The sequence below is a fragment of the Ictidomys tridecemlineatus genome, chromosome 9, assembly GCF_052094955.1.
Source record: "Ictidomys tridecemlineatus isolate mIctTri1 chromosome 9, mIctTri1.hap1, whole genome shotgun sequence".
NCBI lineage: Eukaryota > Metazoa > Chordata > Mammalia > Rodentia > Sciuridae > Ictidomys > Ictidomys tridecemlineatus.
The window spans coordinates 31,784,596-31,856,684 of record NC_135485.1 but is presented as its reverse complement, the minus strand read 5'-3'; the positions used below and the strand labels follow the sequence as shown (position 1 = coordinate 31,856,684).

General features: G+C 36.7%; 1 protein-coding gene and 1 long non-coding RNA gene across 4 annotated transcripts; one reads left to right on the top strand and one right to left on the bottom strand.

Annotated features, from left to right (window-relative positions):
- Positions 1-14,869: 14,869 nt before the first annotated feature.
- On the bottom strand, positions 14,870-39,083 carry Tmem33 (transmembrane protein 33). Of its 3 annotated transcripts, XM_013356251.4 has the most exons (9): positions 38,938-39,082; positions 38,677-38,746; positions 35,573-35,667; positions 34,912-35,099; positions 30,264-30,331; positions 28,465-28,598; positions 20,522-20,605; positions 16,481-16,601; positions 14,870-15,629 (listed from the first exon to the last, which is right to left on the bottom strand). In XM_013356251.4, the coding sequence occupies exons 2-9, from the start codon at positions 38,719-38,721 to the stop codon at positions 15,624-15,626; spliced, it is 741 nt and encodes a 246-aa protein (XP_013211705.1). In that variant the 5' UTR covers positions 38,722-38,746; positions 38,938-39,082; the 3' UTR covers positions 14,870-15,623. The 3 variants fall into 3 exon arrangements, with proteins under 3 accessions (XP_013211705.1, XP_005320003.1, XP_040148429.1); XM_005319946.5 differs by having other exon boundaries at positions 14,870-16,601; XM_040292495.2 differs by lacking the exons at positions 14,870-15,629; positions 16,481-16,601 and adding an exon at positions 16,660-16,843 and having other exon boundaries at positions 38,938-39,083.
- Positions 39,084-39,198: 115 nt separating this feature from the next.
- LOC120892371 (uncharacterized) lies at positions 39,199-43,516 on the top strand. Its single transcript, XR_005737019.2, has 2 exons — positions 39,199-42,049; positions 42,178-43,516. It is a non-coding gene; the product is annotated as an uncharacterized LOC120892371 (long non-coding RNA).
- Positions 43,517-72,089: the final 28,573 nt, after the last annotated feature.

Below are 72,089 nucleotides of genomic sequence, written 5' to 3'. Positions count from 1 at the left end.
CTTTTCAAAAAAGTTGAATTGAATATAGCTCGCTTGGTAGAGTGCTTGCCTTGAATGCACAAGGCCCTGGGTTCAATTCCCAGCACGACAAAAAAAAAAAAAATGAATTGAGTCAATTCTAGTATTAATTTTAGCTATGTTATGTCTACCTTTGGATACAAGCAACTATATAGAAATTTGAATGGGAAGAAAATCTTGGCCCTTCCTTGTTTTCTGATTAGGAAGAAGACAAGCTTGGAAAAGGGAAGTCAAAGCATGGTTTGTAACAGGCAGAAAATATGCCCTTAAAAGTTGAGGCCTCAACTGTGCCAGTAAAATGGAAAACAAGCTTTGGCTTGGTTACAATAAGGAAAGAATTATTGGAAGTATTCACATTCTTCTGCACAGCAGAAGTGAACTAAAAAGTCCTGAGGCTTTATAAAGAGTTAAGATAAATGTAAGAACTTAAGAAGTAGAAAATAAAAAATAAAAGCAAATAATAGAAGCAAAATGCCTTTTAAAAAGCCAAATTTCTATAAAGTGTCAAAAGAATAATTACTAAACCCACATCTGTGACAAAGGAATTGCAATCAGAGGCTAGAGTGCAAAAAAGAACCATTTATTAACTTGCACTGTAGCATCTGCTACATGTTATTTCAGCAACTGAATTGTATAATAATGACATTGGATTCTAAACTTGAATATCTAATAATTTAAGAGTAACTCCCGATCCCTACTTGAAAAAGAAAAACAAAAGAAGGTGGTTACAGAAAAAAAAATGATAAACTAGTATCAATTCTATTCATAGATTTCAGTCTAGCATTTGACCTCATCAAAGCATGGTTTGTAACAAGCAGAAAATATGCCCTTAAAAGTTGAGCAATCTGATATTTCACATGCTTTAACACATTTTCTGATAATGGGCTCACACCTGATTCCCTTTCATAAATAAAAGATGCAGATTTTTGTTCAACCCACCCTAGCCAAGGCCTACCAGTCACAATGGAAACTATACTCTAGGCAGTAGGCTTAGTCTTATTACTAAGAGGTCAAATGAATATATGAAACTACTTGTAGAGAATAAAAGCAAGGTCAAGAATAAAGAAAATAAAAGGGGCTAGGTATATAGCTCCAATGATTGAGTGCTTGCCTAGCATATGTGAGGCCCTGCCTGAGTTCAATCCCCAGTACCGCCAAAACTGCCAAATAAAAAAAATGAAAAAACAAAACTGAAAGAAGGAATTGGGCACAGTAAGTTATAGCTGCTTAGTAGGATCAGGGAGGCTGAGACAGGAAGATCACTTGAGCCCAGAAGTTGGAGGCCACCCTGGCAACATCAGGAGACACTGTCTTTTTTTCTTTTTTTTTAAAGATATTTTTTAACTGTTGTTGCTGTTGGAAACAAAATCTGAATTATGTTTTTAGTCCTTGAGCTGCAAGTTTTATTTTTAATGATAGAACTTGGTGCTATGGAGGGCATTTATCTTATTTCATGCCTGCTGGTATATTTTGAACATAACTTTCAATATCTGGGAAATTTCCTATCTTCCTCCTCAAGATAGAATGCTGGATCTTGCTTTCTGGACTCCTTTGCAGCTAGGGCCCATGCATTGTGACAGAGGCTCCAACCAACTAACAGAACATCTTTTGAGAGGTTTCAATTTGAAAGTAATGAAAAAAAGCAAGGCATCTCGTGGAGTATACTCTGGTGAAGGGTTATGAAATAAATTATATCCAGGTCTCAGGGATGGTAAGGATAGAAGTCTAGGAGAGTGCCCCCGCAATAGCAATGACTGTTCCCAATGGAAACTGTATCATTCTCAGTTATACAGTTTCCAATCCTGATTCTACACTCTTTCCAACTTTTAACCACCAATATCTTTCTAAGAATTCCTCTTATTTAACTGACAGGGAAGGTTTCAAATACTGAGCTTGTATTTAGTGCCTACTGTGTTCTAGCAAGTGGTTTTTACAATGAGGAAAACAAAATGATTCTTATTCTAATGAAGCTTAAATGCCAAATGCCAATGTCTCGGCTTGGCACAAGATCACGAGCCACCACACAGCTTTATAGGTTCAAACAGCAATTCTTTATTCCCGCTCTCACACCAGCCTCCACACATGCTCAGGGGAAATTCCCAATCTCCCGCACAATTCACGTCCTAAATACTTTCTCTCCATGAGAACTCAGCGGGAACTCAGGCAGCAGGCATGCCCTACTGCCAGCAGCAATAATCTTCAACCTCCAACTTCCCTAAAACTCCTATTGTCTTAAACCGGGAACGCCCTAAACTCAAGGACCGGGATACTTCCTCAAACCTGCAGGATACACCCTAATCCTGGATCCACCCTAGTCATTGAGCAGGGTCACCTTTCTCAAACACACATGCAAGGTCATAGCAAATTTCCAAGGCAAGTCCATTTAACATGGGGTACGCTGGCAAGGATTTCGATGCGTCATTCCTACTTGGCAATGGCCCTCAGCATCTCCCCCCTTCTGATTAATTAAACAACAAGCAATGTGGCTTAGGACCCTGCCTGGTAGGTTGTCCAATTCAACATGTGGTTCTTACCCGTCATGGGAGAACTGACCTTTAGGCGTCAGTTTCCTGTCTTAGGTTGAATCCACTGCAATCAGATCAACCCGTCACTGACTACCGGTCCAGCATTCAGCCATGCTTGTGGATAGGCCTATGCACCAGTGGGGGGGGTGAGGTTCTTGCCTCACCTCTGTTGGCCCCCAAATTTAGCCTTGGTGCCAGTGGGGGGGGGTGAGGTTCTTTGCCTCACCTCTGTTGGCCCCCAAATTTTAGACCATCACTAGTAGAAGGGAGGAGGATACAGAAATGCCACGACACCAAGCCAATTGACGGCTCCTTTGGAAAAATTGCGTCACTGGTGACAACATCAGCAAAGATGCCAGCATTACCACAATTAACATGGGGTGCGCTGGCAAGGAAATTGCATCACTGGTGACACCATCAGCAAAGATATGCCAGCAGTACCACAATTCGCTGCACCAGACGATAGTCACAATGCATGCAACTGATATATAGTCCAGGCAAGTTCTGCAAGCAGTTCAAATCGGAGGAGTCTATCAATATGTCCATTTCCTCCCAAAGTAAATCAAGTCCTTGATTTGAGCATTACTTGTTGAGTTATATTCATTGATGCATCAGTTTATACAGTTTACTGTGATAGCTAGAAGAAGCTGTAGTTTGGTTTTCTTAGTCTTCACCGGCACTGGGATGGAGATGGGAATTCTGGCAATGATGCTAAAGAGACATTATCCTGAACAGAATTATTAAATATAATGAAAAGGAAAGGTGAAAGTAAACAAACAGATCTGTTAATCACCTTTAAAAACAATCCTTAACAGCTGTTTACCTAAAACTCTGGTGAGGAAGACATGATTAAAAAAAAGTGTATGATAGTTGTTATCTGTAAGTGCTGTAAGACTATGACAAGTACTAGAGAAAAAAATAAAACAAGTAGAAAGACTACTGTAGAGGTAAGAACAATATATTTAGATAGATCAGTCCAGAAAAGTCTCACCAGGTGACATTTGAATAAAGATCTGAAGCAAGTAAAGGAATGAGTGAAATGGATATCAACTACAACATTCTAGACTGGAGCAATTGTGTGCTCAAAGCAGGAATCTACTTGGCTTATTCAGAGCAGAGCAAGAAACCAGTGTGGCTAGAATGCTCCGAATGAGGGGGAAAATAGGAGATGATCAAGAAGTGCTTGGAGATCTGGAGATGGAATTCAGTGTTAAAGTGTTTTCCTAGCATGTGTTGAATCCTGGGGGCACATATGCACTGTAAGGACTCTGAGAGTAGAAGCCACTTGAAGTTGTTGTTTTCCTTCAGGAGACAGATTCTGATTTGTGATTTCACAGAATGATTGTGGTTGCTACAACAAAAATAAAAACTAGGAAGAAGGGAGACAAAAGCAGAAGAAAGGGTAAAATAAGGAAGTTGTTGCAATAATCTAGGTGAGAACTGAAGCAGGCAAAAACTGTCTAATACTGAATATATTTTGAAGGTATAACTGACACAATTTGTAAACAGATTGATTTTGAGACATTCTGATGACTTAATGCTTCTGACAACTGGATTAGCATACATGTTCTCCCTCAGTAATGACAGAAACCCTCTTAAAAGCTCACATTATCTGATGCATGTAATAAAATATATTATCACTGTGTTGAAATCATTTTAAAAATATTTTCAGTGCCTACTATGTGCAAGTCACAGTAATGTGGCAACACCAAAAATTTTAAATAGCAAGTTTAAAAAGCACTTTAATATTCATTATTTAACCCACAACAACCCTGAGGTTAAGTATAGCTTTTTATAGAAAAGGAGACTGAGAGCCACAGAAGTAGGTAACTTGCCTCAATTCACCTACTAGTATTAGTGAGTACAAGAGCCAGGTTTGAACACCACTGGATCCTTTAACTCACAGATCAAAGGACCATTTATTACAGATACACTCAGAAGTGGCATTCCATTATCTCCTAAATTTCTCTTTTTTTCTAGTTATATTTTCTACACATGTCTACATATGAACACTAAAGCTCACACTATAAACTGAATTATGGACACACCCCAAAAGTATATGTTGAAACCCTAACGAATATGACTGTATACAAGAGTCTTTAGGAGGTAATTAAGGTTAAGTCAGATTATAATGGTATCTTAACAGGACTGGTGGCCTTAGAAGAAAACAATCTCTCTCTCCATGCATAGTCATTAAAAAAAAAAAAAAAGCCACATGAGCGTATAATGAGATGGTAGCTGCCTGCAAACTAAGAGGCCTCAAAATGAAACGTCTCTCACCACCACCCTGATCTTGTACTTCCCAGGTTCCAGACTGAGGGAGAATGAATTTCTGTTGTTCAAGTCACCCAGGCTGTTGGACTTTGTTATGGCACCACAAAATGGAAGAGAAAGGTAGTTTAATCTGTAGCAAAACAGTCTCAATTTGGCCAATTAAATACACACACAAAATCCCAAAAATGTTTAAAAATTTCATTTTCAGGTCATATCATTCAAACCACACAGTGTCCACCAACCAGTGAGACTAAATCACTTTTTAATCTATTCAACTTGTTCTAAGTGTTATTTAGAGCAATGAATGGAACTTAGCTCTAGGCTCTGTGGAACAACAAGTGGTGGTTATACCATGCTCACCAGAGAATCACTGATGGTTTCTTTCATATGAGATGTGCCACAAAAATAAAATCCATGCCAGATTTCAAACACTGTACTAAAAAAAATTAATTCATTAATAACTTATATACTGTTGAAATAATATTTTGGATATGTTGAATTAAATACCTCACAAAAATAATTTCATCTGTTTCTTTGTACTATGTTTTGGCTTCTTGTTTTGTCAAAAGGAATTGAACTCAGGTCCTTATGCATGCTAGGCACATGCTTTATTACTGATTTACATCTTGAGTCCCTTTTTTACTGTTTTTAATCTGGCTACTAGAATATTTTAAATCTCATAGGTGGTTGTCATTTGTGCCTTGCATTTTATTCCCACTGGACAGTGCTGCTATACAGTCTCTTGGTCCTTTTAATATACTCTTTCCTTAAAATGTCAGTCCAACTCCCCTTGGATCTTGCCTCCAAAGGATGTTTTCTACCTTTTTGTGCTCTATCTGGTTGACAGTGGGGAGGTTTCAAAACTTGCCAAATGTGCCATGAGGCAGAGGGGGAAAGTCCTCATGGGATCTGACTACTTGGTAAAATATCTAATGCAGGGCTGGGGTTGTGGCTCAGTGGTAGAGTGCTTGCCTCACATTGTGATGCACTGGGTTTGATTCTCAGCACCACATACAGATAAATGAATAAAATAAAGGTCTATCAACAACTGAAAAAAAAAATTTTAAATATTTAATGCAGTTAGATTTCTCATTACACTGATGCCTTACATAACATTTTAAAACCATCCTTCTATTAAGGTAGTCTTCAGAGATTCAACATTTTAGAAAATAGGAGTGGCAAGGAAGAAAACACCATCCCATCATCCATGCAGTTAATGATTTGGGTCCTGTATCTCCCTATTTTCCAAGTGAAAGCAAATGTTCATAGTGGTTAAAAAATGTTACCCAAGGTCACAGACCCTACATAGTTACTACTTAAGTCAGAGTGCTAATCCCTATTTAAAGCTCTTACCATTAAATCACAATATCTTGTATGTAATCTCTAAAATTTTAAATTTTCTCTGACAATTCAAAAATTTAAAACTCCTGTATAGGGTAAAATGATGGGCAGTCATCATTAAAAGTATCAGTTATTACTATACTATACGTCATTTGGAGAATCATTATAGTTGTTTTCTCTTTGGTATATAAGGACATGGAAAATTATATTACTCAATTTAGTCAATGAAGCAATCCACAGAACTGTTTTAAATTATTAATGATGATGATGACTGCCAGAATATACTGAGTCTTTATATGCAAAGCACTATGATAATATATACCTTAGGTCATTTTACATAGGGTGCTGATATTTTGTCGTTTTACAGAAGAGAAACAGGCCACACAACTAAAAAACTAAAGCCAGGCCTGTCAGACTTCAGAGCCCTAGAGACAGGCCAGGTTTTACTGCTTTAAGATGATAAGGTTTTATCTGTGCTTCCTAGAAGCTTCATTTAGGATAAGAATCAGGGAACTCTCAATTTCTGGCATATTCTCTAATGAAGACAGAATTGTAATTCTGGGCCATATTCTCTACACATTACAGATAAATTGAGCTTTGAGTATTTCATAGACTATTTTTTGCCTCCTTATTTATTAATTTGGGATAGTTTTAAAAGAATATATTTTGGAGAGGACTTCTAAATCATTTGCTGATCTTGAAGATGTACTTCTGGAAAAAACTTCTAAAATTATAGAGGTGGATCTGATTTTGATAAGTTATAGCACTTTTACTTGTCTCCTGCATAAGCTCTGGAACTTTGATGACAAAGAAAATCCAAATGTTGACATAAGGCTTTTGTCTTTTTTGGTCTTGACAGGTCCAAAGTTTCATTTCTTTGTTTCTGTACCAGGGATTAAACCTAGGGGTGCTTAACCACTAGGACCCATCCCCAGCCCTTTTATCTTTTAGACAGGGTCTTGCTAAATTACTTAGGGCCTAAATTGCTGAGGATAGCTTTAAACTTGGTGATCCGCCTGCCTGAGCCTCCCTAGCCTCTGAGATTACAGGCAAGTACCACCAGGCCAGGCTAATTTTTTTTTTCTTTCTTTGGTGTTGAGGACTGAAACCAGGGCCTCCTACACACTAAATATACACTTTACCACTAAGCTACATTCCCAGGCTTCAATGTTTTCATTCTTTCTCAGAAAGGTAGTGACTTACAACATAGTGTCACAAAATTTAACTGACACTGACTCATTAAGTATGACTTTGGGGGCAGTTCTTTAAATTTCAAGAGTCTCAGAATTTTCTAAGGTAAAAATGAGACCATAAAAGAATGTAAATTGGGAGTGGGGATGTGGCTCAGTGGTAGAGTGCTTGTGTGTGAGGCACTGGGTTCAATTCTCAACACCACATATAACTAAATGAAAGTTCATCAACAATTAATAAAATCTTTAAAAAAATTTAAATTTAGCTGTTTGTATAAATCTTTAGTGTACAAACACTTTCACATACACTACCTCAAACAAACCTCTAATATAATTTCTACTGGCTACATTCTACAAATAAAGAAACTGAGGCCCATGGAAGGATGTCCAAATACTAGAACAACTATTTCTGGTGTTACTCTTGATGCTATCTACATTTTTAACTCCTTGATAATATTAACATTTGGGTCATTAATTAGGTCCACAGTGTGTAATTGGCAGAGTTTAAAAAACAAAACTGGGGAGGAGGGGTTGATGGGGATTTAACCCAGGACCTTGTGCATGCTAAGCACTCTCTCTATCCTCAGCTCCTAAATTTTTTAAATTGAAATGCCTTTAAACAAGTACTTTCCAGTTCAGTCTTTCCAATATTTTTAAGTGCTTTCACTGGCTAATTTACTTATTTTTGTTAGGCCCCCCCTAAATTCATCTGTGTGACATAATCCTTTAGGTTTACTTTCCCTGTGTAATAGTAAGTATGTAGTTGAAAACTTGGTCAACTGTTCAAGAGCCTACATCAACAGTCAATAGCAATTTTTAAAAATCTTCAAAAGATTCTGTGACTTTATACCTTGACTTACAAGATTTATTAAGTAGTTGATTATGGTAACCCAAACTTGTTTTACACCCCTTAAATGGATTTTCTTTGGGGGGGGTGTTGAGAGCCACAGGCGAAGGAGCCCCAGCAAACTTCCAGCTGCCAGCTGATGATTGGCTCACAGCAGCCCCAGCAAACTTCTAGCTGCCAACTGATTGGCTCCTCTGCGGTGCTGAGGAGCTGTGTGGTGTGGTGTGTGTATTCTAAAAATAAAGTTCGTTTCTTTTGACAGGTGGCTCCTGAATTATGCCCAGCCAGACTGGGGGGTGGGGGTGGGAGGGGGATGGATAAATAGATATTGAACTCAGCCACATCACCAGCCCTATTTTATTTTGAAACAGGGTTTTGTTAAGTTGCTGGGGCTTGCCTTGAACTTGCAATCCTCCTGCCTCAGATTCATGTGTTGCTGGGATTACAGGTGTGTGCGTTGCACCTGGCCTTTGTTTATGCATGTGTGTGTGTGTATGTACATACATACATATACACATGTATACATATATATTTTGGGGGGGGTACCAGGGATTGAACCCAGGGGTGCTTAATCGCTGAGCCACATTCCCAGCCTTTTTTGATACAACGTCTTGCTAGTTGCCTAGGGCCTTGCTAAGTTACCAGGGCTGGCTTTTTGAACTTGTGATCCTTCTGCCTTAGCCTCCTGAGAAAGAAACCCCCCACCTTTTTCATATTTTGTTGTAGATGAACTGAGCTATCTACCTATCTATCCATCTATTACATAGTGCTGAGAATTGAACCCAGTGCCTCACATGTGCTAGTCAACCACTCTACCACTGAGTCACAACCCCAAGCCCAAGAAGCCCTTCTTAATACTGATTAGGTGATTTAGTGTAAAAAAATAAAAACCTGGAAATACTATGAAGTTGAGCTATGTCTTCCTGCTGTTCCTGTTTTTTATTACATACAAAATGAGTTACTAGAATTGCTTTTCAGAAAACTTACCACCAGAATGAAGTTTGCTTACAATTAAAATAAGATTATACTTTAAGTTTGAGAATGAGATAACTATTAGTATACAGAAAAATAATGATTTTATAAACCTGCTTGGAGCTCATTTCTGCATTTTAATATAAAGGGTGAAGAGATTTTGTTACTGAAATCATATCAGTTGTATATAAATATATAAGTGTAGCTGCCACAAAACAATTTTAAAGTACGTATAATAAACAAACAAAAACTCAAGAGTAATAAGTTTCCTAAGAGAAACTGACTTTGATGCAATATTAATAAGCAAAGGAAAAAAAACCCTCTGGCAAATTATAGGAGAAATGTCTAATTGCTTTGAAGAAAATATTTTTATTTCTAGCCATATATCTAAAAAATATAAGAGCCAAATTAAAATGTTTTCTAAAAATTGTTTCAAATTTTAAGAATTTTTTTTTTTGCTTTTATTTTGAAATTGAGGACTACCATCAGGAAATGAACATACAATGTTCATACAAAAACCATTAATTCAAAATGAGTAAAATAGCTTGAAAAAGTTTAGTCTTCTAGGTATAAAGTAGTAAAACAGTAATTTTTAAATATTTCAGGAGATGAATGACAGTAAAAAATGTTTATTACTATACTTAACTGCTAAATATGAACCTGATACTTCAAAATATCAAGAACCATTATTTCAGGGCTGGGGATGTGGCTCAAGCGGTAGCGCGCTCGCCTGGAATGCGTGCGGCCCGGGTTCGATCCTCAGCACCACATACCAACAAAGATGTGTCCGCCGAGAATTAGAAAAAATAAATATTAAAAATATATATATAAAAAATTTTAAAAAAAAGAACCATTATTTCAGATCACAGAATCCCTATTACATGATTGTGTCTTTCACCAGTTAATGATAAAAGACAGACCTATTTTATTCTAGATCACTGCCAGTTTTATTTGTCTGAGACACCTTGGTATCACTTCTAGAATAGTAACAATTATAGAGCTTCAAAGAAAAATTAAAATTCTACAAATTAGTTTTTTTAAAAAGGAAATACATTTAAAAAGTAAAATTGGTAATAAATTTCCCTAAATTCTACAATCGAATAATTTGAAAATATTTGTTTTAAAGGCAATTTAATTTAGTAAGAATAATGCTTCTAATACTAAATTCTTAATTCAGTGGCAGAGTCCCAAATTACCCCCTTGTTTGGTTAGCGGCACTTCCTTTTGCAGAACTGACCTGCTCCTTATTCTATTTTTAGTGAGACTGCCAATCAAAGTTCCACATTCACGTTTTCAAAGAAAAATAACTGGATATCCTATCTCCTTTAGAATCAAAATGGGCCTGGCACAGTGGTGCACGCCTACAATCACAGCAACTCAGGAGACTGAGGCAGGAGTATCCCAAGTTCAAAGCTAGACTCAGCAATTTAACAAGGCTCTAAGCAACTTGGCAGGACCCTGTCTCAAAATAAAAAGGGCTAGGGATATAGCTCAGTGTAAAGTACCCACAGGTTCAATCTCTGGTATCAAAATAAAAGGTATTAAAATGGAAAAACAGAATTTCCCCAAGAGGGTACAACTATTGGTCTGTGTCCTCCTCTGAGGCTAGCAATATAGGTGAAGAAGTTCTCCTAATTATTATTTTTTCTTTCCATCCTAATATACTTATTGTTATAAAGTCACATAAGCCTTCTATAAGGATATTACTCTCACTCACTTCTAGTCATTAACCTAAAATCTAAAAGGCATGTTGTTTGTTAATTTTTTATATTGATCTTAAAAAGGATCCTTCTCTTTTAGAGACACAGAAGGGAATTTTACTGATAAGCAATGTAAAATGTGAAATGCTTTAAACCAGGAGAAGTGAAAGTGAATGGGGATGAGAATGAAATTTTTTCCCTCCAGTTTTGTTTCACACCTTATTTTTCCAGTTTCTTGTTAGAACTCAAAATCAGCGTTTCTATTATTTGTAATGGACTGAGGATAAAAGTGCTCTAACAATAAGGCAATTAGGCTCAAAGGAAAGCTGAATTCTAACTGTAAGTGTATTTTTGCAACATAACATTTTAAAATCTGCTTAAATCCAGAGAGATTTTTATTATACAATTTGATTTTTACATCAATAAAATCTTAGATATAACAATATAGGTGAAGAAACAATTTAATTTGTACTGAAATAAATATTGGACATACAAAGCACACATAGTGAAAAAGGGTCACAATATATTACAAGTGGAGACATTACTTTGCTCAATCACCAAAGAAAGCCCTTGATACTTCCAATTTCACACCATCAAATTTATCATTCTTGCTGATTTAAGCAGAACACAAAACAAATATGGATCCCAGGGCTTACTTTCACAGGTACCAGCATGGATAATTTACTACAGTGATCCAATTTGGAAATCAGTAGGGACCAGTAAATCGATGCATAAAAGAAAGAGTGAATGAGGTCCTTTTTCCTTAGTGTCAGCAGGCTATGATTATTATGTTTATTAGATTTTCTTGAAAGAACTTCACATTTTCTCAAATATGCAGGAGACCTATATTTCCCCTCTGAGCCCTACATTAGCATTATGTGTTTTGGTCCTGAATACAGAGGAATGATGAATTTTTCAATTTATTTTATAAATTTCTACAGTGTGGATAGTATTGCCCTGAAGAGCTTAACTCCCCAACCTGTACAATATTAGATATTAAAAATAGATTCAAGAATTTACTAAGAAATGCTGACATACTATATATACAAAATTTTAATTCAATATATCCCATTATATAGAGCACCAAAAGTAATGCATTTATAAATCAAGCAGTTTTTTATGACTCTGTTTCTAACTTTCGTGACCTTTTCACATTTGTTTCAATATAAACACATCATAAATGTTACCTGTCCAAGACTTTGCTCATTTGGTCTCCAACTTATAAACACATGTAGGTAAAAATTAATGTCAAAAGGAATTGTTCTATCTTAAAGTTACAACGGAAAAATAGTAACAATTTAGAATTAAGCTATCATAAACAAAAAAAAAGAAAAAAAAAGGTTAGTTCCAAAGTGATGAACATATCAAAAAGTGGCTGTAAATGGCTATAGAATAAGTAAAATGATTCACGGGCCCTTCTTTTTCCTAAGATATGAGATAATTCCAGCAAAAACGTCAATCCATAACTTTCTTATTGTTTTCAAAGAAAAACAATCAGCTTTATATTAAAAAATACTGTACTTTTCTTTCTCTTGTCATATCAACTCAAACTCAGTGCAGATCAATTTCTTATATGAACTTCACAAGAGGGAAAAGACTATAGATAAAATACCTCACATGGGAACATGTTCCTCCTATTATAAAAATTTCGTAGATTAATTTCTACCAAAAAGCCTCCCAAACTAAGCAGCTCCTTTTTTATCTTTAATACCAGATCTAATAACTTCCCACTAGAATATAAAAGAGGAGTGCTCACTAAAACAATCTCTAGTAATAACTCCTGGATTTTTAAAGGAATGCCTTTGGTTGCTATCTGTTGAATTATACTATCATATAGTCTCACTAGAATTCTCTAGGATCAGAATTTCAGTGAAGTGCTACAAAAAACTAGTAGTGTCTACAACTCTACAACTCACACTTAATTTTCAAATATAGGTACCACTCCTGATATAACATCCCAGAAGTTCAATATGTTTTTATTTTACAATGAAAAGTCTAAATTTTAAGAGGTTAAATTAGCTGTATGTAAGTGTACCTACAAAATGGCGATGAAAAATTTTAAGTTGCATATTTCTACACATCTGAAAATGAAGAACAATTTTATAACTGATTTAACTGATTTAGGCACTTTGAATGGAAAAGAAAAAAAAGAGACAATGATTTGTATTCGACTTCCAATTGTGGCCTATTTTCCTAAAAAGTACAGTTTGACAGGGTACTTCTGACATTTAGGGATATTTAAAATGTTCACATAGGCTCAATGATAGAATATGAGGCTCTGGGGTTAAGAACCAGCACTTAAAGTACTCATGGTAAATGCACACTAAGTATTTGTTCAATATTGAATTAATACACATTAAAAAGGGTCATGGAATTCAGATTCTTAGTTTTATGGCTGACTCAGCACTGTTCCAGTGGCATTTAACCTTCCAACATAACGTGAAAATGGGAGGCAACTTTAGGAAAGAGTGACACCTACTGTTATAAACATAACTGTCTGTGGCTACTTTCTCCCTTGAGGTTTTCATTCTATCAAAACTAAGTGACAGCTCTGAGGCTTTAGAATAGCTATATTAATAGCTGTTGAGGGTATTTATCACAATCCCTTAAAATAAATTTACTCACTGTCATCTGAATGCTTTAAAAATGGAATCTTTCAGTTCCATTTGTCTCATTACATATTCATTTTCCTTTCCAGAATAAATAATATCCATGCCTTAAATTTACAAACCCTAATCTGAATTTTTGATCCTGATTCTTACAAAGTAAAGTACTAATAGTTTTTCAATTCCTACTTAGATGATAGAATGTATTAATCTTTCATAACTTCTGGTTTATTATGAGCTTGGCCTCATGTTCTCTGTAAGGGACATTCTTAAATACGCAAACTTAATAATAATGATGATGATGATGATGATGATGATGATGTTAGCTTCTTCCTTGCTTCCTCCCAGAAGCACTAATCTTGGTGAATTTTATTCCAAGAAAATTTAAATATAAACTATACCTGAGACTTTTTAAATTAATGAGAAACCAAGTATACAAAACAAATGTAATATAGAATGCTTGCTAGAATAATGTATTTTGTATGAGGTGTCCACCTGTCCAAGAGGTTCTAATAAATAATGGCACTATACAATTTCCTAAACAATGAGATATTCTGGATGTTAAATCAACTTCTTTTACACCTGTAAGAAAAAATTAGTTCAGTTACGCAGTAAGATTGAATTTTCCTACTGCATTCATTTTACATACTGTTCTTAGATTTTCTTAATTTTAGAGGTGTACACGTAACACTATAATTTCAGATACCAAATAAGCTATACTTGTACACATTCATTATGCAGAATTTCTAGCAAATCAAATATCTGGTAATGCTCAAACTGTAAAATTAAGTTTCTCATAAATTTGACTATTATTTATATATTAAGTCTTCCTTTAAGAAATAAATCTATTCTTTCCATTCAAACATGAGCATATCAGAAATATTATAATCCTATGTTATTTAAAAGCCTTGATTTAAAGCACAAGTATCTGAAATTACAGAAGTTTTAAGTTTAAAAATTTTTTAAAACCACTGTGGATTACTTCCTTTAGGGACATCTTTTTGACCACTGTTAATTTTTAAAATAAAGAAGAAAAATTCAAAATTAATACTTATAGACATTTAAAAGTAAAAGGCAATCAAGGTAAAAACAGAATGCAAGCACACAACAAATGGAAAAACTGGTGCCATCCAAATAAGTTTTAAACTTTAGTTAACAATGGTCCAGGATTAATTTCTTACTCTGGATAAACAGTCTACTAGTTACATAAGATGCTGACATAAGAGGAAGCTAAGTAATAGGTATAAATGAACTCTCACAGCACTACTTCTCAAATTCTTCTAACAATTAAAAAAAAAAGACAAGGAAAAGTTTTTTCAAATAAATTATGCCTTCAGCTGCCAAAATTTCTTGATATAATTAGATAATATTTTAAAACACATTAGAAATCAGTGTGTTTACTTAACATTATAGTCACTTTATTGCTCTAGAAAGTTAGTTTTCAAAACCATCAGATTACACATACAGTGATGAGGCTAGTTGCACACACACAAAATCAACTGTATATTATGAGGTTGCTTCTCCAACATAGTGGATAAATATTACAAAATTACAAAAATAGCTGGTTACAGTTAAGCTATCAAAGTAGAATTTTTCTGGCAATCTAGCCTAAGAATTTCATCTTTCTATAGATTAGAAAGTTGAACAAAAGGAAAACTGATATTACTGATAAATCACTAATGAATGTATTTGAGAAATCCACATTACATGCAGACAGAAGAAAACAGGATACAAAAACATTTATATTATTCTATACTAAAATTGTGCTACCTTTTTGAACATTCCCAATCATGCAACAATAATAAGGATCAGAATGAATTTTATAAAGTAGTTGATGGGAGTTCAATGAACAGGATTTAACACATTATACAACTCAAATCACAGTTGCATAATACAGCCAATTTCTTCAAATATATCTATGCATTACAAGACTGAAATGCATACTATTCCCGATTGCTCTCCCAGGCCCATTACATATTACCTTACCTAAAAAACTTTCCACTTAACCTTTCAAATCAGATTTGATGGATAAATATGTAATCTACAGGATATTCTTCATTATTATTTCAGACATGAGTATAGCCATATGCTCAATCTTCAGTTACATTCCTTTCAAAAGGCATCTGACTGCTGCAATTTTCTAGGAAAATTCAAGCCTAAGAAACCAAGAAAACTGAAGTCAAGAACCTGAACTAGGTAATTTTACAAACTATAATACTAATAAACCTATCTGTCCACATTTGTAAAAGGATTTCCTATTTAAGAAATATTTCTCAATGGGTCTTTGAAAGCAAAATTGTGTCATTACTACTTTCTGATATAAAGTGGTTATGTGACCCCAAATATTTATCCAATTGACTAACAGGCTTACAGTTGAGTTAAAAAAAAAAAAAAAAAAAACCAAAGCCACAGAATTCTTATGGAAATAAAAATTCAGAAGCTCCTAGCATAAGACATAAACTGCCTCGTATAATGATACATCCAAAATAAATCTGTCCTAGCAAAGTAGCACAAAATCAATAACAATGTGAAATAGAATTACAGTGCTTCTGTTAAAATCATCAACCAAAATTACTGAATGGCAAAAGAATACTGTCTTAAAATATACTAAATTCACATGTTATTACCATAATGAATTCATGCCAGATTAGGTTACAAATTAGGTAGAAACAAATTTCAGAACTATTTTTTCAAAAAATAAATGTATTTCATGATACAGGCACAGCAGCATCTAAAAAAATTGATACATTTATCACTAGATACAAACTTCCTTAACCATTAGCAACAGAGCACAGTAAAATTTTTCTCATCAACTTTTGAAAAGGCTTGATTTAACATGCCAGGAAAATGACTATTTTTCCATTGAGATGCATTTACTATGTAAATTATGTAAGTTGAATTGAGGTCAGTGTTAACACCTGGAATTTAGGATACCCTAGTAGAAGTACCAGCTGCTAATAATGCTTATATTATATACATAGCTTAACTAGAAGTTAAACTACGCAACTGTTGGTGCCAGTCTGCTTATAAAGGCAATGCTTTGGAGACAAAGTCTTCTCACGAACAGTGGACAAGCAGGCTTCATTATTATGTGTTCAACAACAATTCTCAGTTCGTTAAACAAGTTCCTGCAAGATAAAATAGTTTTTTTCAAAAACACAAGAAAAAAGCAAAATAGTGTTACAAAATGCTGATGAAGATGTTACCCAGTCAACAAAGAATTTGAGGAATGATTAACATAGAATGAATCATAGGGAACACATAAATATATACATCACCAGGGTGGCATGTAACTGTTGTCCCAGCACTCAAGGAGGACTGCTTGAACCAAGGAATTCAAGACCAGTGGTGGTAACACAGTGAGACCCATCTCAAAAAAACAAACACATCCACAAAAAAACAAAAACTACATATATGTCCACAATGAAATTCTCAAAATCTACACTCATATCTTTTTTTCAGTGAAAAAGTTCAAATAACAAACGCATTCTAAAAAATAGCTATCTTGGGCTGGGGATATAGCTCAGTTGATAGAGTGCTTCCCTTGCACGCACAAGGCGACACCAAAATAAAAACTATCTCTGAGGACTGAGATTAGGAAAGACTTTCATTCTTTTCTTTGGTAGAGTCAGGTAATATTCACATTTAACTTCGGCAAATTCAACTTGTTCTTAAAAAGAGCAAAAAAAAAAAAAATTATGGGTAATTCACACACTACTAAAGAACATATTCTCTCAGAGTTTTCCTCTTCTGTAAATTAAAAGCATGTATTTAACAGAGTTGTAGTGAAGTTTAAATAAGACAACAAAGATGGTCAATAGAATTTACTTCCCAGAGCTTCTTTCTATTGATAGAACTGGCTCTTTATATTCAGACTAAAGCCCATAAAATACACTATATGATCTTATCTCAATCTAACTATCGGCTCATCTCTCGCCACAACTTCTAATTGAGTTATGTTGCATAGATATGCCTCAAACACAGTGTGGACTTTGCCTTTGCCCCAACTGTGCTCACTGCCTCCAAAGTACCCTTTATTACACATGGTACATGTTACATGTATACTATTTGGCAGGTATATACAAAATCACATATATTGTATTGTAAAATTTGTAAGTGATTTGAAAGAGCAAGAATATTTTACTATTTGTGAGTTTGACCTTATATGTTGACTCATCCTGCATGAAGATGCAACTCTTGTTTTACTTTTCTGTATCGTTTTGTGACATCTATGGTTTGAACTTTTTTTTTTTTTTAAAGTATTTAATATGCTCTCACACAAAGACAGGAATACAATTTGAAAAGATGCACATACAACCAAAGGCCAGTATTTTCCTTGTTACAGCACCATTATTCACGGTCTCTTTAGCTACCAGACCCAAAACCTGGAGATGGAGGCATTCTATCTCATTCTTCTTCCCACACTCTAAGATGCTACATCCTAAGTATCTGCCTCAAAACCCTTAACAAAAAATAGTGTAGTTCAGAAAATGTAGCTTTATTGCATTTTTATTGATATTTTCCATTACCTTTTCACTGTTATGATTAAAATGTATACTTATAAGCAATCTTTGAAGACATTTATTAGCACATATTTGTGGTAGCTTGACCCACTGTGATCTTTTCATTTTTATTTATGAAACATTCTAAATTTCTAGATGTACTAATGTGACTTAAGGGTATATGAAAAAAACAGGGTATAATTTGCTAATGAAAAATGAAGGTCAGGTCAGGGAACTAGAAAATAATACCTGAAATGAATGCATGGACCAGAAAGAAAAGGAAAAGACTCATGGAATCAAGAAAAATGAAGACTTATTTTATTAAGGAACTCATTAGGATTGTATGTCTAAAACAAATAAGCTCTACTTCAGAAAATATCATAAAAAGACACTGTCTAAAAAAGCATAAAAAGCCCCAAGAAAGGAAAATCAGCTCATAGAATAAGGAAGATATTTATTTAGAACCTAAAAGATAATGAGAGTCTAAGCACTTACTTTTTAAAGAAAAAGTCTCAATAGTTTACCCATGCTGGCCTGAATTCTTGGAATCATGGAATCCTATTACCTCACCAGCCTACATAATAGCAGAGACTAGAGGCACATGTCTGAATAGTCTAAGTACTTTCAAAATATGATTCATTTCACCCTCAGGAGGAGGTTTCCCCCTCTACCAATGAAGAAATTTAAATTTAAATAACTTGCCTACAGTCACACACCTAGTAAATGATGGGTCAGCATTCAAATTCAGCTCTTTTAAGTGTACTTGTGATGGTATATAGAGTTAATCATAACACACTGATTGAATTTCCTGCTGAATTCTACTACGTTATTTCAAACATGAAAATAAAAGGTGTTAACATTACCGAATTACATTTTAAAATCTACTAAATGCAGTTATTATTTTATTTCTACTTCACTTTGAGAACAAAATATATATATTCAGTGTATACTAAACTTCCATTCCTGAAAACTACTAATTTCCTAAAATACTTCTCTGCTTCCCCATTATTCTCATCCAACCCATTCTGTACAAGAATGTCAGAATATTCTGAGCATGTTAAAATCATCATTCCCACACATCTAACAGATTTTAAATTTTTGATATTGAAACTCAAGAAATTTTTGACATGACTCCAATATACCATCTTATTCTGCTTCAGCAATTTATCATTCTGAATTTGCACTGGAATCAAACTCCTTTACTCAATGCCCCTTCAAACATGGCCTGCACTTTTTTTCCTCTGAACTATGTTCCTAACACCTACCTGCCTACCTAAAATGCTTTAATGTTTTAATCCTTCCAGATCAAATTTAAATCTCCAATTTGGGAAATTTTCCTAGGCTTGTCTATCTTCTGGCCCAATGACCACTCCCACTTCTGTGGACTATAGATAATACCGATAGAAAAAAGCAACCATATGGCAATTCATTATATGTGATCCCTGCCTTACCCAAGGAAGACATGTTCCAGGAACCTCCATTGGGGCTGTTTTTTTTTTTTTCCCCATACACATATACCTATGATAAACCTTTATTTATAAATTAGACATTATATATCATAGATATGCTGGACAAAGGGATGTTCACATCCCAGGTGGGAAGGAGCAGGACAGCACAAGATTTCATTATTCTATTCAGACCTATGAACAATTTAAAACTAGTGAATTACTTATTTATGGAATTCTCCACTTTTGGATGACATGTAACTGAAATAAGAAAAAGTAAAACTGTGGATGAAAGGGACTACTGTATATTGATTTGTGAATATTTTATCCTCAACTATTGCTTATTAGTATTCAGGACATGTTTTTGTTTCAACTAGGAAAGCTCCTAGAGAATGGGATTTTTTGTCTTACACATCTTTAAATTACCTAACCATAGTAGTGTTTTAAAGGTGGTCAAGATAACCTCAGTTGTAATTTCTAAGAAGAAATACAGATGTTTCCAGACTAAGAAATTCCAGTTTTTCAATTTTATTGAAAACTGGAATAGTGACACATTCAACAGAAACCATATTTTCCACAACTAGAAATATGCTGAATACTCTTAATTGTGAGAATGTGCAACAGAGGAAAGCTGTAAGCCCAGTTAGCCATTTAATCATGACAGTGAACAACTGACATAGTGTACTTACTGACTGCTAAGCCGTGATGTTTGGTAGGGCAGGTGTATTAAATGCATTCTTGACTTCACAATATTTTCAACTTATTATGAATTTATAACGATATAAAGCTATCATAAGTCAAATAGCATCTGTACAACTACCTCAATAACCCTAGCTACCACCAGCAGCATGGTGATGCATGCCTGTAATCCCAGCAGCTTGGGATGCTGAGATAGGAGGATCATAAGTTCAAAGCTGCCTCAGCAAAAGCTAGGCACTAAGCAACTCAGTGAAATGCTGTCTCTAAATAAAAAAACAAACAGAGCTGCAAAAACGTCTCTTCCAAGTTCTAAACTGTTAGTCAAATTACTTTTACAAGTTAAAAATACTATATTTCCACAATTCTCTAAAAAACAGAAAATACTTAAACTTATCAGCTTACCGACAATATGGATTTCTTCTGGAGGAATATCGAAGAGTCAGAAATCTATAGTAAATAAAAGGCTGGAGCAAACTTCCTTGGCCACTGAAATAAACAAATACAGAGTAATAACATACATTACAAATTCATACATATACTTTTAAAAGGCAATAGTCAATTCAAATGGAGAATGTATGCCTTCATTTAAATAAAATATATCTAAACCCAAGTTATTTTTAAAAAGGAAATAAAAGAATATAGATGATGGCAAAGAGTAAAATGTTATTGCTTAAACTTTTATAAATATAATCTATAAATATTACCTATTTTGTTTTGGTGGTAATAAGGATTGAACCCAGAGGTACTCTATTACTAAACTACAGCCCCAGTGCTTTTCATTTTCAGACAGGGTCTTGCTAAGTTGCTCAGGCTAACTTCAAACTTACTATCCTCCTATCTCAGCTTCCCCAAAATGCTAGGCTTAAAGACGTGCACCATCACACCTGGCCATGTATTACTTTTGAATTTTTTATTTATTTTTCAATGCTGGGGATTGAACCCAGGGCCACTCTACCACTGAGCAATACTCCCAGCCCTTTTTACTTTATTTTGAGATATGGTCTTACTAAATTGCGGAGGTTGGCCTCAAATCCTACTGTTTTAGCCTCCTAAGTAGCTGGGATTTCAAGTGTGGAACACTGTGCTCAGCTGAAATTATAACATACTAAATAAATCAGTAAGTTACATAAAAGCGCTTCCATAATTACCATTGATGAAATTAAATTTTAAGACTTAACACATATTCAAATAAAAAGTTCTTTATTTTATAAAAACAAACAAAAATTAAAACTATAATGGCAGTGCTGGAGTTGTGGCTCAGTGGTAGAGCGCTTGCCTGATAAGTGTGAGGCACTGGGTTTAATCCTCAGCACCACATAAATAAATAAATAAAGGTACTGTGTCCATCTACAACTAAAAACAAAATATTAAAAAAAAATTATACTGGCTCACTAGCAAATTTATACAGCCTATACAAGTATTCTTGGTTAAAAAGCATAATTAAATACCTCAAGAAAGATGTATATATATGTATATATAAATATATTTTATGTCTATCTATCTATAGATACGTTTTTGAAACTCCAAGTCTGGAATTCTTCCTAGAAAACTCTATCTGGATTAAAACTTTCATGGAAATAACTAATAAAACATAGCAATGGGGCTGAGGATGTGGCTCACTGATACAGTACTTGCCTAGCATGTGCAAGATCCTGGGTTCAATGCCTAGTACTGCAAAAATAAATGAAGAAAAAATAAGTTGGGTGTGGTGGGACATGCCTATTATTCCAGCTACTCCTGAAACAGGAGGATCACAAGTTAGGTCATCCTAGACAAGACTCTGTCTCAAAATAAAATTAAAAAGGGCCAGAGATGTAGCTCAGTGTTAACAGTACTTCCCTAAGCATGTAAGAGACCCTGGGTTCAATCCCTACTATCACCAAGAAGAAAGAAAAAACACAACACAAACCTACAGTGGACAGAAAAGTAGTAGGGTGACATAAATTTATATAACACCATTATGTTTATGTAATGGATTTAATATGCAACTACTTATAATCTTTGTTATAAAAACTAAAACTATATAACAACTTTGAAAACAGCAGAACATAAATCTATACATACTATTACAACTGTATCTTGAAACTTTTTTTTTGGGAAAAAGAGAGAGAGAGAGAGAGAGAGAGAGAGAGAGAGAGAGAGAGAGAGAGAGAGAGAGAAAATTTTTGATATTTATTTTTTAGTTTTTGGCAGACACAATATCTTTGTTTGTATGTGGTGCTGAGGATCGAACCCGGGCCGCACACATGCCAGGCGAGTGCGCTACCTCTTGAGCCACATCCCCAGCCCTGTATCTTGAAACTTAATTTGGAGGAAATACATTAAGATGCTAAAGGTAGTTTCTTATGCTAATTTTTTAGTCTTTCAAGTTGCATGATATTATTTTCGGGGGGAGGGGATGTTGAATCAAACTCAGGGGCACTTGACCACTTGAGACACATCTCCAGTCCTATTCTGTATTTTATTTACAGACAGGGTCTCACTGAGTTGCTTAGCACCTTGCTGTTGCTGAGGCTGGCTTTGAACTTGTGGTCCTCCTGCCTCAGCCTCTCAAGCTGCTGGGATTCAGGCATGTGCCACTGCACCCAATGCATGATATTACTTTTATAGCAAAAGTACAAACTTACAAATATCACTAAATTAAATGTTACATCCATTTTCTCCAACAATTTGACAAATTAACTTTCTAAATTGAAAAAGTAGGACTAGGGTTGTAGATCAGTGGTAGAGCACTTGCCTAGCATGTGTGAGGAACCGGGTTCAATTCACAGCACTGCATATAAAGAATAAATTTTAGTTGTCAATGAATCTGTATTTACTGACAACTAAAATTAAAAAATTAAAAATCAAAAAAACAAACAGGGGGGCTGGGGTCGTGGCTCAGTGGTAGTATGCTTGCCTAGCATGTGTGAGGCACTGGGTTTGATTCTCAGCACAACATACAAATAATAAAGGTCCATCAACAACTAAAAAAATATTAAAACAAACAAACAGGGGCTGGGGTTGTGGCTCAATGGCAGAACGATTGCCTCATATGGGTGAGGCACTGGGTTTGATCCTCACCACCACATAAAATAAATGAAATAAAGATATTCTGTCCATCTATACCCAAAAAATATTTTTAAAAAATAAATACATAAATTGAAGAAGTAATGCAAAGAATACAGAAAATGTACATAGAAAATACTCACTGAAAAACAAGTTTCCCTTCATCCAAATTAGCCCTTTCTCAAAGTTTTAGCACAATCTCAAATACACTTCTATTTATGTACACAAGTATACAAAAGAGCTAATACTAATAAGTGCACACATGGTAACAGCCCATATTACTGTTAACTAACTTATTATACCTTGGAAAGCATCCCATATGACAATACAGAAATTACCTTGTTCTTTTTATAGGTTCAAATATTCCTTCTTATACTTACTTGTACCATTATGTAACAAGCTCCCTAGTAATGAATATTTAGGATAGCTCCAGTTCACAATTAGGAATAAAATTATAATGATCATCCGTTTATCCATCTTTGCATGCATGTACATGTATGTGTAAGACAACTCAAATTATAAGTTCATTTTTAAATATAGTTTTCTAATATTAGACTATGTGTCTACCATGAAAGGTAGCACACAAAGAATAGTCATTATTTATGATTGTTTTAAATGTTAGCTTGGGTACATTCAAGTTACATATTTAAAAGCATAAGTAGCTTTTCCTTTTAGAAATGGAGGCCTGGGCATGTAACTCAGTGGTACAGCCCTTGTCTAGTATATGCAATACCTTGGATTCGATCCCCAGGCACTGCAAAACAAAACAAACAAAAGAAATGGAATATAACTTCGTAAACAAATTTTAATTCTTTAAAATAAAGTAATAAAAAAACACAAAACACTGAAAAAAGAACAAAACTCAGAAAGACCTTCCTTGTTCATGAACTAAAAGACTATTGTTGCTGGGTGTGGCAGTGCAGGCCTGTAATCCCAGCAACTCAGGAGACCAAGGCAGAAGGATTGCAAGTTTGAGGCCAGCCTGGGTAATTTAGTAAGACTGACTCAAAAATAGAAAATAAAGAGGGCAGTGACATAAACCAGTGGTGGAGCACCCCTGGGTTCAATCCTCAGCTATAGCTAAAGAATATTTATATTGTTAAAATGTCCATACCCAAAATGATATACAGATTCAATGCAATCACTTTCAAAACACCAACTTCACAGAAATAAGAAAAAAAACAATTCTAAAATTCATATGGAACAAGACTAGAAAAATAAAAAATATATATATGAGCAAAAAGAACAAAACTGGAAACATCACACTACCTGTTCTTACATATAAAGGAACACAGTAACCAAGACAACGTGATACTTGCATAAAACCCAACACAGACCAAGAGAACACAAGAGATTCTACAAATAAATATAGCCAACTAATTTTCAACAAAGTGTCAAAAACATACACAGGAAAACAAAAACACACACTGGAAAAAGGATAGCCTCTATGATGGTGCTGAAAAAAACTGGATATCTACAGGCAAAATGCAATTATATTCCTCTCTCTCTCACCATATAGTAAAGTCAACTCGAAATGGTCAAAGACCTAAATGAAAGACTTGAAACTATCAAAGTACTAGAATAAATCATAAGAGGAACACTTCAAAACACTGGAATAAGCAAACTACTTTTCTACATAAGACCCTAAAGGCAATCAATAAAAGCAAAAATGGACAAATGGGATATATAAAACTAAGAAGTTTTTGCACAGCAAAGAAAACATCAACAATGAAAAGGCAACCTGGGAGAAAATAATTGTAAACTGTTCAACTGACAAGAGATTAATATACATAATACACATAAGGAGTTCAAAAAACTTAAACAAATGGACATATAATCTGAATAGGTGTTTTTCAAAAGAAAATATACAAATGAATAAGAAAAAGTGCTCAACATTACTAGCCATCCAGGAAATGCAAATCAAAAACCACAATGAGATATCATCTTACTCATCAGAATGGCTACAATGAAAAAAATAAAAAGCAACTCTTAAATTCAGAGGGTGAGAATGTAAATTAGTACAGCTATTATGGAGAAAAGTATGGAATTTCCTCACAAAACTAAATAAAACTAAAAAAAACAGAACTACCCTATGATACAGCTATATCCCACTTTTGAATATATAGCTAAAGTAAATGAAATCAACATATCAAAGGGATACCTACACTCCTGTGTTTGTTGCATCACTATTCACAATAGCCAAGATATGAAAATCAACTGAGGAATCCATCAGCAGAAGAATGAATAGAGAAAATGTGGCATACATATCCAAGTACATACACATAATAATTATTTAGCCACACACACACACAAAATATATTGTCATTCATGGCAAAAATGGAAGGAATTGGAGGACATTATAAAGTAATAAGCCCAGCACAGAAAGGCAAAAATTGTATGTTCTCACTCATATGTATAAGCTTAAAAAATTGATATCAAAGAAGACAGTGAAATAGTGATTACTAGAGATTAGGAAGGGAAAAGGGAAGGGGAATACAGAGAAGTTGGACAACAGATACCAAAATACAGTTTCACTGCAAGAGTAAGTTAAGAGTAAAGAAATCAATAAAGCTATTTACTCTTTAAATATTTCTGGTAAATTCATATCTCCTTTACAATAATGTGAAAACTAAGATGTATGTGTACATAGTAAGTGTTTAAATGAAATCTTTAAGGAGCACAATTTAATTATCTACCAAGAAAAATGAGGTATTTCTCTAAGTTGCATTGCATTTCATTAAAATTATTTTAGATTCTGCAATCTGTATATGGGGTAAAAATGGGAGTTCATAACCCACTTGAATCAAAGTGTGAAATATGATATATCAAGAACTATGTAATGTTTTGAACAACCAACAATAAAAAAAAATTATTTTAGTCATTTTGTGTGTGTGTGTGTTGCTGAGGACTGTAACCAGGGCCTCACAAATGCTAGACAAACACACCACCACTGAGTTGCAACCCCAGATCCTTAAGCTAATTGAAGAAGAACAAAATAATTTTGCTTACTAAACAGAATTTGGAGGTTTCAAAGTGTAGACATCAATTACATCCATATCCATATATACAATAAAAAAAATTACCTACTATTTTTACTTTTAGCTACTTACAGGAAACAAATGGCAGAACCTGGTATTCCTCAAGACCAGAATTAGATAACCCAAGAAAAATGAGTAAGAAAGTAAAGAGGCAAAAAGTTCCTTTTACTAATTAGAGTGTTTAAATGATCAAGATCACACAAGAAAGAGATGAAAATTAGACCTATACATCAAGGGGAAAATACAGAAATTTTTATTTTATCCCTCTTTTTTTCCTTTGACTTAGATTACATTATCCTTTATGTAACTTCAGTTTTTAGGATAAAACTTAACTAAAATTTGGGATGAAAGTTTTAAAGATGCATCAAATTCTATATTCAGCTTCCTTGCAGATGGAAGAATTTTCAACATTATCTATTACAATTAACTTTTTTTTTCTTAATGCAGTGCCTGAATCTCACACGTTAGGTAATACTACTACTTTCTAATTTTCTTTTTCATTTGCACTAGTGGGAATTGAATCTAAGGCCTCATGAGTTGCTGAGCCACATTCCTAGACCAAGACTACATTTTCAATGAGGAAATTCAAGGTTCAGAATATAAATTAATGGTCAAATCAACTATAATCCAGGTCCATAACATCCAATAAGAAATCCTGGGCTGAGGCAGTAGCTCAGTAGCAGAGCACTTGCCCAGCACATGTGAGGCACTGGGTTTGACTCTCAGAACCACATAAAAATAATAAATAAAATGAAGTATTGTGTCCATCTACAACTACAATAAAATAAATAAATAAATAAAAATCTTTCATGCATCAATCTAGAACTTTATTTAAAGTATATTATCTAGTTGGACCCATAACTTAAGCAATATATGGTGACCATAGAGTTTTCAGAGGAAAGCATTACTTAAAAGATAGGAAAAGATGCATTTACATTTAAGGAAATCTACAAAATGTTTAGAGAGACTGCTAAAGAAAGATGTAATTATCAGGTATATACAAATATCATTAGTTTTTCAAGGCAATGAATATGAAATTATAAAATATAAATTTATAATCAATAATAGTTTATTACAAATCAACAAGATTAGGAAAAACAAGATATGTAGACATTTTACAGGACATTTTGGTATTTCTATTAAACACAAAATGAATTTAGCTTATAATATGGCAAAATGAAGTCTGATGTGTTAAAGAAAACACTAATACCTAAGTGTAAGCAGAAAAAGATGTATACTACATCAGTATTTGGAAACACAAAAACATGGAAACAAAATGTCCATCAATAAAGAAATGGGTAATAAAACAGCACACTCATCTGATATAACACTATACAACCATTAAATGAAACAAACCATGACTGTATATTAGTATAAACAGGTTATGAAAACATTCAAGTAGGAAAAAGCATGGGAGAGACAACTAATAAATTATGATACTTATGTATTTACTACACACTTGTATATTATTAAAGGATTTTTTTATAGGTACATATCAAAACTCTTACACCTATAAGAAAGAGAAAACAAAACTGCAACTAAGGATTGGGGTTGTGGCTCAGTGGTAGAGCGCTCGCCTCGCATGTGTGAAGCACTGGGTTTGATTCTCAGCACTTCATATAAATAAATAAAATACAGGTCCATCGACAACTAAAAGATTAAAAAAAACTGTAACTAAGACCTATAATCAAATAATATTTTAACTTTTTTTTTAAAGAGAGAGTGAGAGAGGAGGGGGAGAGAGAGAGAGAGAGAGAGAGAGAGAGAGAGAGAGAGAGAGAGAGAGAGAGAGAGAGAGAATTTTTAATATTTATTTATTTTTTTACTTCTCAGCGGATACAACATCTTTGTTGGTATGTGGTGCTGAAGATTGAACCCGGGCCACATGCATGCCAGACGAGCACGCTACCGCCTGAGCCACATTCCCAGCCCAACATTTTAACTTTTATCTATAATATCTTGTTCCTTAGAAAACTAAAAATTGAAAAAAGAATCATCCAGGTAGACATATGCCCTGTTTTAAAACTTAAATGCAAGATATCAACAGAGAGATCACTGATATTTTAATGTTCTAACTTTCAAAAGGAGAGCTTTCTTTATTCATGAATTACTTTCCATACCAAAGGTACAAACAAAATAAGAAGGCAATCATAGATAACTATTACTATAAGACCATAATTTCAAGCAACATGAAACTTAATATTTTTACTTATTCATTTAGTCATTAGCTTTCCAAAATAAATGTATTTTTATTCTTACCTAAAAAGCATAAAAACTGTAGCAGGCATCAAGAAAATTTCATTACAAGCAATGAATTTCAGAATATTTTGTTGATTACCACTTAATTTATCCAAGACAGATCTCAACAAAGGTAAACTATTTGAACCCTTTGCCTAAAACAAAAGAAAATATACATTAGCGATAATTAAGTATTTTTGATAACTCAATTACAGTCACCCTTCAGGAAACATGGAGGATTGGTTTCAGGATACCACTCAGATCCCAAAATCTGCAGATACTCAAGATGCTTATTTAAAATAGTACAGTATTTGCATATAACCTATAAACATACTCTCTTATACCTTAAGTCTTCTCTAGATTGCTTATAATTCCTAATAACCATGTAAACGCTATATAAATAGTTGTTAATATTGTATCATTTAGGGAAAGAAAGTCTATACCTGTTTACTACAGACACAAACTTATTTTTGCAAATATTTCTTATCTGCAATCAGTTAAATCCACAGACGCAGAACCAAGGGATAACTAAGAGCTGACTAAATTTTCTTTCTTTATAGATAAATAGCACATCCAACAGGCAATAGAACCAGAAGTAAGTGATACAAAAATGACTGAAAGTTTACAAACTATTTAAAAATGAAGAATGTATTTTCTTGCTTTATTTTGTGTATCTGAAGTCGAAAACATTAATGAAAATATTTTTCATTCTTAGATGCTTTTGTTTCTTTAAAAAAAGATTATTTTACCAAAAAATGTTACTATTTCTCTCCAATCTTAACAAAATCTGCCTATTCAGTAATACAGTTAAAATATCTGTGATTCCTTAGCTAATAAATGATAGAAATTATGAAGTCCTGGGCTGTGATTGTAGTTCAGTGGTAGAGTGCTTGCCTAGCACACGTGAAGCCCTGGGTTTGATCCTCAGCACCAAATATAATAAATAAATAAAATAAAGGTATTGTGTCAATCTACGACTAAAAAAAAAAAAAAAAGAAAGAAAGAAATTATAAAATCCAATGAAGTCTGATTCAAGGCACAAATTTGGATATTTTAATTAAAATTTCAGTGTATATGCAGTAAATCCACCTGGAACACTTATGTTAGGCTTAAGCATTAATGTTCCAATCCAGCAATGAATTAATTTCAGGAAGGCAGCCGTTCTTAATATTAGTGTAAAAGAGATTTGGTATAGTCTATCTGGTATGTTGGAATTATACAGTGACTAAATAAGAAACCTCTGAAAACTCATCAAATCTTTTTTTTTTTTTTTTCCTTGTACTGAGGATTAAACCCAGGGGTGCTTTACCACTGAGCTACATCCCTAGTCCTTTTTTTAATTTTAAGACAGTGCCTGACTGTTGCTGAGGCTGCCTTTGAACTTGTATTATCCTTGCCTCAGCTTCCTGAGCCACTGGAATAATGGGCATGTGCCATTGCACCTAGCAACTATCAAACTTAAAAAGGTTTTAAAAAAAAATTTAAAAATGGAAATTCCTCTGAGAACCAGGGAATAATTTTAAGTACAATCCTTTATCTACAAAATGTACTATATTTGTTTTGGTTTTGTGGTGCTGGGGATCGAACTCAGGGCCTTGTGCATGCAAGGCAAGCACTCTACCAACTGAGCTATATCCCCAGACCCAAAATGTACTATTTGTGACACTCTAAATAAAAACTTCTAAAACTCAAAACTACTAAATCACTAAGTAATTCATAACAAGTGTGTAAGAGAATAGAGGAACTTTCTTGTGACAAATGCCAGAGTGTCTTAGAACTTAAACTCCCAGGAATCAAAGAAACAGCATTACTTTACTTACATCAAGGACCTTTTTCGTGTATGTGGCAGCGTGAAGCAAAGAGAATAACAAGACTGGGAAAATACTCACTGAAGAAAACAATTAAGGAAAACACAAAATTATCAAGTACTTTGCAAAACAAGCCATGTATTAAGTTCAAATATACAAGTGAAACACCACCTGCAAAATGAGTTCAGTGAAATGGCTATTGGTTTACTAATATATTTTGAATCAAAAGAAGTTTTTGTTTTTTATAAAAAAGAAAGTAAACTATTTCACTTTCTAAAACATCATTATTTTTATGAAGAAAATTAATAGTGAAGTTTTTTTTCATTTATTTTTTATTGGTTAGTTAATAAAACATTGCAAATATTTGCTAAATTAAATTAAAATCTAGGCTACCTCAAAGTTTTTGAGGTAATAAAACATTGCAAATATTTGCTAAATTAAATTAAAATCTAGGCTACTTAGTTTTTTTCTATGCATGCTGTTTTTAACCCCACATTGGCCATCCTGGCCACATAAGTTAATCTTCAAACACAGAGATAAGTCTTTTACAGTGCTTTCACAGATCTCACCCCAGCTATAAACTACCATGGAACTACATCTCCAGCACATTTAACTTTTTACTTATAGACAGGGTCTCATTAAGAGAAGAGAGTTTGAGGCAATGGTTTAAGGAATAATTCCCAAATTTTTCTCAGTTGAAGATAGTAAAATATTTCTTTCCTACAAAGATCCCATTATATTTTAAGATAACATACCTATAAAGCTGATATAATTATCCTCTCAATTAGTAAAAATAAAAAAGATAGTATATATCTGGGGTGGTATATAATCTACTGAAAGTCTCATCAGTTTAATTACAGACATAGAGAATCTCTGTATTTAAAATCATTGATTTGGCTTAATGCCCCAGGGTAAATATACAATTTTCATGCAACATTTTGTAAAACAGAAATTTCTCAGAAAATTCCATTCTCCACACCAAATTTTTGCCAGCCTTATAATAAAAACAAACAAACAAACAACAACAACAAAAAACCCAAAAATTGTTATTTCCATGAAATGATAAAGACTATTAGTCAATCATGACTGGTAAAAATACTGGCCCTAAAAATATAAGCAGTTTCTAAGAAATGAATCATTGTTTTTCTATACTTGCTGAAGGCTTAACATGAATGGGAAGTGGTAATGCTCTAACAATCTAAGACTCAAATTTATTACATTCTCTGTTAGGACCCAAAGGTTCCAATTTCCAATTGGTAAGCACCTTCATCTCAAGTATTAGAAGAACCAAATCTTGTTAATACAGTAGTTCTCCAAATTAATACCCTGACCAATTCTTTCTTGCCTCTCACAAGAATTAAAATGTCAATTACCCAAACAGAGCTCTCTCTCTCTCTCACACACTCACACACACACACACACACACACACACACACACACACACACACGCATGCACAGTTTTAAACTTTTTAATGAATCATAAATCCTTTGAAACTGATGAAAGGTATAATCCTCTCTTCTTTAAGGCCCCCCTGTGAAACTGTTTTGGCTTAAATAATACAATTTAAACTCTGACATGTATTCAGACTTGAAGATCGATTCAATAAGTAGTAGTATCAGGTAATGAAAACAGAACCTTGAATTGAGATCAAGACACCTGCCTTCCAGTCCTGGCTCTATCACAAACCTCATTTTCCTTATCCTCTGTCAAATAACAAGAAATCAAAGCCAGAGATTTCTAAAGATTCTTTTATTGCTAATGTTCTAGAGTTCATAAATAATTTTTTCCTAGTACTGGGGATTGAACCGAGGTGTACACTACCATGGAGCTACATCCCCAGCACATTTCACTTTTTACTTATAGAGAGGGTCTCACAAATTGCCCAGGCTGACCTCTAACTTTTAATTCTGTCTTATCCTCCATATTAGCTGGGATAATAGACATGTAGCACAAAGCTTGGGAACAAACTGTTAATAACATATTCATAATCTTAGATCTCAATGTCACTTTTAAATTATTTAGAAAAGATAAGGGGTGAAAAGTTTACAATTTTAACTCTTAAGTACTTGTCATTGATAGAGCAAGGGCAATGTATCACCTTTATAAGAACAAAGATCGGTGCTGGAGTTGTGGCTCAGTGGTAGAGTGCTTGCCCTTCATGTGTGAGGCCCTGGGTTCAGTCCTCAGCACCACATTAAAAAATAAATGAATAAATAAACACAAATAAAGATATTTTAAAAAATCAGAATGTTTATGATAATATTTTGGCGACCTTTATTACCATAATGCCTTAGGAATCAGATTAGTATTCCTTGACAATTACTAGTTTATGTTATTCTCACTGCTCCCTTTCCCCTCCCATAAAAATTTAAGGAAGAAGAAATCCTTAAACTTCAACATTCCCATGAGAAATGGGTTAGTGAATAACCAACTGCATATAAAAGACAGGTTATCTTCCCAGTCATGGGTCTCATTTGGCATGATCTCATGACTCACTCAACAAAACTTAACTAAGCACCTGCTCTCTGCCAGACACTGAGCTATACTTCACTTCCATCTATTTATAAGTAGTTAGGAAATGGAAATTTATTTTGCCAGTATTTAGGTGTTGGAGGCTATATAGGCCACGTATGATTATGGGTTTGTATGAGCCATCACAAGGTAAGGAGGTTACTTTTCTGAGAACTTCAAGAATGCCCAGATTATGCTGACATCCTGCCTTAGCTCAAAGACCTAGGTACAAATGCAGACGAAGGTGGGTACAACCTGCTAAGCTTCAACCAAGTTGTTTCTGCCACCTTCTTCCTGTTTCCTCAAGAAGTTCTTTACACTGAATCCCACTGGTGTTCCTACTCATTTAAATAAAGCCTGGGGACTCCATTTAGGAGAGAGAGACCCAATCTCCATCAGAGCTGGTCTCCATCGGATCCTGCTTTTCACTTATTTTTGTGTATTATTTCTGAAATTTCTCATACCTTTAATATTTCTAATCTGACTCATCCCCCTAGCTTGGGGAAACTGAGTAAACATCACAAAGGTCATGACCTATAGGTAGAGTGTGTGCCTGGCATATACAAGGTCCTGGGTTCAATCCCCAGAATGACAAAAACAAAAACTATTTAAAAATGATAATTCACAATATAGGTATCATCTAAGTGGACATTTAGTCTTAGAGAAATATTTTATTATGTTTTCTACTATATATAGTTGTATCAGAAATATTCAAAAGCTCTTAAGCTAGGTTAGTGGTGCACACCTGTAATCCCAGCAGCTTGGGAGGCTGAGGCAGGAGGATTACAAATTCAAAGTCAGCTTCAGCAACTCAGCCAGACCCTAAGCAATTTAATGAGACCCTATCTCAAAATATAAAAAAGGGCTGGGAATGTGGCTCAGTGGCTACACACACCTGGGTTCAATCCCTGGCACCAAAAGACAAAACAAAACAAAGAAACAAAAAACCCCAAACTCTTACATCAGCACTTCTTAAAACACTAAGTAACTTCCTAATGGGTGATCTACACAAAAAAATTAAGAAACATTAATCTCACAATGCACAAAGGTCCTGTAACAAAGAATCCTATTTCAAAATCTTTAACTTAGTGCTTCCCAAACACAATGAATTGTAGAACTTCTCTCCTTTTTGGAATAATACCCATTATAATCTGGCAATACTTTTGAAATTGTGAAAGCATACATATTCCAAATCAGTTATTAATTCTCAATGCTACATGGATTATCCATATGTATCTATATGTTGTTTCCATACATGTTATCCATGTTTCTACATTACATACAGTAAATATTATTTTAAATTTACTAATCATTTCTTCATAAATTTTCATTTGTTCCTAGGTCACTGAAAGTTAAAAAAGGAAATAGGTGGGCTGGGGTTGTGGCTCAGTGGTAGAGCACTCGCCTCACATGTGCAAGGCCCTGGGTTCGATCCTCAGCACCACATAAAATAAATAAATAAAGTTATTGTGTCCAACTACAACTACAAAAAAAAAAAAAAAGGAAATAGGTGATGATCTACCTTTTTAAAAGGAAGACATCTAGATACCTTCTCAAAGAAGCTATAAATTAAATGAAAGAAAAATATTTGGGGAGAGGTACGAGGGCTTGATCTCAGGGCTTCTTTACACCTGAGCTACATCTCCAACCCTATTTATTTATATATTAATTTACTCAGAGACAGTGTCTCACTAAGTTACTCAGGGCCTCACTAAGTTTGTAAGACTGACCTCGAATTTGGGATCTTCCTGCCTTAGCCTCTTGCGTTATTGGGATTAAAGGACTGTACCACCACATATGCCCAGTTAAATGAAAGAAAATTTTAAGTATTCACAAATCCTATATAAGCTTATGCTTTGAATCTGAACTTTAAAATACCCATTGCTAATCAAGAAATTTATGAAAGAACATTTATAGACAAAGTTTAAAAATCCCAAATCAGCTCTTCAAAGTTTACATTTCAAGCTTTAGCGTCTGAAATTTTTAAAATAAGCATACCTTTTTCATATAAATGAAGTGCCAAAAAGCAAAAACTTCAACTTTTATTGAATGCCCTTGTTACTAATCTTTCCTATAGCAAAAAATAATCAACAGATCCCCTACATATTTAGTTGGTCATTTCACTGTCAAAAAAGTAGAAAAGGATACTTGTAACAGGGTAGGAATTGACAAAGATGAGTGAATACAACAGGTAGTGGCAGCTGTCCTCTAACAAAGCTTGAGCCAGAAATGCTCTGCTTAATTGAAAGTGCGGCAATCTTTGATGTAGCCTCAGAGCACTGGTAAGAGCATTTGCCAGCAAAGCACGTTGGTAAAAGCTTGCTGCTTCATGCAACCTGTAAATTACCAGAGGAGAAGTTATCATGAGACATAAACAACTACCATGTCTCTTCCTCCCTTGTGAATTGCATCATAATTGCACAACACCTAACTCATTTAACTATCAATAGAAAAAAATTCCTTGAACTTGCTCTATCTTCTTAGAAGCATCATTTCATATATATATATATATATATATATATATATATACACCCAACTAAATTTTATAAAGCAGTGATTCTTCGCATCAAGATAAAAAGGTCAAAAATGCAAAAATCATGAACTTGTCTTAACCCTGCACCTACATTTTCACTCAGATTTTCACCATGCTTAGTTTCACAAATCATAAATCCCTCCAACTGATTATATTACTAAGGACTTGCGTTTTTATCTGTCCCTGAACCTTTTACAATTTAACAATTCTTACACCTAAAAAAGTATTTCATAAAAACAGAACAACATCAAAGCCAGAATTATGTATAGTACATACCCAAGAAGAGGCAGAACAAACAAAGCAGAGCAGTACACTGTGAACAAGCGAGAAAGCCACATTGCCGTGTCCAGTTTATTGGTCATCATGAATTGCTGTATTTAAAAAGAAAAATATGGTAGTAAATTAAGCCTGCAAATTATGTTAAGAATATATAATTTATTCATATTCAAAATATTTCAACAACCTTATAACATTTGTTTTTAAATCATTAAGTGAAAACTCTCAAGGCAATTAACTATTTCACATAAATGCTCAATGACAAGTTAAAAAATTCTATAGTGTTGATTTGGAAAGCACAGGAACCTGGACAGAAATTTAACTACAATTGTCTGTGTTCTTTCAACAGTTGTAATATTGGCTTCATCTATTTAAAAAGAACATTAAATAAGTACTAATTGCTCTCAAGAGAACCAAATGCCTATTATTAGCAAAATCTCAAACCCAAATAGGTAGGTCTCAGAACTGAATAAAAAGGCAACAACAAATACACTTTTGAAAGGACAAAGTAAAAACCACAGTCATCATCAGTCAGTTACAGTTGAACTCATTACTCAGTGGATGATCTGCCTAACATAGTGGAAGTGCTCAACATACAACTGTCAGCTATTAAATATCACCTGCTTCTCTGATTATGACTTTCTGCATCCCCTTAAGGCTCCCCTACAAGTTTTAAGATGGGATTTGTGCTTTATTTGTCCCTATAAGTTTCAGCGACACTATATTAAACTTCCACATGCATATTTCTTCATTTTTTTCTTATTCTTTTCCTTTGCTGCTTTTCTTTCTCCAGAGTGTTCATTAGCACTAAAAAATGTAAAAATATGCTTTATCATTAAGATGTATTTTATATTCATATTCTAAAGAGAATTTTACATTATTTAACTACAGTACCACAAATACTGTTAACATTGAGATCTAATACAAACATACATGGGTATATGAAGTATAACAAAGTTTCACAAATAATACTTATTCTTACTGTATTAAAAAAAAAAAAAAAAAAAGCTTCCACAAAGCTAATTTTGAAACTCACTAATGGTTCTATTTGAAGTTTCAGAACACTGCTTTTAAGCAATTTAACTTCATTATCTTTGGGGGGAAAAGTGTAAAAAAAACAAAAAACAAAAAAAACTTTTAAGTAAAAATGCACGAACATTTAAAAATTCAAATACATTTTATTGCATTCCTTCTTAAATCATATGTAGGTAATGTCAGAAATATGAAATATGCCTCTTGTTGATTGTATCCTAACTACCATACTATTTCTCCCCTAAATTTAAATGATCAGGAATGGTCAAACAGAAGGATAAATCTAGCTTTCTGTGCTCAGTTCCTCTACAAATGTCCAAGCTCTAATCACAATCTGAAATTTAATTTGGGGATATTTTCTTTAAAATCCATTTGTGTAGGGTGTTCATTTTACCATAAATTGCTGAGCTATGCATTTCATTTTATCACACAATAAAAGAAAAGCCAAAGGGCATATTTTGGTTCAGATTTTTGAGAGTGACTAGCATTGGTAGCACACATCTATAGTCTTTGCTGCTTGGGAGACTGAGGCAGGAAGGATCACTTGGGCCCATCAAGAGTTCAAGACCAGCCTAGGCAACAAGTGACACCACATTTCAAAACAAAACAAAAAAGAGTGACCTGGCCAACCGCCAATCACTAGCAGTAAATAATACAGACAAAAAATATTAATGAATCTTCAGGTAAAAAAACGACTTGAGGAACAAGATACAGAGCCTCAAAAACAACTTCTTAATTACAAAGGGGAAAAAGGAATCTTTATAATGTAGAATCCAGTGGTAACTATCTTAATTAAAGAATCAAACTTAAAATCCCCAACAATAGGATAAATGAACATGAAATGCTTCCTCATATGGGGTTGGGGTTGTGGCTCCGTGGTAGAGCACTTGCCTAGCATGTGTGAGGCACTAGGTTGGATTCTTAGCACCACATATAAGCAAATAAGTAAATAAAGGTCCATCATTAATTAATAAAAGAAATGCTTCTTTTTTATAATGCACAGAGAAGAATAAAATAATCATTCATGTGATTCCAGTTTGAGAAGCATTCTACAGAATAGGTCTGGGCTCTAGAAAATTAACAATCTTAGGGCTGGGGATGTAGTTCAGTTGGTAGAGCACTTGCCTAGCGTGCACAAAGCACAAGGCCCCTAGGTTCAATCTCCCTGGCCACAAAAAAAAAAAAAAAAAAAAAATTACCAATCTTGAAAGACAAAAAAGGGAGGGAAGCAGATATATGACCAGTAAACATAATGCATGCTTTCTGGCAGAACCCCTGAGGAAAAGGAAGCAGCTTTAAAAGACAATTAAGGAAACTTGAACATGAATTGCATATCAGTTTATACCACCTATCAGTGTTAAATTTCCCACGTGATTAACTTAACGTGGTCATGTGAAAGAATAACAAAATATTTGTGGGTTAACAAAGACTTTTAAATGAGCCAGCAAAATTTTAAAGTGTTTATGTAGAAATACTTGCAAAATGTTTTCAAAAAGTAATTCACCCGATTCACACACTTAGGGTGGGAAAAATCAGAGGATAATAATGCTTTGGATGCAAGTAACTAGGAAGTTGCTGACTGGCATTTAAAAAAAAAATTACAAAAGCTTGGTACTTTGCTTTGTAAAGAAGTAAGAACAATGTGAAGAATGAAAACAACAGATGGTTCTGTGCGTCATTTCTATACAATGGCGTAAAGTTGACATATAGGTTTCCAGTCCCCACGCAAGGGCGCCATGAGGCTAGTGTCACGGCATACCCTTACACGGCATCTTCAACCTTGGGGCCTAGGATAATTAGAGACTGAGGTGTGGGGAAAGGCAAGAAGGACCAATTTCCAGGATACGCTGGTGACAGCCACCTGCTCCAAGACAGACAGTTGTGGTTTCAGAAGCAAACTTGTAGCTCCCTATGTAGCTTCCCTTCGGTTCTCCCCTCTCCGCACCCGCACCCACTCACTCATGCTAGTCCAGAAATCTCAGCGCTTCTGGAACGCTCCGGGTCCTCGCAGTACTTCCTGCTCCTTCCTACCTCTAGCAAATCAACCAACGCGACCCCGCCGGCTCACTTACCACAGCGCCCGCCCCTTGGGGGCCGTTTGGGGTCGTTTCAGCCATGAGAGACACACAGGCACCCGGGACGCTGCAATCGCGGAGAGAAGAAACAAGAAACAAAACGTCAGTGTCGGGACCACGACCCAGGTAACCTGCTTCCCTCCAGAGGCCCGCCGCGCCCTGCTCCGCTCCGAGCTTTCCAGCCTCCCGAGAAAAAGAGCCTTGCCCGCCCCGTTGCAGTAGACGGTCCCAGAAGCACCCACAGCCACGGGGAAATACCTGTCCCGCACCGCCGAGATCAAAGCGGGTTTTCCAGAAAGACCGAAACGAAGGCGGAGCTTCAGAGCAAGGCCCTAAAGGGCCGAACCAACGCTGCCGGCGCCCGGTTATCTCCGGACCCGGAAGTACTCTTTTCATTTCCGCAAGGTCGAGGCGTGAAGACGAAAGCACCCCGGAGGAGGCCCGGAGCATGATGGGAAGTGTAGTTTTTTCTCTTCGTTTCGACTCCACCTGTCTTTTACTCAAGTAGGGTGAGACAGAGGTATCAAATTTTGCCTCATTCTCCCTGCTCTGATCATGTCCAAACCAGAGTATCTCTCTCCTCCTTAATATAGAGATGTTAAATACATCTTTGATCTCTCCCTCAAGGAGCTCACTCTATATAGTTCAATCTGCTGTATGACAGGTTCCATGCTTGGCTCGAATGATAAACAGATGATTATGCCACGGTCTGCATAATCAGACAAATAAGTCGAAATCACAGCATAAAATTGTATAATATGGGCAGAAACTGAGTTAATCTCAAAGAGCACAGAGAAGGGTGCCTAAATCAGAAGGGGACTGGGAGGTTTCCTGCAAATGGTAATTCTGATCCTAAATCTTGAAGGGGGCCGGAGAGAAGAAGAAGAAGTTGGGTCAAAGGGGATTACAAACAGAGGAACAGAAAGTGCATGAAATAACAGGAGAGGGAGAGGACAAGTTCAGATTGAGCAGAATGAAGGGGATTGTGAAACATTTGGCCTAGAGAGGCAGACAGGGATGTGCTCATGAGAGGACCTAAACTTGATCCTGAAAACCAGAGACCCATGGTATTATTTTAAGCAGATGTGTGACAGCATAAGATTCAGAAAGATCATTGCTGGGGTAAACAAGTCAGTGCTTAGAAGTCTTGTTATTTTTGAAGGTGAACTAAAAAGGACTCCAAAGAATGTGCTAGGGAACATAAGGAAGAAGGAAACTATTTACTTCCCTTATCTCCAGTGTTTGTGTAGGTACCAAAGCAGAACAAACTCAGTTCTGAAGTAAAGTCATGTGCTCATCAAACATTTGAAGAAACCTTTATGTGTAGTTGATGTGCAATCTGTCCTGTGTCTTGTTCCCCTTTGCCTGTAGGCATGGTGTACCCCCAGTTTATTCCAGACTGTGGCACCAAGGGTTACCTGAATAGTAAAATGTCCAAACATTCTCTGCTGAGTCCTCCAAGTTCTTTTTGAGGGATTGGAATATATTCTACTGGGGCCTTTACAGCCCTGGGGTTAAGCCATCACTCTGGCAGTAGTGTGAAGGACAATAAGGGGAAGCTAGGAGATTAGTTAGGAGGCCCATTACATACATCTAAGGGAGAAGAGATGGGATTCTAGATTGAGGCACTGTTGTGGGGGAAGAGAAGAGGAAAGATGACTTGGAGGCTGCTTCCAAGACTTGGTGACTGACTGGGTATAGGTGTGCGGGAGAGGGAAGGTCATCTGCTGAGATTTAGAGAAGAAGTGTAGGGAAGAATGCAGTAGATGAGCAGTGGATTGAGAATCAAGCATTAAAGGAGTGGAGAAAAGGAACTGACCAGAGACTATAGGACAGTTGATATACTCCTGCCCCTGGACCTGTCATCCTCCTGCTCCCTCAGATGTATCCTTATCCTCAGGACTCATGGGACAATCCTGATGCTACTCAGTTGCAACCCAGAAATCAAATGGTGTCTCTCATAATAGAGTAAACTTCTCTTTTTCTAAGGCCATTGCCCAAGTTCAGCCCTTAGGATCTGCAGCCTGGATTACCTGTCCTCCCACTGAGCTAAAATGTTACTTCCTCTGTACTCCCCAGATATCATTTATTACATATTTTATAGTACTTGTTACTTCCTAATACTTCTTATAATTATCTACCTGCCAGTGTGACTGTTACTGATTTTTAAAATCCTATTATTAAAATATTAACATATTAAATGTTCCTTATTATAAATTCCATATAGCAAGTAGATTGTCATAGAATCCTTCTTAACAATTTTGCTGAACTTTTGCATAGATAGCAATAAAAGGTTATAATGAATGAGTATAATTCTGTGAATGTTGCTTGATATTTTTAACGAATAAGATGAAAGTGAAACAACTAACACATTTATTAAAACTTTATTCCTTTGATAATAATGTGATTAACATATTTGCTAGATTGAACTCTAGCTTTTTAATATCAGAGGAACATTTACTCATTTTTGTGCTATTCACAATGTAACAGCTACCGATATAATACACTTATAAATTTAATTCATACTATTAACATTTTCTGCATCACTTTTTATTTATTTAAAGTGTAGACGACCAACAAAACAACTAATCAAGCTCTGATTTGTAGTGTTGGCTGATATTTTCATGGTATAAATATTACCAAGATCTTCCTCAAAGTACCAACATAATGTCTCTGTATATTGGAAGTAGGAAGGTATGGGCATAACACAACAATACAAATTTCCATCATACAGCTATCATGGGCACAAATAATCTCAAGAGCATAGATAATAAGATGTAGTAATGTAACAGTGGTCCACTTCACCTTTTAAATATAGCTCTTGCTGCTTATTTTTCAAGGGACATGTTTTTCTTTTCCTCTTCTCCCTGACCCCTTCCTTAACTTAGAACAGAGAACAAGATTACCTTGTGTTATCTGTGCTCCACAGGAAGGAGATGTCTGCCAAAGAATCTAGGAAGTAAGTATGTCCCAAATTAACAAGTGAATCCTAACACACCATCAAGGTACCCTGGGTCCCCCTACCAGAGCACACCTGGTAGAGTTTCTTTAAAAGCCCCCTGTTCCTCCTGATGGGCAGAATCACAACCTCAGGGACAGGAGTCCCCTGTATTTCTCCTTTGCTAGTAAAGAAATAAAACTTCTTTTTCCTTTTTCTCTAAACCATGTCCTCTTTATTAAATTGACATGAACTGGCATTGGGGACAAGGACTGAGATTTTGATTATAAATTTGGCAACCCAGGTGGGACCAGAGAACAGTTCTTGCTCTGGCTTTCTTGGGCAGACCTGGCACTCCAAGCAACTGTACTTCTATGCTGAGGATGAACGGTGAACTTTTTGAGAGTTCACTGCTGGAAAGTCAGGAGATGGGTGAGTGTGCCTCGGGTGGAACTAGAGGAGCTATATCCCTGGGAGTAAAGGGAGGGACTTAGAAACTCCCAGCAGCTGCTCCTTTTAGCTTTGGGGGAACTTTCACTTTCCTTCCCTGAACTTTACAGATTGCTCCATCTTGGTCTACTTTGAGAAAAGGAAACTGAGCCTAGTGACGTTGCAACACATTGGCCATCCGATAAGCTCCCCTGGTGTGCACAAGGAGACCCTTGATTCCACACGTCTGGTTCCACTTTGAGGGAACATCTGGTCCCTCTTCATAGGAACATCTATCTGTAGCACTGCTGGTGTAGAAGTCATGGTTCAGTAGGAGTTGGGAACTTGGGGGGATTTTTTTCCCCCTATCTGTTCTGTTTTAAAGGTTCCTGGCAGCCATGGTTTGGGAATCGTCTCTGTTTGTCTGTCTCTGTTTTTTGTTTGTATCTGTTTCTGACCCTTGAAGTCTTGGGCAATACTGGGTTGATCCTATAGATTGTTTCTTGGGAAAGATCTTGGCCAAATGGGCCACCTATAGATATAAACCTGTCTAAAAAAAAGATGATGGAATGGTTTTCTGAATTATTGTACGATTTTGTGGTTGTGAGTTGGCCTGTCAGAGACAGAATAAGTGAAAGATTCTGTGAGTACATAATAAGGAGTCTAAACAGTCAAAAACTAAGTTGAATACAAAGAGGTGCTGCCTCTAATGTGTGAGTACAACAGGACACCAAAAGAGGATTTAGTTTTTTTTTTTAATCTCTTTAACCCAGTGCTGACAGTCTGAGCACCTATAAGAACATCAGCCACAGGAATGCTTAGCAATGTCTGGTCGCAATTGATAAGGACCATCATCTAAAGACAGAGCAATGCTTGGGGGTGATGCCAATGAGCATAAATTCAGAACTATATTTAAACTGCTTGTCCTGCCACATCGGAGATCTTCACTCTGAAGACATCAATGAGACTGACTGCCTTACTGTCCATCCCTGGATCCACTCCACCATTCTCTGACATCCACCCATCGGCTGGAGTAAACCATCAGACAACATCAATGTCCGCTTCTAAGAGAAGTCATGTGGCATCAGAGGTACTTTGGGGCTCATGGTTGTCCTGGGATTGTATGATGTGTTTGCTGTGTTTAATTAATGTGAATTGAGTTAACTGTATCTGACGCTTGGTGTAACCAAATATATATGCTTGCATTCAGAGACAGTCCACCTCCAAGTAATTATTAAAGTGCCCCCCTCACCACCGCACCAGCATTGCTTTGCAGTTTAGCCTCAGGCAGCTGCAAATCATCCTGCAGTGAGTGAGTCAGTCTCTCCAGTCCTGGAATGAAGAAAAATAAAAAATAAAAACTCAGGAAAGCTACCTGGTCTATAGAGAAACAGGCAAAGAGGGTCAGGCCTCTACTCTGCTTTCCAGCCACTCTTTGCCCATGGCAATAAAATTGGAGTTTGAGAATAAGTTTTCCATTTTTTGGTTCTGCAGACAAATGAAATCTATGTAGGCTGTAGGCCTCACTGATTTTCTTTCTGGGTTCAAAAAATGAAATCCATGGATGGTGGCAGAGGACAAAAGTAAAAGAAATAAAATTAGTTTTGAATGAGAAAAAAAAAAAGATGGAACTCCCCATGATGTGAGGGGGGAAACTGGCGGAAAGCTTCTTGAGAGTACACTAGTCTGGGGACTTAGGTTTCTGGGTAAAGACAGGGTAGGAGTCCAGGCTACACAGACATTAAAAGCATTGGGCTAATTGTTGGAATCTATGCTATACAGATGTTGGGAAGGTACCAAGGCTGTTGGCTTGGCCCATGACTTCATATTTGGCTTTTAGTCCTTTAAGTCTGAATTTTTGCAACCTCTTGTTGGGTCCACTCCCATTTCCATTTTTCTCACCACTCTAGGACAAAGGAGTGGGCTGAAATGCATAACCTCATAGGTTGCCTTTACATTCAAAAAACCTTATCTGGTGTCCATTACACTCATTGTCTGATGATTAACTAGCTATCTTAATGGCGGTGGAAAATGAAAGCTGCCAGTCACAAGGAATGTGGCAATAGGCTCCAGCACTATTAAATAATAACCTGGGAACAAAATGGTCTCCCCTTTTGAAGATCTGACAGGATGCCCTATTTAGTCAAAGGACCCTTCTGGGTACAGCCCTGCTCGTTGCCCAAGAGCTAAAATAGAAGGGCCTCCCCAAGTCTCCATGAATGCAAGTGCTTGTGTCTTGGCCCTGCTGATTTCTGCAGAGAGAGGTCCCTAACAATCTCTGTGTGGTCAATATGACCTTCACTGGACAAAGTGCCCTAGATACATAGGTATATAAAGAGAGAGTCTCTGGGTACAATTGACAGTGGGGAACTCGCCTAAAGTTGATGGTGTTATGATGATGATAAAGGAGACTGGTCAAACAACCTGTACTCCAACCCTTTGAGTACAAACTGAAAGGAAAAAAAAAGATTAAGGCACTTTTTTTTTTTTCCAGTATATACCAGAGTGTGATTCCTCTCCTAGGGTAAAATTTGTTGTGTAAATTAAATGTAGAGTAACATTCTCACCCAAAAAGCAACAACTTCATTTGCAAGTGCCTTCCAGGAAAAGAAAATAGAGCCTGCTCTGCTGGAGGTCTATTAGAAGGGAGTGAGGCATTCTAGTGCCAAGGTCTCGGCTTGGCACCAGAATCACGAGCCACCACACACCTTTGTAGGTTCAAATAGCAATTCTTTATTCCCGCTCTCACACCACCTCCACACAGGTCCAGGGGCAATCTCGTTCTGCTGTCTCCCGCACAATTCACCTACTTCATGAGGCTATCTCCAAATCCCATCTTAATCTCACAAGAACTCAACGGGAACAAGCAGCAGGAACACCCTAATCCCAGCAATAATCTTCAACTTCCAACTTCCCTAAAACCCATTATCTTAAACTAGCAACGCCTTAAACTCAAGGAGCCGGTTACTTCCTCAAATCTGATCAGCTCTAAACCCGGATCCGCCTTGGTCCTTGAGCAAGGTCACCTTATTAAAGCATGCATGCAATGTCTCATCGAATGTCCTCTAAGCAGCATGGGGTACGCTTGGCAAGGAAATTTCGATGCGTCATTCCTACTTGGTAATGGCCCTCAGCATTCTAGATCCAAGGGACCCTGAGAAAGGTGATCAGTGTTATCTTAACCAAGATTTTGTTTTAGGAAGAAATAACTTGCTCCAAGGGAGAAAAAGAATACTCCCTTAAAAAAAGAGGCATTCATTCTCTTTGGACAGTTGTTTAAAATGAGAATTGAGTCAGCTTTGCCAGATATCCTACTCTGCCTGTTCTGCCTGTTAAAAAAAAAAAACTTCACTGATGAGTACCAATTTATACTAGACTTGAGAGCTATAAAATATCAAAGTGTGATGTGCATTACTTTTAGGATTTTTCTTTGCCAGAAAAACAGATGCCTTAAAATTTTGAACAGGCTTGATTTTCATAACCTAAATTTATGAGACTAGAGATATGTATGCATCTGAAACTAAATATATGTTTGTCTTAACCAATTAAGTGCTGTCTTTTATACATTGCATCTGACATAAAAGGGCCACATTGCCATTTGAAAAGCTGGCTTATATCTATTGCTTTAACTAAGTCTAGTTCTGATCACTAACACTGTTCCTAAATGAATAAGAGATTTAAGGCCATTCTCTTATGGTGGGTGGGTGGGGGGGCAGAGATCTAACACAGGGGCACTCAAACACTGAGCCACATCTCCAGCCCTATTTTGTATTTTATTTAGAGATAGGGTCTCACTGAGTTGCTCAGGCCTCACCATTGCTGAGGCTGGCTTTGAACTCAAGATCCTCCTGTCTCAGCCTCCCAGGATGCTGGGATTATACAGGTGTCCACTACTGCGCTAGCACTTAAGGCTATTCTTGATTTTTGCTAGTATTACTAAACTCTACAAGCCTATACTATCTGTGGATTCTGAATTTTACTGTGAAAATTGAACTTAGTTAATATAAGGACATCTGCATAATTGTGATGCTAGCTATTAGTTCTTCCTTGTATATTAAATATTCATGTTCTCTTAATATACAAGTTTTAAAATATAAAGCTTAGGAGAGCACTTTACCAAGCTGGTGTTTTCCAAATTAAAGTTGTCCGAAATGGTATTTTCGAACTTATAGAAGTAACATTTCTAGGGGTTGGGATTGTGGCTAAGTGGTAGAGTGCTTGCCTAGCACATGTGAGGCACTGGGTTCAAACCTCAGCACCACATAAAAATGAAATAAAAATATTGTGTCCACAACTAAAAAATAAATATTTTAAAAAACATTTCCATAAGTTTATATATACTGGAGATTTATTTATATCATTTAATGTTCTGTAACTGGACCTGTTATCAATAAGATGTGTGTAAAATTTTGTGTTACCTTTTACATTGGGGTGGAAAATTAAATGTATTTTTGAAAGATAATGAAATTCTGACCTGTTTAAAGGTTAATATTGTGAAACGTAGAAGTATTCTGCCACTTTTTCCACAAAAAGAAAGTTAAAAGCTCTCTTAGCCTATCTTTGATTAATATTTTAGGTGTAATATTCGTGAACAGCCCCACCTTACCTGAGATAAATCTCTGCCTCCCACCTTACTCCATGTTAAAATGGCTCCAAAATAGGCTAAACTTTAGCTCATTTAAAGTTGTGTTCAAAAGATTCATTTTTGTTGTAAAGATTAATGTAATCTCAAACAGGGAATATAATGTATAACAAGGGAGGGAGAAGAGGAATAGCACGGATGGTGGAAGGAGACCCTCATCATTATACAAAATACATGTATGAAGACATGAATTTGGTGCCAATATACCTTATATACAGAGATATGATGAATTGTGGTGTAAAGGTGTATTAAGAATTATAATGTAAAAAAAATAAGAGAGCGCATGTATAATGGCATAATTTGGTGTGAACATACTTTATATACAGAGTTATGAAAAATTGTGCTGTGAATGGGTAATTATGATTGTAATGCATTCCACTATTGTCATGTATGTAAGAAATAAAAATAAATAAATAAATAAATAATGTATAACTAAGTAAAGATTTAAGATTACAAAAGTCATTTTTCCTAGTCCATAGCTATTACACAAATTAAATGTTTGTGTGTGTGTGTGTGTGTGTGTGTGTGTGTGTGGTGTTGGGGATTGAACCAGGGCCTTGTGCATGCGAGGCTAGCACTCTACCAACTGAACTATATCCCCAGACTCCTAAATATGTTTTTGCTCTATTAATTTCATTTTGTATTTTCCTTATAAACATTATAACTGTTGCCTGGTAGTGTTTTACAGAGGTAATGCTTCTTTAAAAAATAAAATCTGGGTTAATTTGAAATAAGCCATCTAAGCCATCACCTACAGGACAGATAGTGTTACAGTTTGTATGTGAAATGTCCCCCAAAAGCTCATGTGTGAATAATGCAAGAAGGGTCAGAGGAGAAATGATTAGGTTATAAGAGTCATAACCCAATCAGTGAATTAATCTCTTGATGGGGATTAATTGAGTGGTAATTGAAGTAACAGGATGTGGCTGGAGGAGGTGGGAATTGGGGTGTGGCATGATGTATCCTACATCATGTACCATCAGAGAAATGAAAAGTTGTGATGCGATGTGTACAATGGAAAGATGGTGGAATGTGATGGACATCATTACCCTAGAGATACATGTATGACTATATCCATATCCCCTCTACTCTTCTCCCTCTCCTTTGCCCAATCAAAGTTCCTCCATTTTTCCCATGCCCTCTCCCATTATAGATAAATTCAGCTGACTCTTAAAAATAGATAGGAACAAGGTCAGTTTTGACCAAATTGGTCTTAAACACCTGGCAGGAGAGTATAGCCTGAGCACAGGCCTACATAGACATTTAAAAGTAGAAACATGTTTATTATTATTATTATTTAATGTAATTTAAGATGTACACTGTGTCAGCCCTACCAAAAGTAAGTAAAGCTGGAGGCTGTCAAGGAAGTGTTCTTGTAGGAATGCCTAATATTTAACCATCACAGAGGAGTCTAGAGACTCAAGCTTGTCCTGCTTTCCAGAGACTGGCTAAAATATTAATTGCTTTTTTATTAATTGTTTTAAAAAAGTAATGCTTTGCTGTCTTGTTTATTGGTTGTCCTAATATGAACCTTGCCCTATGTATACCTTTCCCCCTCACCTGTCAGCTGCCACCATGGACCTCTGAACTTCTGTGATGCTGAATACCCTTAACTGCCCATGCCCCATCTGACAAAAAACAAGGAGTTTGGGGGGCTGGGGATGTGGCTTAAGCAGTAGCGCGCTCGCCTCGCATGCGTGCGGCCCGGGTTCGATCCTCAGCACCACATACAAACAAAGATGTTGTGTCCGCCAAGAACTAAAAAATAAATTAAAAAAAAAAAACAAGGACTTTGGGACATTTTCTCCCAACTTTGCCCTCTATCAGCAGGAAGCAGCTTGGAGATATCGATGTCCATTTTTTCATAGACATAGAATATAGAAATTGAGGGTGGGGAAAGGTCACAGTAGTTCACTTTGTGAATATAGCCCTCATTTGCTCTGAGGCTTATTATATATATATATATATATATATATATATATTGGTTAGTTGGACACAATACCTTTATTTTATTTATTTTATTTTTATGTGGTGCTGGAGATGGAACCCAGGGCCTAAGGTGAGCGCTCTCTCGCTGAGCTACAACCCCAGCCCTGAGGCTTATTTTTAAAAGGACAAGTTTTTCTTGTCCTCTTCTCCCTCTCCCCCTTCCTAACCTGGGAATGGGAAAGAAGATTACCTTGAGTTACTGTGCTCCACAGGATCTAGGAAGTGAATCCTAACATACCATCAGAGCACCCTGAGACCCCCTGTTGGGGGACACCTGGAATGTAGTTTTTGAATACTGTCTTTAAAAGCTCTCTGTTTTCTCTAATGGGCAGAATCACAGCTTGGGGACAGGAGTTCCCTGTGTTTCTCCTTTGCTAGCAAAGCAATAAAACTTCTTTTTCCTTTTTTTCGAAACCAAGTCCTCATTATTAAATTGGCATGAATCGACATTGGGGACAAGAACCAAGCTTTTGGTTTCAAGGGTATATATGTCACAGATTTTAATCTTCTGCCATATCTGCTTTTTTTTAAAATAAAATAATACTTAGATATAGTTAAAACCACCCCATTCCATTTTCCCAAGTATCTAGAGTTGCTACTTCATTGAAGTTATTGTATTCTTTCTGTTCATGTTTTTTTTTTCCACTTTATTACTGTAATGTCAGGCACTAGTGACCAAAAGAAGGCAGATTAAAAGCTGCTGAACGAGGCTTTATTGAGATTCTCTCCAGGAGAGACTCTCCAGTCCAACAGAGCAGGTCCAGGTCTGGGGGAATCAAGTAGGGCTCAGCAGGACTGGAATTTTTACTAGGCTTAGGGCAGGAAGGGAGGGCTTGGGGCAGCAAAAAGAGGGCTTGGGACAGGAAAGGGAGATTTTTAGTCCCTTGTTTTACTGAGTTTGGTCAGGAGAGCTTGCTGAGATCCAGGATTGACAGGTGATTGACAGGTGATTCTGTTGGCGCCTGATTGGTGGTTCTTTCGCACATGTGGGTTGCTTGGTGCTTTGTTCCTCAGCCACTTCAAACCGACCTAACAATTACATATTTATATACATGTACAATAAACAACATAAGGTATGATTTTGTAGCCTCAAACCCCTGGACTCAAGCAGTTCATCTATTTCAGCCTCCAGGGTAACTTTTGCATCTTCAGGGATATGTCATACTTCATTTATACTCTGGCTACCTGTTTTTTCAGTAAAGATTGTATTTTAAAGATGTATCCAGATTTGTAAGCATAGGTTTGGTTTATATTAATTCTAAATATTCTATTTATGAATTACCAAAATGAATTCGTTCATTGTCTTAGTGAAGACCATTTATTTTTTCACTTTAAAAATCAATTCTACAGGGGCTGGGGTTGTGGCTCAGAGGTAGAGTGCTCACCTACCATATGTGAGGCACTGGGTTTGATCCTCAGCACCACATAAAAATAAAATAAAGATATTGTGTCTACCTATAACTAAAAAAATGAATATTTTTTAAAAATCAATTCTACAATGATATGCATGATAGCTTAAATAGAGTAATATATTTAGAACTGGATAGAGTAAATATTTAGAACCGGAATAGGTAGGTCATAGTGTATCTTCAACTTTGGATATTAAGTAATTGCCAGTTGCCCTAATTCCTGCCAACATTTGTTATTTTTATTTCAGACTAACTATGTTAGTCTATTTTCAATTGCTTCAACAAAATAGTGGAGTCTTGGAACTTCTAAAACAAGTTTATTTAGAAGTCAGATTTGGAGTCTGAAAGTCCACATTGGGTGGCTCCATGGCTAAGTCACAACATGGCAGGGAAATGAGAAAGGAAACAGGAAGTCAAGCACATGGCAGTGGTCTTACTTTATAACAACCTACCTAGTGAGAACTCACTCACTCTGCAAGAAGAGCATTCATCCCTTTTGAGAGCAGTGCCCCCACTGACCTAATCTCCCTTCAGTAAAAGTTCTACCATCTCTTAAAACACCACATTGGAAAACAAATCTCCAGCCCATGAATCCCTTGGGGGACAACCACAACTGAATCATAACATCAATCTTTTGCATATGATATGCTATTATTGTTTCAATTTATGTTTTCCTGAGTGATAGGGAAGCTGGGCATCTTTTCATAAGTTTATTGGTGACCAACATTATTGGTCACTCAGGTTGTCTCTCTGTTGCCTCTTTTTCTATGGAGATGTCTTTCCATTATTACTGATTGTTGAGTTCAATTTTTTTGTGTGTGTTGTTAAAATGTTTTGACACTAGTCTTTTGTTACATGAGTTGAAAGTTTTCTTTCTTTCAAAGATGAATAAAAATACTAAATGAATATAGAGAGAGGGAAAAGGAACAGTTTGTCTTGTGACCTTAAACCCCAAGCTGAGCCAGAAACTGGCTAAGGCCATGGCTCTGTGAAACAATTAAATTAAGATAAATGAGAAAGGGCACAAACTAGGTTGCTTTCCAAATGCTTCATGGTTTTTATGCCCAATTTATGAAAGATGATACTTTCCATTAAAACTCTTTTTAATAGGTTGACTTAGTTTTGCTGACTGAATCAACTTACTCATATTAATCTAATAACTGAGGTCTTTTGATTTCACCCTGCTTCTGCATTCTCATATGTGCTGAATATAGAATTAAAAGGATCACAGATATGGACCTCCAATGGAGATTCTCAAAAGCTTTTTAAGAAGAAATCATTTGTTTTGAACAGCTAAAGATGAGATAACTGTTGTGAGCCACAGTTTAGTCAGAATGACGCCTGGCATTTTGCCAGAGGTAATGGTTGAAAGGTGACCCTGCTCCAGGAATAGGGTGGCTCTGGGATTAGGGCGGATCCTGCAGCCTTGGGCGCCCACTACTTTGGAGTTCCGGTGGAGTTCTCGTGGGGTTCCAGGAGAATTGGCTAGCGGAGCCCAGTGGAGGGAGTGTGTTCCCTGGAAGTGTGTGTAGAGTGCCAGTGAGAGTTGGGGAATAAAGTGTTGCTGTTTGAACCTACAAGGCTTGGTGGCGGCTTGGTTATTTGTGCCCAGCCAGACTGTGGCAGATAACAATGTATCATCTTGTACTAAAATGATACTTACATATGGCACTTACTTTTAGTTATAGCTACATTTTCTCCTTTTATATTCTCCTCCTGGCACACAGGCATTTCAAACTCAGACAGAATTTTCTCCATTTCTGTGTCATTGTCTTAGCTTCAAATAAAACTATAAATACTGATGTCAATTCCAGTACAGTATCAGGCAATTGAGGGACCACATAAAGCATACTGACTCTGTAGTACAAGAAGTTAAGAGATTTCTCTGGTTAGTTTCAACTATTGAATGAAGTAATATCTAGTATTTCTTCCTCTGCAAAAGCATCACAAATAATATTGTGTTATGTTTGTGTTGTATTTATGGATAATATATATAACATTTGGATGATATTCTCAATTTCCCTCTGCTTTTTTTTTTGTATTTTTAGCAATCGACACCTGTCTTCTTTTTTCCTATGTACTTTCCTTCTTCCTTCCTTAATCCTTCTTTTTGATGTTGAGACGATTTCTTAAATTGACATGATTGCCTTAAACGCTTCTGATTGTGAGTATAGCAGTCCCTCCTATGTAAGGTTTTTCTTTCTACCTGTAGTCACCATTGTCCAAAAATATTAAATTGAGCTGGGCACCATGGTCCACGCCTATAATCCCAGTAACTCTGAAGGGTGATGAGGGAGGATTGCAAGTTTGAGGCCAGACTCCGCAACTTAGCAAGACCCTGTCCAAAATAAAAAATAAAAGGGGCTGGGGATGTAACTAAGAGGTAAAGTGCCCTGGATTAAATATATAAAATTGAAAATTCCAGAAGAAATAAATAACTTACAAGTTTAAAATTGCAGTTTTGAGTAACATGAAGAAACCTCCTGCCAACCCACTTTGAAATGAGGCAGATGATCCTCCTTCTGACACTTCATCAGAAGGTCAATAGTAGCCTAATGCTATGTCACAGTGCATACATCATTCACCTCACTTCATCTTATCACACAGGCATGGTTTAAACTCACATCATTACAAGAAGGGAGAGTACAGTAACAATAAGATAGTTGAGAAAAAGATCACATTTCCATAACTTATGCAGTATGTTGTTATAATCTTTCTAGTTTATTTAGTTATTGTTGTTAATCTCTTTTTATGCCTAATTTTAAATTAAGTTTTATCATAGGTATGTATGTATCAGAAAAAAACATGTAGGATATATAAGATTAGGTACTTCTTGAGGTTCCAGAAATCCACAGGGGGGTCTGTGGAATATGCCCCGATGGACAAAGGGGGATTACTGTAACAGAAAGGACTACCGGAAAAGAAATTAAGCCCACACAGATAAGTGGGAGATTAAAGGCAAAATAATATGACTAGATTCCATGACTAGATTAAAGAGTCCAAAAGACATCAAAGAAATCTCTTCTCCCTCTTCCCTTTGAGTCGACTTCATTGTCAAACTGATTTTCCCTCCACATTAGCTCATGTTTCACCATGTTAGCAAGACCAGACCATAGAACAGGCCTCTGCCCAATACTTTAAAATAATAATCCAGGCTTGAGTTCTATTAGATCAAATTTGGTCCCATAAAAATTCTTAAACTAATCATTTGGTTTAAGAGACAGCAAGGCTTGGGTCCTTCATTCACTCTTGTTTTTGTTATGAAGGTTAGTGAGAGGAATGTGTGTGGGATTAGCCACAACTAAAACTCTGTGTCACTATGAACAAGGTATGAATGCCAGGGACAGCAAAAGCCATATAATTCTACCACAATCATCATTTTTTAAATTGATGCTTTTTAATTTTTGCATTTTTTTCAATACCTGCCAACTAACTTCTACTTGAAAAGAGTTTCCATAGAAGTAGGTAAATTCCTAAGTGTCATGCAGCTTATTTCAATTGAAGGTAAGAACATCCTGATGTCACATAATCCCAGAAGCTGAAGCAGTTGGCTATCAATAGGCCATTACTCCTTTTGGCTAGAGGTTGGCTGAGGGAGCAAGAATTGAGTTATTGATGACTTGGCTCTCTCCAGTTTCCAAGTGGGATTCTCCTGAACCATCAAGTTATCAATTTGCTCATTTCTGCTTCCAGCAGTGATTAATAATCCTGTGGTTGGATAGAGCATCTTTGTAATTGCTAAGTGCTGAGTCATTCATCTCATTAGGATTGCATTCCTACTTTCCTTTGCTGTCTAAAAAGTAAGCTCTGTAAGTTCAGTGGAGTAGCTCTTGAGTATTCAGTCTTAATAAAGTTTATTTTCACTTTTCAAAATTGGTAATGTAAGTGAGACTGGTAAGGATTGGTCCGGTCCCCTGGTGTTGATTGAACACCCGGAAAACTCAGAGGCGAGTGCAAAAAAGAAATTTTATTTAAAGGATGGAACAGAGAGAGACTCCTCCAGAGAGGAGGTGGTCCAGAGCGGGTGCCTGAGGGAGTGGGGGCATCCTTCCCCTTTATAGATATCAGGTTTCCTTTCTTCTCATGCACCCTCTTCCCACTCTCCCCTTTTGGTAAAGGGCAGGAATAGAGCCATCCAGCTTATAGCTCATTATTAACTCCTTGCTGGGAGGAACAATTCTCTGGAGTCAGGTGACCTTGGCACCAGCTAAGGTGGAGGAGGAGGAGGCGGAAGTGTCCTGGAGGTATTAGCATTCCGTTTCCTTTTGAACCAACCTCTGTCTTCCTGACCCAACCAGATTAACTATCTATCCTGATTGCTTGTCCTTTTGGTATTATCTCATAAGGAAGAAAATTATGACTTTGGTATAAGCATACATGCAAAGGAATGCTGAAGACTCTGGAGCTAAAGGACTTTGTCTTTGACTAGGCTAAGTTTAAGCTCTGGATAACTGATAGCAATGTCACTAGTTCTTGTCTGTTATGCTAATTTTCTATTGGTGTTCCAATAAATTATCACAAATTTGATGGTTAAAACAACACACACTCATTGTTTTATAGTTCTGGAAGTCACAAGTACCATACAGGTCTCAGTAGGCTGAGATCAAGGGCAGGTAGGGATCCATTCCTTTCTGGGGGCTCTAGGTGGTTTGCCTTTTCCAGCTATTAGAGGCCATCCTATTCCTTGGATTTTCCGACCAATTTCTTCATCTTCAAAGCCAGCAATGTTGTTCAGTGGTAGAGTGCCATGGGTTCAATCCCCAGTACTGATGAAAGAGAGCTGACCAGAAGCTACCACGCTACCTCCAATCATTGACTCACATATGGTGTTTTGCTAGATTTAAGGGGAAAAAATTTTATACTGGGGTTGAACCCAGGAGTGCTTTACCACTGAGCTTCCTCTCTAGCTCTTTTTACTTTTTATTTTGAGACAGGGTCTCACTAAGTTTGCTCAGGATCTTGCTAAGTTGCTGAAGTGAGCCTTGAAATTGTGATTTCTGTCTCAGCTTCCCGAGTAGCTGGGATTACAGGACTGTACCACTACACCCAGTGGAAGGAAATTTTTAAGCATTTCTGCTTGAAAAGATAAGGTATCCAATAACTCTTCACAACGGAAGTTACCCTAACTCTATTCTCTTTCACCTCAAATACCTCAATTCACCCTGACAGATTAATTTACTGTACACTTTACCCTACCTTTTGAAACTCAATCACCAAATAGATAAAAATTTCCAGGAGTGTGGAACCAACAAGGAAGTAGAAGACAATGAACTTAACACTTAAATATTGCTAATCTCAAAAACTTTTAATTTGTTACTTTATCATGGATGATCTGGGCAATAACTCTATTGATCAAGATCACACTGTCTAGCTGTGCTTTAATTATAACCAAATCCAAGCAAAATTAAATAAGAAGAATATAAGCCCTACATAATGGAATGTGTAGGCTTCTTGAAAGCTTGAAAAAGTCAGTTTGGGATGCTGAATTATATTTGAATATATTTACACTTTGATCAAAATCGAGTCATTTTTATACTTATTTTTCTACAATCTACATATTTTCTCTCTGTTAGTGAAGAAAATTATTTGTATTTTTTAAAATTTTTTATTTTTATTTTTAGTTGTTGATAGGCCTTTTTTTAAAAAAAATTTATATCTAGTGCTAAGACTCGAAACCAGTGCCTCACACATGCTAGGCAAGTGCACTACCACTAAGCTCCAGCCCCAGCCCCAAATTATTTATAATTTTAAATAATAGATTTACTATGTTTTGATATTTTTTATTATGCAAGTAGCATGTAAAAACAAAATTTGAAAAATTTTTAAAAAGAAGTCATTCATTCTGTTATGTAACTACTAACACTCAATAAGGTGGGGAGGGAAGAATAGAAGTTCACTACCTTAGACAAAGGGGAATGAAGGAAAGGGAGGAGAGATGGGATTAGGAAAGATAGTAGAATGGATAGGACATAACTTCCTACATTCATATGAATGCATGACCAGTGAAATTCCATGTATGTATATGTCAAAATACACTCTATGTAAAGGTAAAATTTCTAAGCTGATTCTAAGCTGTAAAGCCTGAGTTAAAAAGTAAAAGACTAGGTATTGTTAAAATTCCTCTGCTACCCCCAGAACCTGTAATCCCTGTAACTGTTAGGACAATACCTGAACTGCCCAGTAAATATTTCCACTGATTCCCTGGTTGTTTAATAGCTAAGGGCTCTGAGAAGCTCGGCACGTAGGCATCCAGGCCCCAAAACCAATCAGTTTAAATGTGCTGCTTAGGAGTGACCAATCACTCCTGCCCAGCCTGTTCCCGCCAATGAATGTACTAATCATGTCTCAGAATTGTTATTCAATTTTCCTGCGCCTCATGATGATTTGTTCTGATGTATGCAAAGCCCCCCGCCCTCTCCAAAAATTGTACTTAAGCTCTGCTTGACCTCTTCTCTGGGCTCTGGGCTGCTCTCCCTTCTTGAGTGAGCCTTGAGCCCCAGCATGCTGGTTCAATAAACTCCCTCCTGCCAATTGCATGAAGCTGGTCTCTTGTGGTCTCTTCCTCCGACACTTCGCCGGACCCTAACATCTACTGTCGTGTATATCTAAAAAATATGATTAAAAAGATGAAAAAAAGTCATTCTTAGTACAACCATCCAAAGATAATCATGTAGTTTTATTAATGCCCATACTTTTGTTGTGTTTATCTTACATTGTAAGAATCATCCATTTGCTTTTCATTAAATATAATAAATTTTATGGCATTGTTAAATTTTTATTGGCTACATAATATTTCACTGGCTAGGTTTTTCATAGTTTAAGTAACATTTGTATATTTGAAATCAAAGGAAAACCTGAATAAACATTCTAGTCTTAACTCATTGCACTTGTTTTTAGTTACCTTCTTTTAGTTGACTTTAAAAATCACTAGTTTTAAAGGTCACAAACTGAGCAACTAGTTAGTGTCCTGCTAATTTTGTGAAGATAACATCTCTGATGAGTGACTCATGATGTCTTTTGCCTAAGTTACCTTTTAGGGATCTGAAGTTTGCTTTTGTTGAAATCGCCAAGTCTTTACTTGGGCCTGTTCAGGTGTGCGATGTGTGACTTCTTTGATGTCAGAAGATCAAAACACTCCACCCTCAGATCATGCTGATATCACTATTTTCTGAACATGTGCCCTGCTCGAAGAGCTTAGCCCTGGTTTTGATAACATAGTGTTGCCTTTATGGATACAATAAGAATTCAACTATTATGGTGGTTTCATAGATTTTTTTATTCAATTTTTGTAAGTCACTAGAAGATTTGTGCATTGAATTAATCTGATAGCCTTAAAGACCATTAGAAATTCTCCACATCAAAATGATCATTATCCATAGTTATAATAATAAACATATACTTATTCCTTACTACCTGCTTACTAAGAATATAGCTTGTAAAAGTAGTCTTGATTCTCTTCAGTAAGCATGTAATAAAACCATATAGAAGTCAATTTTAAGCTCCATTCCATTTCATTCAGATTTGGTTTTCAATATTCCTTCATTTATTCATTAAATATTGAAGGAGCTCTAGGCGGGTACCAGATATTGGTAAATGGATAGTTAATACCATAGATAAGGGTCCTGTCCTCCAGGGTCTAGGGGATCATTTCAAGCGCATTAGGATGATACTCAGTACCCTACACTGAGTTATTGAGAAGTACTGCTCCTTTCTGAGCACTCGTCCTCACATGGTAACTAATTAATGTGAACATGAGTACCCCTAAGTCCGATGTTCTAAAAGGAGGACGTTTTAAGGAAACTCAGGAAAAGGAAGTCTTATAGAGACTATCTTGGCAGCAGTTGTAGGCTTCGACCAGGAGGGCAGCCATTCTGCAATAACCCTATAGGGAGGAGGCTAGGAAAATACTCAACATACTTATTCCTGATCTCTTACGAGTGAGCCACATTGACCAAAGCCAAATTGAAGGTAGAGAGCAAGGAAGTTTACCAGCATCCTGCCAGAGCCTATAAACAATGTGCATGACTTTTCCTTAAGGTATATGTTAATGCTTCAGTATTACTTTTGGATGAAAGCAAAGAAGTATTTACTTTCTGCTGTGGTTTGTCCCTAAAGGGTTCATTCATTGGGAATTTGATCATCATCAGTATGGTGATGTTAGAAGGTGGTGGAAGCTTTAAGAGGTGAGCCAAGTGGTTATGAAAGGATAAAGTTTCTAAGCTGCAAAGCCTGAGTTAAAATGTAAAGGACTAGGTATTGTAAAGTTTCTGAACTGCACACAGAACCTGAAATTCCTGAGGCAGTTAAGACTATGCCAGGTACTGACCACTTAGTTGTTTAATAACCTAGGACCCTGTGCAGTTTGGCATGTAGGCATTCAGGGCCTGAACCAATCAGTTTGAATGTATCCCCTCCTTAGGAATGACCTATCACTCCAGCCCGACCTGTTCCCACCAATGAATGTGCTAATCATGTATGAGAGTTGTTGTTCAATTTTCCCACGCCTCATGATGATTTGTTCTGATGTATGCAAAACCCCAGCCCTACCCAAAAAGTGTACTTAAGCACTGCTTAACCTCTGCTCTGGGCTCTGGGCTGCTCTCCCTTCTTGAGTGAGCACGGAGCCCCAGCATGCTGGATTGGATCCTCAATAAATTCCCTTTTGCTGATTGCATGAGCCAGTCTCTTGGTGGTCTCTTCCTCCGACGTTCTCGGGACCCTTACAGTTATATCATTGGACGCACTGCCTTCAGAAGGGATTGAGTTATCTCTGGACCTTGCTTAGTTCTCCTGAGAGTGTTGTTTTAAAAGAACAAGCCTAAACTCTCCCCAATGTCTCTCTGACTTCTTCTCCTACCCTGTGTGATCATCCTCTTTCATATTTACTCCCTCCATGAGGACATCTGTCATGATTTAATGTAGCCAGGAGGGCCTTTGCCAGAGCCAGTGCCATCCTACTTGGATGGTTTGTCTCAAAACAGTGAGCTAAATAAACCTCTTACTTTACAAATTACCTACCCTCAAATACTCTGTTTCAGAAACAGAAACTGACTGCTATACCTTCTTTCTTGATGAAATAAATAGGAGTGATTTTCCTTGTAGACACTGATGGATTTGTTTTTTTTTTCCATGAAAAACAAAACAAAAAGAACAAAACAAAAATCTAAGACTTTTTTTTTTTCATTTTTAAGTGTTCAGTGTTAAATGAAGCTACATAGCAGATGAGTTTGTTGACACAATTTATAGCAGTGCTTTGTAAGTAATTCATGCTAAGTTCCTATTTTATTTATGTTTACATCTTTAATACTAACCACAAAGCTGGATACATACTATGTAGTCCATAAATACTTGCTGAATTGAATTAAAGTTGACCATCTGGATATCTGTGATATGTAGAACTGTTAGAGGGAGAACAGACACTGGACAAAGAAGGGGAGTTGGATTGGGCAAAGGGACTGACTCTCAACACAAATAGCAAAAATCCCAAACATTCATATCAAACACTGAGATGACTTGAAAGGAACCTCAGGAATCCTAAATTTGAAAACAGATGCTATGTAGTAATAAGAAAACCACTCCTAGTCAACACAGTAGGTTTGAAAAATATTTATATTAAAATACCATGTGCTTTATTTTAAATATTCAAAGGACATTTCTCTTGGCCTGGTCTTTACTTAGAAGTGACTGTAACACTATCCCTTGCAGACACCTGTGCCTTCAGAAGCAGCCCAATGATGTGAAATGTTTTAGTAAATCTCCAAGAGAAATGCAAATTACCCCCACCATTGTATTTTTTTTGTCTCATACTAAACCTCAGAAGGCTGAAACACATGATGCAGAAAAGAGAATGCAATTCAGATTCAACTACCTGCTCTCATGAACATTTAACTCATTAACAGTAGCAAGAGTTGAATGTTTAAAACTCATAGGAGACAGGCTTGATGGCACATTCCTATAATCCAGTACTTGGGAGGCTGAGGCAGGAGGATGGTGAGCTCAAAGCCAGCTCAGCAAGTTGGTGAGGCCCTAAACAACTCAGTGAGTCCCTGTTTTTAAATAAAATACAAAAAAAGGACTGGGATGTGGCTCAGTGGTAAAGTGCCCCTGGGTTCAATCCCCAATGCCAAACAAACAAACAAACAACAAAACAAAACAAAACAAAACAAAAAAACCCTCACAGAATGTTAGAAATAAGTCCTCAAATGTCATCTAGCTCAATAACCCCCTTTTTGGGAGGCTGGAGATTGAACCCAGGGCTTCATGTATGCTAGGCAAGTCTGCCACTGAGCTACATCCCAGCACTTTCAACCACTTTCCTTTAATGAATGGCTAAACTAAGGATGAGGGAAGATGAGTCCCTTCAGTCTCATGATGCCACCTGATGGTGACATTTTAGCTCACTGTCAAGAAAACCCTTCCACCCTCTGGACACCCTGGATCTATGATGGGACACATCCTTAAAACACAACTGGCATATTAAGATATTACCAAATACTCTTTTCTCACACTTGTTCTTGAGTCACCAGTTATTAATAGACTACCAAGAACTGAATTAAGTATAATCCCAAGAGTTCAGGAACTGGGTGTACAACTTGGGCTCTTCAAAAAGGGACATAAATTGTCATAAGTATATGTGTGTTTACACACATATTTGTATATATACATATTTATAAATATACACACCTTTACACATATATCGTCTCACAAAGTGATATCATCAGTAGCTACATAACATAATAACATACCTATATACAATATAACCAACCTTAAATGTATTCAGAAAAGAGAAATAAAGACAAATTTTCTACTTATCAATATTTCAGTGTGAAAAATTTATCACCCTTTGCTTCTGATACGTTCAGTTGTCAGTTCTTAGACTTTATACTGTGTGATAATAAGCATTAAGTCTGTCACATAACAAAAAAACAATATGCCCTGAAATGTTTGTTTAATGTGAAAAATCAAAACATATTTTTAGGGCTATCTTAGTTCAGTGGGAGAGCACTTGCTTAGCATATGTGAGGCACTGGTTTTGATTCTTAGCACAGCATGTAAATAAATAATTAAAATAAAAGTCCATCAACAAGTAAAAAAAAAAATTAAGCAAATATTTTTAAAACATGAACTTTTACTGAAAGACATTTACAGAATCATCTTCTGCCAAATGTTAGTGATATATATATTATTAATTTAATTTAATTTAAAAAATTAAATTAAATTAAATTAAAATATATATATATATTTTAATTTAATTTAATTTAATTTTATATAATGTATATATATATATTTTTTAATTTAATTTAATTTAATTTTTTTGGTATTGGGGCTTGAACAACAGGGCCAGCCCTTTATCACTGAGCTATATCCCCAGTGCTTTTTATTTATTTTTTTGTATGGAGACAGGGTCTCACTAAGTTGCTCAGGCTGGCTTCAAACTTGTGATCCTCAACCTGTGGGATCACTGGGATTATAAGTGTGCACCACTACACCAAGCAACTTAAATATTTTCTTAATTGTAGATGGACACATTACCATTATATTATCTATCTATATTTATTTATTTATTAAAATTATTTCTCACAGTTTTTTTAATACCTTTATTTATTTATTTTTATGTGGTGCTTGAGGATCGAACCCAGGGCCTCACACGCCCAGGTGAGCGCTCTACCGCTGAGCCACAACCCCAGCCCTATATTATTTATTTTTATATGGTGCTAAGGATTGAACCCAGTGCCTCACATGTGCTAGGCAAGCACTCTACCACTGAGCCACAACTCCAGCCCAGCTTAACAATTTTTCAACAAGGGAAAGAGAGTATGTTCGTAACTGTGTATGTACATCACATTGATGTCCAAACAATAATGTGAGGTAGGGATCAGAAAATCAATTCCACATGAATTGGTTCTGTTTTAGAGTATTTGAATTATAATGATTTCTTTTCTTTCTCAGTGGTGCTGGGGATTGAACCCAGGGCCTCGTACACGAGAGGCAAGTGCTCTATCTACTGAGCTATATCCCCAGCCCCAAATTATGATGATTTCTAATGATATGTGTTTTTTGGTCTTTGTGCTTCTGACAAACATACACAGATATAGATACACAATGCTATAGCTAAAACACACTGGAATATTTGCATTATTACCAAAAAAGAACTATGTTACTAATGAAAAACATTGTTTAGTGATCATGGTTTGATTCTTGATTATGAAACTCTATGGTAGCATAACCAAGTAGTTAAAAGCAGGGACTTGCATTATTACTTCCTACCTGCCACCAGGGAAAATTAGTTAACGTCTTGGTGCCTCAGTGTCCTCATCTACAAAATGGGGGGAATCACAGCATCTACTTCCTAGAGTTGCTAAGATTTGTGAAGTCCTTAAACAGTGCTTAGTTTTCTTCCACCATGTGACCAGCACACTGGTTTCATTAAAGAGGTTCGTGGCATAAAAGTTAGCTAGTGAGATCAAAATAAACACACAGACTCAATTACCTTTTTCCATGACCAGGTCCGAGACGGCCCTCCCTCTGGCTCACACCTCAAACCACCCGGTAGGGCAGCAAGGCTTACTCAGGGCTAGCAGGAGAGAGAGAGAGAGAGCACGCCAGTGAGTGGCCTTTTATTGGGGAACAAGAAATTCAGGGGAAAATTCCATCCAATGAAGGTCGAGGGGGGCAGCACTCCAAGGTCAGGGTCAGTGATTGGCCTCAGGGTCAATGGTCAGGCACACCCCCACACGGACAGGCTCTCGCACCAGGAGAGGGTCGGGAAAGCTCCTACACAGTTTAGCCAGAGCGCCTCACACCCAATCCGGGAGATGCCCAATCACGTGCGAGAATGGCTCTCCAGTTTTCTGTAAGTGCTAAGTAAAAATTTGTCATTATTATTACAAGGTTATCCTCTAGAAGGATTGATTGCCAATGATTGGCTCCAATCTTTTGGGTGGTGGGAAAAGGTATTATCAAGTTATTGTATTCATAATCATTGAGCAAAGTTCTCTGTTCTCCCTAACTCTAACAAGTCCACAGATCTCTCTCCTTTACTATCATTCACATAGAGATGATCTTGGACTCTGATATTTGCATTGCTTGTTATTTGAAAACAGCATTTTTTTTTTTTTGTACTAGGGATTGAACTCAGCGGCACTCAATCCACTGAGTCACATCCCCAGCCCTTTTTTTTTTTAGCATTTTTTTAAGAGAGAGTGAGAGAGGAGGGAGAGAGAGAGAAAGAGAGAGAGAGAGAGAGAGAGAGAGAGAGAGAGAGAGAGAGAGAGAGAGAGAATTTTTTAATATTTATTTTTTAGTTCTCAGCGGACACATCTTTGTTGGTATGTGGTGCTGAGGATCAAACCCGGGCCACACGCATGCCAGGCGAGCGCGCTACTGCTTGAGCCACATCCCCAGCCTCTCCAGCCCTTTTTTCTATTTTATTTAGACAGGGTCTCACTGAGTTGCTGAGGGCCTTGCTAAGTTGCAGAGACTGGTTTTGAACTTGCATCCTCCTGCCTCAGCCTCCCGAGACGTTGAGATACAGATGTGCAGCATCGCACCTGGCTGAAAACAATATTTTGATAAAAGATTTTATTGTGTGAATCTGGTTTTGTATCAACATCTTATTTAGTTTGGGATGCAATAACAAAATACTATAAGCTGTGTGACTTAAACAGCAGAAGTTTATTTTCTCACCATTCTAGAGACTGGGTGTCCAAGACTAGGGTACCAGCATGGTTAGGGTCTAGTAAGGCCTCTCTTCTGTAATGCAGGTGGTCACATATTGTTGTGTCTTCACATGGTGGAGAGAGAGAAGCAGCTCTGTAGTGTCCCTTCTTATTAGGGCATTAATCCCATCATGGGCATCCCACTCTCAGGGTCTCATCTAAATGTGAGGACCTTACAAAAGCCCAAATTACATTGAGGGTTAGGATTTCAACATTTGAGTTTTGGGAGAACACAGTTCAGTCCATGGTGATCATGAAACCCACATGACCAGATATATCTTTCTTTCAAATGTTCGTAGATGACGACAGGGTCACAAAAAGAAAAGGAGAGAAGTGTCTTCTACACCTCTGCTCTTCTTTCTTCTGTTTTCTTTTTTTCAGTACCGGGGATTGAACCCAGGTTATCTACCATTGAGCTATAGTCCCAGTCCCCTTTTTTAAAAAATTTTAATTTTGAGACAGGGTCTCAGTAAGTTGCTTAGGGCCTCGCTAAATTACAGAGTTTGACTTTGAACTTGCAATCCTCCTGCCTCAGCCTCCAGAGTAGCTAGGATTACAGGCCTGCGCCACTGCTCCCTGCTCTTCTGCTCTTCTTGATGTCTTGATTAACATTCCTCTTTTGTGGAGTTTACTGAACCACATTCAAGCTTTCCTCTCAAATTACTTGATAGAAGAAATACGTTCAAAAAATCGTTGTGTCTTACTTTCAATAAATCATTGGAGTTAACTGTACTACATATATTTTTGTTAATTTTTAGTAGCAAAATAATTGAATCATGTCCTCTCAAAAAAGATATGTCCCAAATCTCAGTATTTCAGAATGTGACATTATTTGTAAATTGGGTCTTTGCCAATGTAAATAGTTAAATTGAGGTCAGCTGGGAGCAGGGTGACTTGGGTGGCACGCACCTGTAATCCTACCTCCTTAGCTGAGGCTAAGGAGGATTGCAAGCTCAAGGCCAGCCTTGGCAACATAGTGAGATCCTGTGTCAAATTAAAAAATATATATATTTTTAAAAAGGGATGGAGACGTGGCTCAGTGGCTGAACACTCCTGGGTTCCATCCCCGGTACCCCACCCCACCACACACAAAGAGATAGTGAAGTAGTCTGGGCCCCTAATCCAACTTGACTAGTGTCCCATGTGAAGACAGAAAATTAGGGGCTGGGGATGTGGCTCAAGCGGTAGCGCGCTTGCCTGGCATGCGTGCGGCCCGGGTTCGATCCTCAGCACCACATATCAACAAAGATGTTGTATCCGCAGAAAACTAAAGAATAAACATTAAAATTCTCTCTCTCTCTAGGAAAAAAAAAAAAGACAGAAGATTAAAGTGATTCCTCTACAAACCTGATGCCAAAGATTGCTGTCAAGCTACCAGAAGTCAGGAAGAGGTCAAGAAAGATTTTACTACAGGTTTCAGAGGGAGAATGACCCATCTGTTACCTTGATTTCAGTTTTCTTGCTTCCAGAATTTTGAGAAAACAAATTTCTGTTGTGTTAAACCAGCCAGTTTGTGGTACCTTATTACAGCAGCCTTAGGAAACTAATACTAATACGTTGTTCATCTTCTGGAATGGGATTGAAGGGAAATAATTAGGAGCACTCCAAATTCTTATTTTAAGTTTGTATTTATCCTTTCCCTCCTCCTTTCTCATGTATGGTGAGAAATCAAAAGGTCATCAAAATTTATTATTTGTTTTTAAAATTCACTTTGCTGGCAAAATGAGTCACATAGCAAGTAAGACACAACGACAAGATAAATATGTTGTTTTATTTAATCCAAGGAGATAAAGAAAGCATTTGCTGCATAGCATGGCTTATTGCCAGAGGAATTGTTGGAAAAACAATTTTAAGTATGTTAAAAATGACATTTACAGAATCAACTATCAAATTATTTGTGGAATACATTTAAAATTAAATTTCCTTCTCTAGCCCCAATATCAAAGAACATTATTAATATTGTTTGCAATATTAATTATGCAAAGTAGGTGGAGGATGACAGACTCACAAATAAATTGACAATTTAGATAGAAAATACTCACTCTGAAAAGTCTGAGCAGTATCTTTGAAGTACTGTTTCAGATACAGGAAGACTATTGAAGAATCACAGAGGTTTCTAAAGACTTGACACTTTCCTAAATAGTTTTCAGGATTTAAACATTTCTTTACACCCTGTCACACCATTAAACAAAACATACCTTCCAATGACTTTCATAGAAAAATCCAAGAATACCCAAGTCACAATCCTTTGTGTATAAATAACTTCTCTGAAAACAGGAAGTCCTCAAGGGAGAAGATATGTGCAGAATAAGCAAGATCAAATTGAGATCAGACTTACAGGTTAGCATTCATTTATCTGGTAATGAAAAGTGATAGAACTAGACAGTCATCTATTTTGCCCCTAAAAATGCTCACTGATAAAAAGTATACTGGAAAGGTATGATCAGGATAGTAAACAGTGTGTATAAATAAATAAATATAAATATAAATATACACTATGTCATTTACATATATATATATTTATATAAATGTTTAAATCTTGAAAATGATTTAGGAAAGTGTAAAGTCTTTAGAGTTGTTGGAAAAATATTTTAAGTACATTAAAAAATAAGTTTACAGAAAAAAATTATATATATATATGTATTTTTTTTTTCTTTCTTCTTTATAATTCTGAGGAAGCATGGTCATCTCCTCCTGTCATGCAAGCTTGATCTGGCACCTATTAGCCACTGGGACGCAGTATTAAAATGACCAAAGGCCCAACTTTTGTGGAGCTTGCATTATGAAACAGAAATAAATATGTATTGTTCTATGATATGTTCTAACAACTTACCTAAAGATTTAATCTTCATGATTGAATTGATAGATTATATCATATGAAGAAGTGAAATGGATGATTTCTCAAATTTGTAAACTTAGGACTATATTTTAATGCCTAACTCTTCTGAGATCATTATGAGTGATCACTTCTGAGATCAATAAAATGTGTATACTGTTAATGGGCTTTATTTAGCAGCTTAATTTAAAAGAAAACCACAGGGCTGGAGATGTGGCTCAAGTGGTAGCGTGCTCGCCTGGCATGTGTTCGACCTGGGTTCGATCCTCAGCACCACATACCAATAAAGATGTTGTGTCTGCAAAAAATAAAATAATAAAAAAATTCTCTCTCTCAAAAAAGAAAGAAAGAAAGAAAATCATGGATGTTCTTGAGAATTCAGTTGCATTCAGTTCTTTCCATCTATAGCAAATGTAAACATATGCTTTCTGAGGGGCCTCCCTCTTCACACCACTGTATACTATTCTGTTAATGTTGCATATTTAAGTTTTGGAGTCCATAAATGTATTACATGAATACAGTTCAACAACCAATGTTTTCTGGACGCAGGGACTATGCCTGGAATCCCAGAAACTCAGGAGGCTGAGGCAGGAGGATTGCAAGTTCAAGGCCAGCCTCAGCAATTTAGGAAGACCCTGGCTCAAAAAACAAAAAGAGTTTGGGATATGGTTCAGTAGTCAAGCACCCCTGGGTTTGATCCCTAGTACCCCTATCCCAAATCAATTTTTTAAAGACATGACAAAAGAGTTTGGGTCCTTCTGCTCCCTCTTAGGGTCCCACAAAAAGCTACTAGAGAAAACACATCAGATTTTGGTCATTTCACAGGTCACCTCATTTTCCTTATGTTTCTTGTTACAGTTGTTCTGCAGGCTTCCAAACTTTCAGTCCAAACTGTCCACCAGTTCAAACACCACTGCCAAATGACTTAAGAAATCAAGACAAGCTGGGCATGATGGCTGTAATCCCAGCAGCTCTGAAGGCTGAGACAGGAGGATCGTGAGTTCAAAGCCAGCCTCAGCAACAGGGAGGTGCTAAGCAACTCAGTGAGACCCTGTCTCTAAATAAAATACAAAATAGGGCTGAGGATGTGGCTCAGTGGTCGAGTACCCCTGAGCTCAATCCCTGGTACAAACACACACACACACACACAAAAAAAAAAAATGAAATCAAGACAGTAATTGAACATTCCAATAATCTCTGCAAGATCATTTGATCTTTATATAAAGAAAAGGGCTCAGTGGTGGAATTCTTGTGGACTTTTTCTTTTTCATCTCTCCAACATACTAGAGATATCAGGATCTTAGTTGCAAGTCTGTTTTTGCTTTGTTTTGTTTGAGGTAATGGTGGGATTGAATCCAGCTCTACCCCACCCCTGAGCTACATGTCTAGCCCTCATTTTAAAACTTGGAGAGAAGAAGGTATTCCTAAGTAGCCCAGGCTGGCCTGGAACCTGGGACCTTCCTGCCTCATCCACCGGAGTCACTGGGATTACAGGTATGACACATGGCTCCCACCCACATATGGCTGATCTAAGAAGAATTTTATTAAAGAATATTGAACAACTCCCCCAGACAACAAGGCTTAGAGATTCCACAGTCAGAATCATGTTCTGGGACCGATTCCATGAAGCCACAGTTGTGACCAGGTTAGGCCCAGATACCTCAATTTGAATCACCATTACCACCCACATGTTACTGGACTCTTGAGCTAAAACCAGACCAGCTGGGATGTGGCTTAGTGGTAGCAGCCCTTGCCTGGCATGCATGAGGCCCTCGGTTTGATCCCCAGCACTGCAAAAAAATTTAAAAAAAAAAAAAAGACACTGACAGCTCTTTGAATCCCATGTACCTGCCCTATCTGCCACTCTCTGCTACCCAGGTTTTCCTCAGATCCTATGCTGATGCCTGTGTAGCACTGTGCAGCAAAGGCTGCAGAAAGGGCTAACACTGTGGCATCTTCAGATACCAGGGCAGACTTCAGAGTAGGAAGGGCCTTCCTCAAGGAAGGGGATTTAGATAAAATGGCAAAATTACCTCCCTCCATTAAACTGGAAGTTGGGTCACTGTGCCTTGATGATCTAGTATGTGAGCTGGAATGGACTTGAGACTCTTTAAAACACAGTAAAACAAACCAGCTCTGAGGAGAGGGTGCTTTTCTACTGCTGTCCCTCCAAGCAGCTCCTTCAGGCATAACTTAGCATGGTGAGGTTCCATGCCAGACATCCATAGTTGTTTTTTTTTTTTTTCCTGGTTGTGCTAAGGATGGAACCCAGGACCTCACACACACTAAGCAAGCAAATGCTCTGCCTCTGAGCAACCCCCCAGCTCCAGAGTGAGTGAGTTTCTATCTAAATTGTCAATTTGTTTATGATCTTCCATCCTCTACCTACTTTGCATAATTAATATCATCCACAATATTAATGTTCTTCGATATTGGGGTTGAGAATGAAAATTTAATTTTAATTTGTATTTCACAAATAATTTGATATACTTGATCCTGTAAATGTCATTCCAGTCTCATTCCCTCTAGGCTCTCAGTGTATCCGGAGCTCTTTTCTTTCACCTCCCACAGCACTCCTCTGCCTTGCAATGTTGTGCGCTGTAAACACATCTGATGTTTGGTGGACACTCCAGGTCCCCCCTGAGGAGGAGTTAGTGCAGGAGTCAAGGTGGGCTGGAGCTTGGAGGTTGGAGCTATTTGCCTCACAACTGACATAAAGATAAGACCTTGTCAGTTTCATTATAGAGATGCGAATTTTGTGAGAGTAAAATGTGCTCCCCTCCCTGCTAGCAGTCCCCTTTCAGGTTGGCTACCTTTTGAAATGTGGGTTCAGAGTACAGGCCCTGGAGCCAACCTTCCAGTTGTATGGACTTCCTAGTCGCATGATGCCCAGTAAGCAACTTTACAGACTCCCCAGGGTTGCTGTGAAGACTACTGCGTTGATATTTGTAAGGGGCTAATAAGGGGGCCTGGTGCTCCCTAAATCCCACAATAGTAATAGTTATTATCATCACAATCCTCTGGAGGGCAGCGTCCTTCTCAGTTCTCATCAGCATTGGCCTCTGCCAGCCCCTCTCCCAGGGCCTTGCTTGGAGACTTCTCAAGTTTATTGAAGTGAGATCTTGCATCTGGAAGGACCCCGTTAAGGGGAGACTGGGAGAGGCAGAGTGGTACGAGGCAGTGAAATCCTATGACAGCACTAAGCATCCTGAGGCAATCCAAATTGTAGGACTTTCCCTTCTGGGGCAAAAGCTGGTGATGGAGCCCAGACTCTTGGTAGTCATGTCAAATAATTGATCTAGGAAGGAAAAGAAAGTGTCCACCTGAGTCCAGAGAACTTTCTTGCTCAGTGTGATGACTTAGAATGTACCTAATTTTGCTGCAAGGAACCCCATATCAACTTGTTTAAGCCTTTTCAAAAATGGCATCTTTCATATGCACTGGATGCCCAAGGTCTTGTTCAAACTGCAGATTCTGATTCAGTAGGTCAGGGTGAGACTGAAATTCTATGCCTCTTTTTTTTTTTTTTTTTTTTTTTGGTGATGAAAGGCGGAGAGAGGTGAGAGAGGTGTCTCACTAAGTTGCCCAGGTGGCCTTGAACTTTTGGTCCTCCTCCCTCAGCTTCCCAAGAAGCTGGGATTATAAGTATGTGCCACTACACCTGGCGTTATATTCATTTCTAATGAATTCCCAGATGATGCTGATATGTTACTGGACTATAGACTATACTTAGAGTAGCAACGATATACAACATGGGTGAAGAGGGAAATAACACATGTAATTTTTTTCTCATCATTGCAAGATAAAGAGATATCCAGACCTGGGAAAGTTAATTCGAACTTGAGTTGTTTCAAGATATGTATCACTGAGGAAGGGTTTTGCCACAATGCATCTCCTTTACCATTTCCAGCCATGTGACAAAGGAGGGACTGTTTATGACTATGTTGTTATGTGTGAAAGAAAAATAAACAATTTATCCAGGCCTTAAGATGAATTGATTTCAACATGAGTTAAAGCACTTAGCAGATGAGGACAATCTGAAGGTTCAAAAAAGTAGTAAATTACATTTCTGTAAGAGTTTATCACAGACCCCTGCAGCAGAATCATCTAGTATATATGTCCAAATGCTGGCTCCTGGGCCCCACCCCAGATAAAATGGACACAACCCTTGAGGGGAGGGAATCTTTAATAAGGAAACACCTATTCGGGCAATTCTTCTTTCCCCACCCTTTTCTTTTCCCTTGCCAGCTCTGGGAATTGAACCTAGCCTGGCTAGGCAACTGCTCTATCACTCAGCTACACTTCCGTCCTCAATGGAAAAAAATTTCATGATATCACTGGTACTGGGGATTGAACCCAGAGGTGCTTAACCACTGAGCTATATTCCCGGTCCTTTATTTTTTAGTTGTCAATGGACATTTATTTTATTTATTTATATGCAGTGCTGAGAATGGAACCCAGAACCTCACACATGCCAGGCAAGCTCTACCACTGAGCCACCACCCAGCTCAGTCTTTTCTATTTTTTATTTTGAGACAGGGTCTTCTTAAGTTCCTTATGGCCTCACTAAACTGCTGAGACTGGCCTTTGAAACTTGCAATCCTCCTACCTCAGTCTCCTGAGTCACTGGAATTATAGCCTGCACTACTGTGCCTGATTCTTATGCATGTTAAAATCTCTGATAAAACTGGGTATCATCTGATGAGCTCAAAATGCAATGAATTGATGAGAGTGTTGATTGACAGACTTCCCCAATCCTGAACTTGTCCTAAAATATTCTGATTTTTAATTTTTTTTAAACCTAGATTCTGCAGGAATATTGGGATTTATGTAAATACCCTTAGAATTCACAGAGAATCTGGTCCTATGCTTGCTGTTTTTAAATTGACATTTGGTGAAAACTACTGGCACACATATAATATAGTCAAGTCAACGGTATTTCTACAATTTGTATGCACAGTGGAGTTCTGAGTGCTTTCCTCTTCTGTGTAGCAAATGTAGAGTCAAATAGTTGAGTGAAGCAAATTTCCAACCAAAACCCACAGTTCTGTATTTGGAAGTATCTTCCCTGCCAATCCTGAATTAGTGCTACATCCATGGAAAAAGAAGAGCATCTCCTGGAGAATGGAAAAGAATTTCATGATATCACTGGAATGAATTCCACCCTCGACTAAGAGACTGTTCAGTGAAAACAATAGCCATTTGGGCATCTTTTTCAGCCTGACTAAGACTGTAATCCCTGCAGGCCCAGCACCACTGAGCTACAATTGTATGTATAATTGTGTGGTGTCTTAAAGGCATTTTCTGTGTAGTTTTTTTTTTTTTTTTAATCAGAGAACAGCAGAAGTTTACCAGAACCAAAAATACTTTTCTTCACATTGTCAAGTGGACTTTCATGCTTTTCATCCATTCTTCAGAAAATGAAAAGCTAATGCCATGTAATCACAAT

What these genes read in the sequence shown, in the direction of transcription:
- Tmem33 (XM_005319946.5), bottom strand. Translation starts at nt 38,721, where the DNA reads ATGGCTGAAACGACCCCAAACGGCCCCCAAGGGGCGGGCGCTGTG. An exon ending in ACACGAAAAAGGTCCTTGAT is followed by an intron (nt 28,599 to 30,263) that starts GTAAGTAAAGTA and finishes CTTTTGTTTTAG; the next exon opens with GCAAAGGGTTCAAATAGTTT. An exon ending in AGAAGAAATCCATATTGTCG is followed by an intron (nt 16,602 to 20,521) that starts GTAAGCTGATAA and finishes TTTATCTTGCAG; the next exon opens with GAACTTGTTTAACGAACTGA.